A 71,409-nucleotide genomic window follows, 5' to 3' on the forward strand; every position below is an offset into this window, starting at 1 on the left:
ATCTGCCCAGCCTCGTAAGGGCAGTAACAGGTAATTTAAGAATGTGTCCAAACGGATCGAATCCCCTGTTCAAGGTGCCGAAGCCAGGCCTGGTCCCTGCCCTTTTCCAATGCTGGAAGTGAAGCATGCAGGAGCCACGGACACTATTTCACATGCTGGGCACATAGATACATAGGCGCTGGAGGAACCCACTACATATATTGAACAAGACTGGAATAAGTCCAGTTTCCCCCACATCTGCTGTTTACCAGACACTTGCTCCCTTCACTTGCCTGTAGCAATGTCTAAGCCAAAGGTTTTTATCATCTCCTCACCCTGTGCCTTGTACAATCTTGGCCCATGGCAGGTGCTCAAAAATGCACAAAACCCAGAAAGGCTTAGTGGATGATTTGAGTCTGTCCCTCCATCACAGACTAATTGCCCCAGGACAGCGAAAGTCCTCCCTCCCTCTACATAGCACAAAAGCTGTTATTTAGAAACTCCAGTAAGTCCACATTTCAGTGTAATCAACAAAGGAACTAATACACAGCACTTTTATGGATGTCTTACATGCCCCATTCTAGCGACTTTTCATGCGTCAATTACCTAGTAATAATATATCTACAACAATTTTACAAAGCAGGTGTTCTTTATTATCATTCTATTTTACAGATGAGACCAAGTGTTATGAGCTAAATGGTGTCCCTCCAAATTCATATGTTGAAGTTCTAATCCCCCAGGAAGTACCTCCAAATATGAGTGTAAGTAGAGACAGAACCTTTAAAGAGCGATTAAAGTAAAATGAGATCATTGATTGGGTCCTATTCCAATACGACTGATATCCTTATAAGAAGAGGACAGACACACGGAGGGAAGACCGTATGAAGACACAGGGAGAAGAAAGCCATCCATGAGCCCATGAGAGAGGCGTCAGAAGGAAACAACCCTGTGGACACCTTGATCTTGAACTTCTAGCCCCCAGAACTGTGAAGAAATAAATTTCTATTGTTTCAGGCACCCATTCTGTGGTACTTTGTTATGGCAGCCCTAGAGAACTAATATCCCCAGGCCAGACACATGAATTCAGAATTTGAATCCAGGTAGTCTGGTACTAGAGTCCATGTGTTTCATGACCATGAAAATATTCTGTGCAGTCCAAACTGGTAGCCACAAGCCACAAGGAGCACCTGAAATGTGGCTGATAGAACGAAGGAACTAAAATTTTAACTTAATTTATGTTAAAGTAGAATTAAAATAGCCCCATGTGGTTTAGCAGCCAGCATATTGGACATAGCTTTTTTGAATTATTTCACTTACATTTTTTGAAGAATCTTCTAGAAATCTCAGTTGTGTACTCCAAGAAATATGCCTCTATCTTTATTCTATATCCCTGCTGCATTCCCCCCCCCCAATCCTTTCCAGTTTAGCCCCTGCTGCATAGTCTCCTGCTTTGGGGGGAGAAAGAAAACGAGCGAGTGAGCTGGCCAAGTTTCCAGAATCCTGTGGCCTGGGCAGGGCTGGGTTGTTGGCGTTGTGCTCTAAGCATAGGTGTTAGCCAACCAAATGCCAAGCAGCACAAACACTGAGTGACATTTTCAGAACTATTAATATTTCATCAGAAATGATCACTTCTCCTTTAAATACACTGTCTTAAAAGGTTTTCTACATTCTTAAGTATAATTTTATTCAGTCTAGGTCCTCAGAATTTTCCCCAAAGGAGCACATTTTCAATTTTATAATGAAAATCAAAGGGGAATGAAGCTTGGATTTCAAAATTGAGAGTCAACATTTCCAGGAACTCAGGCCTTTTCTAAAGAGCAAGGTTGTGTATTGGACACCTACTGTATGCCAGGTTATTTATAAATGATATACCATTAATTCATTCCAAGACATATTTATTGAGTGCCTACTATGTGCTGTAAATGTGGTTTTCTTAAGAATTTTTCAACACCATTTTATAGAAAAGGATTCCTTCTTCTCCTTCTGTCTCATGTTCTGTGTTAACTTAGCTCCTCAAAGAGGCCTACCAGGACATCCCTCTCATGTAGCCACCATTCCCCTCCCCCTCTCCCCTCAGAGCTCTTGTTTCATCTGTATTGAGTGCTTATTTACTTGCTTTGCTAGTTTGTGATCTGTCTCCTTGCTCTAGAATACAGGCTTCAGGAAATCAAGGACCGTGCTATCTCGTTCACCTGTGTGCTTCCTCAGAGCCCAGCAACTCACGTGGAGGTCCTCAGTTGATCCTGGGGAAGGAAAGAAGGAAGGAAGGAGCATGAGAGGGGTTTAAAAAGTGGTTGGGGTCCCACAGCTTGGAGATGGCCATGTCGGGATTCAACCTGGCTTGGGTCTGTTCCTTTCCAATCTTCTCCCCAGTCATTGGGCTCTCCCTTTTCTGGGAACCCTAGAGGAACGAGGACTGACTCTGACCAGGCAAAGGTGCTGTCAGTTCCAAGTTTAACGAAGCCCATCGAGTGAATGGGGGAGCCCACTGGGCCACAAACTGCTAATTTAGCCCTTCTCTCTGCACCTGAGCCCTGACCCCACTCCCACCCCGAGGACCCCCTGCAAGCAGCTCAGGAGGGACAGGTGGATCTCAGTGTCTTGAAAGCACAGGATCAGGACCGATGTGGGGGGCGGGGCTAGGTTTGTTTCACAGCTCCCCTCTTCCTAGAGGGCCTTGGACATACCCCTTCCTGACTCAGGGCCTGGGTTTGCTCAAACGCAGAACAGTCATAAACAGTGGTACTAACCACATGAACTTGTTCCTTGAATATAACACAGAAAGCTCAGAGCTTGTCACAAGGTAAGCCCCAATACGGTGGCAGTTTGGGGTAAAATCAGGCGATTCAGGGCCAGGGGCCCTTGGTGGGAGCTGGTTTCCCCACCGAGCAGCGGGGGCAAGGCGCCCTTGACTTCCAACAGGCGCAAGTGCTCTGGGGTCCTCCGGGTCCCCACCCCCACCCTGCCGGGGCGCCTTGGGCACCGAATCCAGGGCGGCCCGCGCACAGAGCCGTTGCGTTTGAAACCCACAGAGGAATTCCGGCGCTGGACGGGGAGGGTGTGGGAGCCACAGGCAAGCAAATCGGCCCAAGCCGCCACGCCCTGCGCCCTCCGCAGAGACAGAGAGCCCTGCTGAGGCTTGGGGCCCCCACCCAGGCCAAGCGCAGCCGGGTGCGGGGGACGCGGCAGGTGTCTGCTGGGAGCACCGGGCGGGCTACCGGGGTCCACACTCCCGGGGGGTGGGGGGGTCTTCCTGCCCAGCCATCAAGGCAGAGCGGCGCTGGACAGGGGGACAGGGAGCGGAGAAGGGGCCGAGCAAGGCGGGGCTCTGCGGGCCGTTGGCCCTCGGAGTGCGCGGGGGTCCTTGGGAAGGCCTGACTGAGAACTTGATGGCCGGCCCCCGCCCCCACAGCGCCTAGCACAGTGCCCATCCACGTGGCTTGGCAAGGGAGAATGGGCTGAGCCGCAGTTGCCGCAAGGTGCACATCGCGACGGGGGGAGTGCCAGGGACTGTGGGGAGAGGCCGCCCTCCCCCTCCAGCTGTTCCCAGATGTCATTCTGCCCGCCCAGGCGCCTCGTTCCTGAGCTCAGGGGGATTCCACAGTTACTAAGCTACTGGTTTTTGTTGACTTTCAAATATTTTCTTCTAAGGGAGAGGGGGAGGGGGGCAAAAGTCAGGAAAGAACAAATAAAAACAAATCAAAATAAGCTCCCCCTCCCCAAAAGAAAGCTGTCCCCCATCCACCACTCACACACAAATCCTAGGCCTCTGCACATAGTCACCTTGCTGAAGCAACAGCCAGACAGAACTGACCTGCTTCTGCCCATCCTCATCTCCCTTTCTGGTGGATGAGGGGTGGTGGTGGATGGTCCCCCTGTCTGCGAGCCCTGGGTGGACAAAGGGGCTTCCGGAAAGAGAGGAGGAGGATGGCCAGTGGGAATGGGCTCCCCTCATCCTCTGCCCTGGTGGCCAAGCGCCCCTCCGCCCTGGGCCCATTCCCCAGACACACCTGGATCCACCAGGACACACCCCAAGACAGCTTAGACAAGACTTGCCATGAAATCTGGAAAAGAGTTCAAGGCCTGCCCGAGGCCTTGCAACCCAGGACCTTGAAGGAACAGCTCTCCACCCCTGTGGCTGGGACTTCAAGAGACAACGGACTCAGCTTCCAGGAAGAGTGAGTGTCCCCCTCTGTGGCTGGCATCAAGGGAAGTGGGAGGAGCTGAGGTCCAACCTTCTGAGGGAATGTTCTTGCCCCTTGTTCAGTCTAGTTAAACCCAAAAGGCTGTATGCTTTTCCTCCACCTGTCTTGGTCCTTTGTCCAATCTTTATAGGGGAGTTGGGAGGGGTCCTGAAGTTACCTGGGTGAAGTGCCACACCAGGGCTGTATTTCTGCTGTCTCTTTACCAGCCTGCTAAGGGGACACTTTTCCTTTTACTTACGCAACCCAGATGTAGATCTGAGGACCTTGAAAACCCACGCTGGCCTGGGCTGAGGGTCAGAGCCCATGGCTTTCTCTGGCGGCAACTCCGTGATACTTTCCCTTTCCCACCCCCAAAGGCTAGGCATTGGCAGAGATGAGTCTGGTAGTTTTAAACCACATCTGGAATTCCCTAATACAGGGAGCAGCTGTCCCATTCAGCCTCCACGGAAGCCTCTGCAAGAGCGCACATCAAAATATTTACTGGGAAGGCATTGACATATTCAGAGGGCACAATAGAAAATTAAAGTGCGGGAAGATGGCTGTAAATAGGCCTTTTCCTGGATGGGAAATCCTGTGTCTGGGAAACACAGAGTTTCATGTTGGGCAGATATTGTTGAGGATGGATATTCTCAAGAAGAGGAAGGAGAGAGCTCGTTAGGAAAAGCCTGTAAAGCACCTTGGTCATCAGTGCCACCTCTGAGCCCCCGTTCAATGTCGGGCATCCTCCGAGGGGGTTGCGAACATTAATTACTCCTCCCAGGGTCCCTATGAGCCAGGTATTAGTGTCCCCATTTTACAGATGGATTAAGTGTTAATAATTAAATGCTAATTAAAGACTAAGTGATAATTAAGTGTCGCCTGTTCTAACACATGCTCCAGTTCAGCTCAGAGATGCTAGAGTGGGGAGACCATGTAGGCAATTATCCATTGTGTCTGGTTTCAGGGATTTCCAAGAAAGAGCTAGGAAGAGAGGGGAAGCGGAACTGCTACCCAGGTGTACACTACCTGCTGTCCCCTCTTGGGCTGCGGACAAAGGTGGAAGGCACTTTGGCTGTGATTGCTTATCCTGCCCTGTGCTCAGCATGACATGGCTGGGCTGGGAATAGCCTGTCTACCACCCAAATCCTGCTGTCCAACCCTCCAGTGGCACTGAGCCCCCCTCCCCTGCCTGTTGCCATCTGTTCTGGGACAGGGCCTTGGCAGGGGGCCCTTGGGGCTGTGCTCAGCTCTCAGTGGCCAAGAAGTTGATTGTCCACTTTGTAGACCAAGGGTCAGTGGCAATTTCCAGTAGATGGCACTCTCTCTGCCAGGTCACACTGAGTTAATGGAGATAGACTCTACTTCCAGTCTGCACTTGGCCCAGAAGTGAACTAGTGCACCTTTGGCCTTGATGTTTTTACTCTGCAAATTGAGGATGATATGGCCTGCTTGGTCCACCTCAGAGTCGATAAGGAGAATCACATGCAGACCCAGGACCCTCCCCCACCCCTGAAAGCTGCATTATGCAGAGGAGGCTGCCCTTTAATGGGATTCTCAGAGTTCAGGGGGTTTTTCTTGTTACTGCTGCTGGCTTCAATCGGGGGTTTTCATACTCTGCTCAAAGACCCGCAGGTGCTTCAAGGGGCCATCCTAGAATCAAGGGGCCTCGTTGCTGGGCCGCTATCCCGACTTCAGCCAGAAGGCTCTTTGGTGTTTTAAGGTGTTGCTTCCTGGAGTTCTCCATAAGCTACATTTGGGGAAAACAAACAAAATACCAATGGTTTTGCTGCTGAGAAGGGAGCCAGGGAAACACCCGGTAAGATGAGTAACCGGTGTCAAAACAGTGTAGACACCAACCAAATAGAACCCAAGAAGTTCTTCATGCAGTCAAGGCAGCTGCAATGGCAGAGTCCGATCCCTGGCTTTAGACCACGTGCCGCACTGCTCGGGCTGTGGGATCTGTTTAACTTCTATGAGCTTGAGTTTCCTCATCTGCCAAGGGAAGACAATTACCGCCTTCTCAGAAGGCTGTTGGGATGATTTAATGGGATATTTAAACATTCCTGGTAATAACGGTAATGACTAGGATTTGTACCGATTCCTTGTAATAATAATGATGGTGATGATCTCTTTAAGCCCTGCAATTATTCCATGAGGTTGGTACTATTTTAAACCCCCCCTCTTTTTGACTTTGTATTATGCAGATGTTCCCAGGCATAAAATAGAATAGGATGGTGAATGTCTGTCTGGGTGTCTGTCACCGAGGTTCAGGTTCATTGACTACAACACTTGTGCCATTCTTGGTTCAAGTCCTCCCTCCCTGGTTTTTAAATAGAATCCCTTTTTGCAGATGAGGTCACGGGTTGGAGGGGTCCATTTCTCTGCCCGAGGCCTGACAGGAAGTGGTGGAATTTCAGAAAGCAAACTCAGGTTCATCTCAGCTATTAGGTGATAGATAGTGTGGGCTATGTTCCCCTGGAAATGGAAGCATCTTTTTTGACCATTATAATATTGGGCAGCCCCATGTTCTGAATGGTCACACATAGACAATGGATTTCAAATCCTGTATGCTGTACGTACAGCGTGCCTGTGGGATGGCTTCAGGCCCATGAGATACCTCTCAGCTAATCTTCCCGCCGCTTCATCTGTAAACCTAGTTTGGGTGACATTTTCTGCTATTAGGGTGGCTAGATAAGTAAATTCTAAAGCTCTTTCTAGCCAGAATTTTTTTTTTCTTGACTCAATCCATTTATATCACAAAACCCCAGACATCCCGAGGCTGAAAGGGATCCTGGAGGCCACCTTCTGCTGTTTGAATCTCTTCCTCAAGATCCTTGCTAAGTGGTTACCCACTTTACACTTGCTTAGATGGAGAAGTGCACCACCTCCTAAGGTAGCCCCTTCCCTTGCTATGAATGCTAGCTGTCAAAAGACCATTTTCTTCCTATATTGAGTCTATCTCTGTCAAACTCATACCCATTGAGCTGGGTTCAGATCAGTGGATTTAGGGCTCCAAACTTAATCAATCCCCTCAGTCTTTCCATAGCCCTTTAGATATTAAAAGATGGTAAACTATGTTCTTCCTAGGATTTCTTATTTCTGTAGCTGATCATCTCTGGTTTTCTAAGATTCCTCTCACATTTTCTGGTCCCCTTGGCAGTGAGGTAGCCAGAACTAGTACAGGAAACCAGGTATGATCTAGTTCATGCAAACAGGATCTTCTCTGTTTTTATTTTGTATTCATGGTAATGGTGATTAATGCTGCATTCACTTTTCCCCATGAGCCAGCTTCATTCTGTGGGCACATTTGGAATTTATTCATCCATCCAACCATCCATCCATCCATTCATTTATTCATTCAGCAGATATTTAATAAGCATCAACTATGTGCCTGGCACAGTGCTAAGAGAGATCAGGGTAGGGCTGTGACCTAGATAAGGATCTCCTTGGAGTTTACAGTCAAGGAGGGGACAGAAACAGAAAACAAGTAAATAAAAGACTGTGATAGTTTTAGAACATGAAAAAGACTGGTATTCTAGTTGGAGGAAACAAACATAACAATTAACCAGATAATTTCAGATCGCAATGAGCACTCTGATGGAAATAAAACCGTGTCAGGGCAAAGCAGCCTTCAGTAGAGGGTGGTCAAGGAAAGGGCTCTCCAAAGAGATGTGGTCATGTGATCTGAAACTAGGATCCCAAGAAGGAGCTGGTCAGGGGAAATCCAGGGAAGGGCATCCAGGCAGGGGGGGAGAGCGACCATGAAGGGCCCAACATAGGAATGAGCACGGAGAAGGACTGAGGGACCTCGGGGAGGGGGCAGAGGTGTGATGGCATGGGACAAGGTGATATCAGAGGCAGGCCAGTGAGGTGTAGGCAGCCTGGGGGAATCACTGTAGTTAGTGTGGATTTGATTCTCGGTGTGATGGGACACACTCGAAGGCTTGAAGGAAGAGTAGCATGAGCAGATTCACTGTTTTTTTAAAGACCTCTCTAGCTGCCATGCAGACAGGGTGTGTCGGCCTGAGAGAGGAGGTAGGAAGACCTCTGGAAGATGCTCCAGTGGTCCAGCTGAGGCACCACGGCAGGGTGGCTGGATCCGTGCAACTGCAGGGAAACAGAAGAAACGGGAGAATCAGAGGCTATTCTGGGAGGAGCCAGCAGGCGTGCTAAAGTTTGGGGCCCACAAAAAAAGATAACAAGGCTCTGCTGAGGTTTTTTGCCTGAGCCACCACCAGCTGGACTGGGGGGCATTTCCTGAGGTGGGGAAGGAACTGGAGAAATGGGCTTTTGGGGAGAAAACACTAATTCTGTCTAGTATTCATTAAACTCCAGAATCGTACTCAGCTATCTTTCAAGTAGACTTAAATTAGGGCTCAGAGCATTGTGGCAAGCCTCCAGACTCACAGCCTAGAACCATGTGTTCCCTCATTACCCCTGTCACTGACCCTTTTAACAGCCTGAGAATCAGGTTTTGGATTTATGATTGACTCCTTTGCCCTGACTGAGACGTGGCATCTGTTCATTCCTTTGTTTATAGATTCATTCAACAAACGCTCACGGTTGCCTTCTGGGTGCCAGACCCTATACTGGGCCCCAAGATCTACACTAGGTCCCTCAATACAAAGATAAGTAGGATAGGAGGCCTTCTCTCAAAGAACTCCACCTCTAGTGGCTGGGATGGACCCAGAAACAGCAATGACATTCAACAGTATTTATTGTGCACCTACTGCATGCCTGATAAAGTATGCAAACAAATACAATGGTGGGAAAGATGAGGACAGTCTCTGATCTTCACGAACCTTCTGTGTCTTGAGGAAGGCAGACAACAGCATATTACCATTACCATGCCGATGAAGTCGTGGTGCTGTGAGAGCTTACTGAGGGGGACACAGAGGCTGTCCTTGGGGCTCAGGGAAAGCTTGCTGGAGAAGGTGGTAGGAGGCAGTTTGGAAGGTCAAGAGAAAAGACCCCTGCACTGTGCATGTGATGAAGGGTACAGAGATGACCCTTGGGAGCAGAAGATGGCAGGATTGTCACTGCAAAGGGGATCCATGGTTTTGTCTCCTGGGCTGGGTCTTGAGAAGAGAAAAGAGCCTACAGAAAGCATCCCTCAGGTGCACAGAAGGACAGGTAGCTCCCTGGAGATGGCATGTCATGCCTGGGGGTGGATGAGAGTGGAGAGGTGGCCTGGGGCTTGCTGGGTACCACTACCTTCGCTGGAGGCTTCTGGGTGCTCAAGCAGCACTAGAGAAACTTCCCACACCCCCAAGTCAGACAGAACTCTGTCTGCAGCATCAGAAGGCTTTGGTAGGTGTTACCCTGAGCCAGACCTAAGGAGGAAGATAACTCTACCCAAAGAAAGGAAATCCACTTGAGTTTTTAAAAAATGGAAATGATTTCCTGATTAACAGCCTTCTGAAGTATCTGTCTCAAGAAGGGAGAGGGCTGTTCTGCCCTTACTTTAGGAAATCCTTACTGTTTATGCCCACTGACCCATCCTCCACTCCCAGGGTGGGGCCCCTGGGACTTGAACCAAGGTGCTGCCTTACTGAAGCTGTTCTCCCAATAAACCAATCTTTTGTGCTATGGTTATTTGTACCTTTGAGTGAAAAGTGGCTTGAGAGATATGCTCGCTTTTATTTATTTATTTATTTATTTATTTATTTATTTATTTATTTAAGCTTGGACCCTAGTGATGGGTGTGATTAGGTTAAGACTCCCACATGGAAATGCAGACTGGTGTCCTAGAGCAGAAGCCAGCACCGAAGACCTTTGGAGTCTGATGCTCTAGGCTAGAGTTTTCTTCTCTCTAAGAGGTCAAATGTTTCAGAATCCGAGGAAAGGTGCTGTGCACTCTTTTGCTTAAAACACATCCTTCTATCCCTTCACATTTTGTAAATGGCAGAGACCTCCCCCACCCACTGGGCGGGGCTTCAGGTTGGAATCCATTTCTCCTAGACACTAAGTGTCTCCTTCCCTTATGCTTCCTGGGGGTGGGTCTCTGCCACTGCTGTGACCCCAGTCACGTTGATATCCCCCATCCTGGTTATCAGGTGAATTAGTACACAAAATGGCAGACAGAGGTTTAAGACCTCCCAATCTTTCTCTCCTCCACTCACCTTCAGGATGGTCTTGGATTCCTTGCCTCCCTGCCACTTTCTTTTCTGCCATTTTCAGAACATCTCATCCAGCTGTGTCTGGTTCCTTTCCTTCCTGGATGTGCTTTGCCCTTCACTTGCTTCATATTCCTGAATTATGTCAACAGTGCTGCTCAGGATTCTCCCATGGCTCCTTCATTGTCTTCTGAACCCCTTGATCTGGTCTACAAGGGTCTTTGTGTTGGCCTTGGCTATGTGCCCAGGAGTATCCTTGCTGCTCTTCTCCAAACTCTCTGTAAGCCGAGATGAACCACCAACAGGTGTCTGGCTCCTTGCTTTTGCTTGGGGTACTCCACTGCCAGGAATGCCTCTCTTCCATATCTGTGCCTATTGAAATCCTATCTATCCTTTAGAACATAGAATAAGTGTGTCATCCCTTGAATGTTTCATGTCTCTCCCGTTCAACATTTTTTTCTTCCTCCCTCTTCCATGTTCTTCCTTTTAATTTAAATACATAATTATAACTTTCTCTTTTTCCCAAGAGTTTCAAGGTGGCTCAGGACAATAAAATAAGGAGACAGGTGGATTAGAATCCCAACATGTGGGGCGCCTGGGTGGCTCAGTGGGTTAGGCCTCTGCCTTTGGCTCGGGTCGTGATCTCAGGGTCCTTGGATCATGCCCCGCATGGAGCTCTCTGCTCGGTGGGGAGCCTGCTCCCCCCGCCCCCGCCTCTCTGCCTACTTGTGGTCTCTGTCTGTCAAGTAAATAAATAAAATCTTAAAAAAAAAAAAAGAATCCCAACACGCTTCCTAGCAATACCCAAACTGCTCAGACTTTCTGTGCCCCATTTTCCTCATCTGAAAAATGGAAAATATTGCAGTGACCAACCACCTTAAAGGATGATTGTGGAGGTTAATGAAAGAATGCACGCAGAGCTCACACAGCACCTGGCATAAGATAAGGACTCTAAGTTATTCTCCAGCATCATCATCACCATTATTGTTTTGATCAAGGATAAAATAACAGGGTTTGAGTCATCAAGAATCGAATGAGGGGAGGAAACTTATATTCCTGAAAACCTAAGTTAATGGAAACCACTCAACCAAGACTAGCATTTTGCTTTGAGTTTCTTGGCAGGCAGGGCAAACAGTGGGGACAAAGCAGTTGGTTTCTATAACTTATATCATCAGGAGAGACCAGTGCTTCCATAGCTCTAAGGACTGTGAGATAGGGGTCTTTACATGAGGGTTACAGAATGGAAAAGTTGGTTCAGGTTCAACTCTCATGTTGACCGTTGGCCAAAGGGAAGGACACAGCATTCCATGGGATCTGTTGTTCTGGTTCAGGCACGAGATTTCTGATCATTAGGCACATATTGTACAGTGCCTTGTGGCCACAATCCTTCCTCCCCCACTTGACCATGGCTCCTTAAGGGCAAGGTCTGTGTCTTACTCATCTTTGTCTCCTGGTGCCCAGCTGAGTTCCTGGCACTTGGTGGCTGCTATGCAGTGTGTATGAATGAATGAGGAAGTGAATGATGGATGGACCATAAAAATGACACTGCAAGGAGGGTGAGGACCGGAGGTGGCCAGGATCCAAGAAAGGGGTCACAGTCATCAGAGGAAGCCTTGAGTGACCCAAGGACAGAATAACAATAAGGCAAGACATTGCAGGGTTTTTTCCTCCTTCTGTGTAAGCTGCAGAGAGGGGCACTAACATTTTCTTGTACATCTGATAAATGTCAGGCTCTACATTTTAATTTTCTGTTTATCTCATTGTCTTAGCAATCCTTCCTAGTAGATGGTCGATATTATTCCCATTTTACAGATGATGAAACCGAAGCTCAACCTCTAGGTAACTTGCCCAGAGTCCTTCTGCTAGGAGGGGCCAGAGCAGAGATAGGAGTCCCGTGAGGCTTCAAGGCCTGAGCTCCTTCCTGGACACCAGGAGCCCATCACAATAGCCCTTCTGTGTCTGCTTAGTACCAGGAGCCATGAGAGGCCGAGGGAAGATGAAGCATGATTAACGTCCCATGTCCCGTGTCCCCCTTTTTAATTTAATTTTATGGTTTCGGGAGCTGTGTCGCAGGTTGTGGGAGCCTGCAGAGATGGGCCACCGGTGGTTTGGTTTAATCCCCTTTTTAATATCTTTGTTGCAACGTTCTTTCCAATTCAGCTCCCAAGTCACATTAAAAAAAATACCTCTTCCTTAGGGTAAGCCTTCTCTTATTAAACAGATTCAAATGAAAAGTTTTCAAGATAATTTGAACAATACGAATCACACTGTAGCTCCTCGGATGCCGCGGAATCTCCTTTACTCTGTACTCACTCCTCAGCAGGTCTGGACTCAGTCTCCAGCTCCCTGAGTCCCCCACCCCCAAACCTGGCTGGTCTGGGGACCCAGCCCTCAGCAGCTTCCTGAGGGAAGCTCAGCTTCCCTCAGCTTCTCCTGAGGGACAAGGGTCAGGGAGGGGCTGGGGAAGGTGTCCCAATTCCCTGTGCTATTCTGCATTCTCTGTTCCACCTGCCCCGAGGGAAATTCCCACCTGGCTGGCTGTCTCCTGTGCATCAAAGGCATCATTTGTGTCAACACCCACGAGGGGGTGGAAGGAGGGCTACCTATTCAGAATGCAGATATCCAGGCCCTGTTCTTGACCAACGGAGTGGCCATCTCCTCAAGAGTGCCTGGGAATCTGCATTCAGAACCATTGCCCCACGTGACTCCTGTGCATTTGTATGAAAGTTCTCTGGGTACTTCGGGGGTCAAAGATGACAGAGCCTCAGGTTTAAAAGGGACACACAGCTTTGAGAAGGTGTTCCAAAGAAATGCAAGAATGAAGGAGACGGAGCTTTCTGGCTGTGTTTGCCAAGGATGGACACCGTAAAAAATGGGCTCTATCAGCGTGAAGGCCTTTGCTGAGAAGTGAGAGGAACGCCAAGTCCAGGCTTGGTGCTGGGGCAGCCGAGGCATTTCACGGGTTTACCTCCTTTAACCCCGAGTGGTGTCACTATGCCCACGGTGCAGGTGACAAGACTGAGGTTCCAAGACGTCTTCCCCCACCCCCACCCTCAGCCAGCTGGGCCCCAGGCAGCGGGGAGGGGGTCAGCAGCTCTCTCCTTGGAGCCGCTAACATTTGCATAGCGCTCCTTACAGTTTACCGAGTGTTTCACGTTCCTGGTTTCACTTAATCCTCCCCAGCCTGCAGGGTGGAGGAGGGGCGGGAGGTCCAGCCTTCTAAAGGCCCCCCACCCCTCTGCCCCCCCCCCCAGATGTCCTGCAGACAGAGGTCAGGGTCTCCTAGGTACCTTTGGGAGCCAGGTGTGCGGGGCCTGGGGTGGCGAGTGAATCTACCTATTCTCTCAAGTGCCCCCTCCCCTGGCCTGGGGTGGCGAGTGAATCTACCTATTCTCTCAAGTGCCCCCTCCCCCGTAAACTGAGCCCCTCAGAGCCTGCCCCCTCACCGCTGGGACAGGTGGAATCCACCCTTCTCATTCCTCTCCTTCCTGCTGGTTTTCCACAAGTCTGTGGTAGTGTGTGTGTCTGTGTGTGCTGGGTGTGTTGGGTGTATGTGTGTATGGCTGTGTGGGATGTGGGTGAGGTGTTTGCACAGTGTGCATGGCTGTGTGTATGTGTGTGCACCTGGGTGGGGGGTATGACTGTGGTACATGTGTGCATGGGTGTAGTGTGTGTGCGTGGGTGTGGCATGTGTGTGCATGGCTGTGGGGGGTGTGTGTGTATGCATGGCTGTGGTATGTGTGTGCATGGGAGTGGCGTGTGTGTATGGGGAGGGAGACCCAGAGCGATTCAGTGAATCCCACATGTGGAGGAGAGGGAAGATAGAAGAGACAAGGTAGCTTTGACCAAGACGGCTGTGTCCTTTCCTTCCACACTGGGCAGGGCACCCTGGGTGCTGTGACTAATGCACCAGGGTTTCTGCTCCTCATGCAGACAGGAAGACCTAGAAATGTCCACTACTTTGGTCAAGCAGGGGTGGGCGCTGGACTGGACAGCAGAGCTTCTGCCTGCTTTTGGGGGTCTCCTCCCCACCCCCACTCATAACCATTCACCTGCCCACCAAGTTCTGTCTTTTGCCGCCTCCTCCTCGGTCCTGGCTGGCTCCTTGACCTCTGGCCTCCTGCACCCAGGGTCAGAGAAAGGAAGTGAATTGCAGGTCACCTCGTCAGAAAGGTCAGAGCTGGGGTTTGAGTGTGGGCATCCCGACGGTGAAGACCCGGCTCCTTCTCCCACTTCTGCTGTTTGGGGCAATGTAGGGCAGGTTACAGGCAGAGGCTTGGAGCCGAGTGGCCTTGGATCCAACCCTGATCTTGGGTGAACTTGAAGTTACCTTTCAGACTTCCTGAGTCTCCATTTCTTCTTTCTAAATTGGGAATGAAGGTGCTGCTCACCCTTCCTAGTTGTTGGAAGGACAAGTGCTGAGCATATACCTGGCACCCAGTAGATACAGCACAGACGGTAGGTCAGGCCCCAGACCCCTCCTGTCACTCCTCTGGGCTGTTCCCTGGAGGGAAAATACCTAAGCCTGGCGCTTCCTTGCTGAAATCTCTCCACTGCTTCCCTGTGCCTTTGGAATCGAATCCTCTCTCATCACTCAGAGTCCTGGCACATACCACCTCCTGCTTTTATCTCTTTATAAATTCACCTGGCGTGACCCCACCCTTCATGTGCCCCACGCACTCCAGCAATAGTCATGCCAATGCACCAAGCCCTTTTCTGCCTCATGGCCTTCGTATATGCTATTCCCTGTGTCTGGAAAACTTTTCCTTGCATTCTTTACCTAAATACATGCTTCTTTCTTTTCTCCCCCAGCTTAAATGAAATTTCCTCAATGAGGCTTTTTTCACCCTCCTAACTTGGGTGTGTACACCTACTATTCTCCCACGCAACTTTTCACTTGGTGTTTGCAGAACAATGTGGTCCAGCATTTGGAAAAATGTAGCATGTGAACAAGATTGCCTCCACTCATTCCCATTGTTACTTCTCAATTCTGGGACCTTGGGAAAATTACTTAACTTCTCTGTCTCTTTGCTTCTTCATTTTTAAAAACTGGGAAAATCCTCTCTGTGTCAGTTATCTTTTGATCTATGACAAACCACCCCGAAGCTTGGTGACTCATAACCATCACTAACCACTTAGCTTCCCTTCCTGTGGGTCAGCAGTCTGGCCTGGGATCAGCAGAGTGGTTCTTCTTGGAGGGGCTGGGCCTGACTATATGGGGCTCCCCTTCACCCACGTCTGCAGTCAGCTGCGGGTGGCAATGGGTGGCCCGGGGGCCTTGGGGTTTCCCCTCCATGGGCTGTGTCATCCTCTGGTAGGCTCTCCTACTCCCGTGCCCATGGGCGTTGCTAAGTTCCAAGACAAACATGGGATGAGGTCCTAATGTCCAAGCACTTTGAGTCTCCGCTCATTGTTCTTTTCTGTATGAAATGTATTTTGTTTATAATTTGGATTCTATTTCTATTGAAATATAGTTGACATATTATATTATATTATATTAGTTTCAGGTGTACAACGTAGGGATTCAACATTTATATACATTACAAAAAGCTTACCATAAGTCTTGTCACCATCTGTCGCCAAGTGAAATTATTACAGTACAATGTTATTGACTATATTCCCTATGCTGTACTTTCCATCCCTGTGGCTCGTGTATTTTACAACAGGAAGTTTGTACCTCTTAATTCCTTTCACCTGTGTTGCCCATTCCATCTTCCCCCTCTGGCAACCACCGGTTTGTTCACGGTATTTATGAGTCTGTTTCCATTTTGTTTTGGTTGTTCATTTGTTTTCATTTTCAGATTTCCCGTGTAAGTGAAATCATACAGCATTGGTCTCTCTCCATCTGCCTTATTTGTCTTAGCAGAATACCCTTTAGGTCCATCTATGTTGTCACAAATGGCAAGATTTCATTCTTTTTGATGGCTGAGTAATATTCCCGTGTGTGTGTGTGCGCACGCGTGCACGTGCACGCGCCACATCTTCTTTATTCTTCTCTTGATGGACACTTATGTTTCTTCCAGATCTTGGCTATTGTAAATAACACTGCAGTGAACATAGGGATGCTTATGTCTTTCCAAATTAGTGTTTTAATTTTATTTGGGAAAATACCCAGAAGCAGAATTGCTGGGCTGGATAATATTTTTATTTTTATTTCTTGAGGAGCCTCTATACTATTCTGCAGAGTGGCTGCACCAATTTACATTTCCAGTAACGGTGCCTGAGGGTCCCCTCTTCCCCATATCCTCGCCAATACTTGGTATTTTTTATCTGCTCGGTAGTGACCATTCTGACAGGTGTGTAGTGATACCTCATTATGGTTTTGGCTTGAGTTTCCCTACTAATGAGTGATGTTGAGCATCTTTTCATGTTTCAGTTGGCCATCTGTATTCTTCTTTGGAAAAGTGTCTATTAGGGTTTTGTTGTTGTTGTTGTTGTTGTTGTTGTTTCTTTCTTTCTTTCTTTTTTTTTGGTGTTGAGTTTTATGAGTTCTTTATAGATTTTGGACATTAGCCCCTTATAAGGTACATATTTTCAAATACCTTCTCCCATTCTATAGATTGCCATTTTGTTCTGTTGGTTTCTTTCACTGAGTGAAAGCTTTTTCGTTTGAATGTAGTCCCAAAATGTTTATTTTTGCTTTTGTTGCCCTTGCCTGAGGAGACAACCAAGAAAATATTGCCAAGACTGTTATCCAAGAGTCTACTGCCTGTTTTCTTTTAGGAGTTTTATGGTTTCAGGTCTTTAATTCATCTTGAATTTATTTTTGTAGATGGTGTAAGAATGTGGTCCCGTTTCGTCCTTTTGCATGTAGCTGTCCTGTTTTCCCACCAGCATTTATTGGAGAGGTTGTCTTTTCTCCACTGTGCACTCCTGCTTCCTTTATGCAGATTAAATGACCATACAATCATGAATTTATTTCTGGGCTCTCAGTTCCATTCCATTGATCTATGGGTCTACTTTTGTGCTGGTACCATATTGCTTTGATTACTATAGCTTTGTGTATTCTAGTTTGAAATCTGGGAGCATGATACCTTCAACTTTGTTCTTTTTTTTTTTTTTTCCTCAAGATTGATCTGGCTGTTTGGGGCATTTTGTGGTTTCATATGAATTTTAGGATTATTTGCTTTAGCTATATAATAGCATTTTGTTAGGAATTACACTGAATCTGCAGATTGCTTTGGGTTAGATGGACATTTTAACAATATTAATTCTTCCAATCCATAAGCATGGTGTATCTTTCCATTCATTTGTGTTGTCTTCAATTTCTTTCAGCTGTGTCTTATAGTTTTCAGAGTACAGGTCTTTTACCTTCTTGGTTAAATTTATCCCTAGATATTTTTCCTTATTACTGAATCAAGATTGGTGGAAACTCCTGAAGGGCCTGGACATAGGAAGCCATGATAAAATGGGGCCTGTTACTGTGAGCAGTTGACCACACTACCCCACTGGGGCTGTTGAGGGATTTGATTCCACCCTCTTGAAAGGGCATGGAAACTACCTAACACAGCACCTGGCCGGTTAGTTAGCTCTCCATAAGTGCTAAGCCTTCTTATTATTTTGTGACCTGGGACCTGAGCTTAAACATGTTAGCCAGCTTGCATAACGTTTGGCCTCTGTTAACCATCAGGGGTTTGAGTCCATTTCCAACTCTTTCCAGGGAGAGAGCTCTTGGCCACTACGCTTTGCTGCTCAGCTATGCGGACAGGTAGAGAAGTCAGAACCTCACCCATGGTCATGAGGTCAGTCCGTGGACAGACTGTCACTCAGGCCCAGGTCTGCATCAGTCCTGGGGTCCTTCACCTCCGTCAGCCATCACCAGCCATGTTACCCGGGTACTGGGCGTGGATACCATGTTTGTCGTTGGTCTGAAATGCCGTGGTGGGAAGAAAATATTTGTTTTGGGTGTCCTCTTGTAGCACTAACAATTCTCTGCTTGTGTTTTTCTGTTGTCTGGCTTGGACGAATAGCAGTTTTCATCTTTGCTCTGTGTTATCATGTACACAGAACCGCTGTTGGGAGCTAACAGTGTGCTTGCTTAGTCATTATTCTGGGAAGGGGTGCCAACCAGTCAATAGCCTTTATTTTTATATGACTGTGAACACTGCAAATGCAGAAATCATGCATAGCGCTTACATCTAGAGCCGCTGGCAGACACTTGTCACTCCTGGAGGTGGGCAACGCAGAGGTGGTGGCGGCCACTGGAACCACAGCACCAATCCTGACCTCTTTCTTTGTCAGCACCTGGGAACTGGGTTAACCTTCCTGAATGATTCACTGTGATAGAGTCTGTGGCAGATTTGATGGTTTTTACCAACTCAAAGGAGAAAGCAAATAGCATGGGAGAGGTGCCAGGATCGGCAAAACTTCTCAGGAGGAGAAAAGAAAAGATAGATTCCAGGAAATACAGGGGAGCGGACTTGACATTGAACCCAGGAAAGTGGTGAGAAGAATGAAAAATCTTCCTGGGATCCCCAAGGTGCTTGCAAAGGTCAGGTAGGCTTTCTGTGGGGTCTGCCGTGGGACTGCTATGTAGAGGTGGGGCATTCTTAGGACTGGGCTGAACAGGTGGCTTGTGTCATCTGACCAGCTTAGGGATGTCAGGCCAGATGTGGGGGCCAGAAAATGGAACCAAAGCCACAGAGTTTGCAACCTGTGGGGAGGAGCTGAGCAGTCTTTGGCAACAGAGCTTTCAATGTCAAGAGCTCCAAGAGATGGATACAGGTAAAACATAAGTTCATGAGCTAGTTTCCTCATTGATTTAGCAAACTCTCCCTGAGCTGGAGTCAGATGTCAGGCACTGCTCTAAACCCTGGAGCTCTGTGCTGAACAAGATATAATCCCTGCCCTCGGGGAGGTTATGTTGTTGTGGGGAGTAAAGACAAAAAGATGCTGTGGATGATAGTTAATACCATGAAGAAAATATGCAGATTGGTGGGGCAGAGAGTGCCTAGTTGGGGGGGGGGGCACTTTAAAAATGGGCAGAAAAGGCTCCTTTGGGAGTAGGAAACATGAGCTGAGGCCTAAATGATGAGAAGAAGCAGTCAGGGGATGATCTAGCATTCCACAGGAAATGCAAAGGCCCTGGGGCCGGAATGAACTTGGCATGTCAAGGAATATTTTTAAGGCCAGAAGGGCTTGGGTGAAGGAGTCAAAGCAGTATCTGCCCTGAAGGCCAGGAAGGAGTTTAAATTTCATCCTATAAGTAATGAGATTCCACATGAGGGTTTAAGCAGAGAAATGGATTGATCTGAGTTCTGAGAACATCTTAACACTGTAGGCAGGCAGTTTTCTAGAATAAACAAGAACAAACGAATCTTGTTTTCTTGGGGGTTGGAGAGAAGGCAGGTAGGGACATCCTGGATCAGGGACTTGTAACTGTGTGATGAATCTTGATTGCAGAGAGGTGTTTGATAAAGGCTGTCTTGGAGAAGAAGAGATTGGATGATAGTAACTGGATTGATTTATTCCCCCAAAGTGTTGATGCAGGATTACTGTCAGGCTGTGGGGAGGGTCTCTGGCACTGTCTCCTAGGCTCAGCCCTGGACTCATTCCCTTCAACATTTCTATCTGTAAATTGGCGGAAGACCCAGGAGACACGCTCATCAGACATGCAGCTGACATGAACCTGTCAGGGACAGCTAATGCCATGGATGACAGACTCAGGACTCACCACGATGATCCTCCCCAGGCTGGAGTGATGGAATGAAACCAGCAATTACACTCTGATTGGGGAACAGAGCTCAGCCATGAAGCAGGGAGTCCTTGCTGGATAGCTATCCCTGGAAAGGAAGCTGGATGGGGTAAGGGGAAGTCATGAAGGCAGCTGAACCTACCCACATTCCCACACTTTCTAGGTGACAAGGTCCTTGTCCTTGGCCAGGCTCATTTTTCCTAATCAGTAAAGTGGGGATGATGCTATCTCTTGCTCTTGAGTGTGAAGAAGATTAAATTCAAGCATGTATAGGGATGCATGGCTTCCTGTCTGGCCTGTAGTGGATTTGTGACAGAAGCAAGGGAAGTAGGAGTTTGTGGAGACTGGCTCAAGGGAGGGCTGGGAGGTTGGTGGCAGCATTTCAGGGGTGCATGGAGGGCCCACAGCCAGAGTGGACCCTGTATCCTTGGTACTGCGCTGCCCCTGCTGGGAATGCCAACTTCCTAAGGGGCCCCTGATTGCTATAATGTGCCAGAGGAGTTCATGAGAACGCCACAGGTGTTCATGAGATGCCCTTCAACAGACCAATGGATAAAGAGGATGTGGTCCATATATACAATGGAATATGACTCAGCCATCAGAAAGGATGAATACCCACCATTTGCATCAACATGGATAGAACTGGAGGGGATTATGCTAAGTGAAGTAAGTCAAGCAGAGAAAGACAATTATCATACGGTTTCACTCATATGTGGAACATAAAGAATAGAGCAGAGAACCAGAGGGGAAGGGAGGGAAAACTGAGTGGGAAGAAATCAGAGAGGGAGACAAACCATGAGAGACTCTGGACTCTGGGAAACAAACTGAGGGTTACAGAAGGGAGGGAGCTGGGGAATGGGGTGACCACGTGAGGGGTATTAAGGAGGGCACAGGTTGGGATGAGTCCTGGGTGTTACAGGCAACTAATGAATTGTTGAACGCTGTAACAAGAACTTAGGATGTACTCTATGTTGGCTAACTGAACAGAATGGAAAAAAAAAAAAAAAAAGAACAGGGGTTCATCCTCAGCATCTGCCTGTGTCCCAGGTTGGGAAGGGGACACAAGGGTCCTCTTGAGTGCTGAGAAGGGACGGTCTGTGGGTGTTTTTGATACAGGCACTCCAGGGTCCTGAGGATCTTTTAGAATCTGCTTTGACTTCTCCTGGAGTTGGTACTTGAGAGGATTCAAGCGGTGAGACTTTTTCTGTGTGCATCTACTGTGCAACATTTTTATTTAAAAAAAAAAAAAAGAATCAGCCAGAAGCAGAATCAATAGTACATGATGAACCCATGTACTGATCAATCACACAGTTTTAGTGATGGTCAACCCATGGCCACCTTGTTTCATCTATGTCCCCCTCTTCCCTCTACCCTGCTAGATTAAGTTTAAAGCAAATCTTAGACATAATTTTATCTACCTCTAAGAGAAGAAGGACTCATTTTTTTGTTAAGTATAAACCACAATACCGTTATCACAATGTTTTAAAATTGACATAATTGTAGTAGGTCTTCCTAAAAAAAAAAAAAAGAAAAAAATCTATTGGTATATAGCTTGCTTTGTAAGGGTTTTTTTTTTTTTTTTTTTTTTTCAAATGTCTGGTTTCTGTAACTCGAGATTCACCTGTTCCCTTTGAGGATGATGATGAAGAGGAAGAAGGGGGGTCTCTTTATTCTGATTGTTCGCAGGAACATAGCCATGAGAGTGGGTCCTATTTATAGCCAAAGTCTAGACATGGGACAGAGGAAAGGAAGGGAATGGGGGAGGGCAGGGGGGAGGGGGAAGGGGAAGAGGAGAGAATGAAAGGAACGAGAGAACCAGAGTGGAAGACAGCCCCGTGTCCCTGTAGCAATGCTGCCTTTGGGAGCTCCCAGAGGACGAGTGCCAAGCTCAAACCCGGGTTGCCTCCCTAGGTTCTTACCCCATCATCACAACCTTGGTTCAGGTGTCATGCCCAGGCTACAGAGGAGGCCCTGAGGTTCCAGGGTCTGACATGAAATAGGCATTAGTGCCCAGTGGAGACCCAGGTCTGCTTGGCTGGAATCTGCTTTCTCCTGGTTCATCTCTGCTTCTAAGTCTGCTGAGGCCACCTGCGGGGCTGGTGATCAGTTGGCTAAGTGGTGACATGCTCTTACCTGTGTTTCCTGAGGGCTCTGGCCACCCAGCTCCTTTCCCAGGACCCCCTGGACCTCACGAGGACCCAGCAACTCAGGGGGTAATGCCTGGCGCAGCTGGGAGAACCTGGGACTGTCTACTATGCCCGTTCTGAGTGGTTGTCAAGTACAGTGACTTTTTCCCTTGCCCCGTGTTGTTTTGCACCAGTGCGTGTGTGTGCTCATCAAACACATCCACAAATGTGCGCATCTGTTCTTGTGCACGGGTGAGGCACATGCTCACACATGAAGAGCATTACGAGGAAGGCACATCCTGGCCGGCAGGATTCATGGTCCCTGCTCAAGAGACTCAAACTGAGCCCTGGGGAGGAACCGTCAGGGTAGGGGTGTGCTCCTGGCCTCCCCCACGGCTAAGCTCTCCTCGTGGGCACTTTCATCTTCCTCCTGCTTCTTCACCACCCTCCCCCAGGGGGCACTGAGCGGTTTCCAGAATGCTCTTTGTAGAACACCTCAGCCACTTTTTATGGAGCCCATCACATATGGAAAGCAGATGGTTTTAAGCTAGGTTGCCGCGGTCCTTCTGACCATGTCAGAGAGGAAGGTGCCCCCTAGCTAAAGACGCCAGGCTGGCATCTTTATTGCCACCCTGACAATTGACATTCTCTCTGCCATCTGGAAAGAGCCAGCAAGCAAGCACCTAGAGTCCCTGGGCCCCATTGGACCCATCAGGCTGGTGTTGACCATCAGGGGTCCAGCTGGGACCCAGTGTTTTAGGTGTGGATAGAGGCTGGTGTGGGAGTTCAGGGAGATGCCTGTGCATCCGTGCAGGGACCAGGTGACTCCTGTGCTCCCAAGAGGTGAGGCTTAATGCAGATGCCATGATCTGGTCAGAGGGCCATGCCAGCCTGCGGGGAGCCATAGGTCTCCACCCACACAGGGACCACAGTGCGGTCTCCAGGATCCAACCAGGCTGACACAACTTGGGTCAGCCTTACCCTAGGCCATAGTGCTTTGCCATCTCTGATATTCTTGTTAACCAGATGAGGAGACAGGGCATGGAGATGCTGAGCGACCTGCCCAGGTCATAGCGGGGAAATGAGGGAGCTAGGGCACCGGTCCAGCCTTCTACTCCTGGGGCTCAGCCCCAGCACTCTGGCCTCTGTGCTCAGGGCTGTTGACTCATTCCCGACCCCAATGTGCCTCGTCTTTCATTGCTTCATGTCCCGGGCACAACTGAACAGGGAAGGAGGGACTGAAATTGAGACTCAGGTTACTCAGCAAGATGGAGCATCTGGAGAGGACCCCGATGTCCCGATTCCCAGAACTGTGCTCTTGGTGCCGGGGCCTGCTGGGGGCCTAGAAACATCTTGGGAATCTGAGGTTTGTGCATTTTCCCTCTTGAGAAAGCAAAGGGTTTCTCTTACCTGGAGATGTATTCTCTCTGTCCCCTTTCCCTGTGGCCTGGGGCCTGCTACAGGCACCCCCAGCCCCTGAGTGAGCTGACACTAAAGCAACTCTTTCTGACCTGTTTGCAGAGCCCTGGAGCTCAGCCGTGACAAAGATGAGATCTCCCTGTTGGTGGAGCAGGAATTCTTGAGCCTGACCAAAGAGCACCTCATCTTAGTCACAGAGACCTCTGGGGAGCTGGAGGTACCCGGCACTTCCCCTGAGGGGCCCAGACAGCCGGCTCCCTGCCTTCTTGCACCTCCCCCACTGGCAGACAGCAGTGAGTACCCAGGAGCCACCATCCTTGCCGCCGACTCCCTTCTGGATCCGAAGGTGGCTGTGTCCATGATCAGCAGCCGGCAGGACTGCGATTCTGTCATGTCTACAGTCACGGGCATTCTGCGTGCTGCCAAGGTCAAGAGTGTTAAGGGGACAGAAGATGGGGGCCACATCCTGGGCGCCTCCAACTCAGAAATCAACAAGCTCCTGGCGCAGTTCCCCCTGAGGTCCACAGAGACAGCTAAGGCTCCTGACAACAAGGTGGTGCTGGAGGAGACCAGGGCCATCAAAGACTTCCTGCAGAACAGCATGTTCCGTGGCCCGGGACCCAGGGAACCCACAGGGCTAGGCCCCTTCCTCCTGCTGCCGCCCCCAGCTCCTGCACCCCCTGACAAGCTTCCTGACCTCCCTGCTCAGAAGAAGCAGCTCCCGGTGTTTGCCAAGATCTGCTCCAAGCCTGAGGCTGAGTCCACTGTGGAGGGGCATCTCTTAATGGGTGAGTGTGGCTGGGGGCTGGGGGCTGGGGGCTGGGCCAGTGAGCGGGCCTGCAGGGAGGAACCCGCCAGAGAGCCCATCAGGGCTGCAGCAGGTGCACGCAGCATCTTTGAACAGAGTTAGACACGGTGGTCTCTCTGATGCACACAGTCCCCAAGTGCAAGCGGTTTTCAGCACCCACAGGCCCCCTCTGCTGGATGCCCATGTATGGGGACACAGCTTGTGGAAGCAAACATAGTGGCCTTGATCCCAACACACTTTGAGAGGAGATAGAGGCACATGTGGTAACTGGCTCATTTTTTGAATCCAGGCATGCAGAATACATTGACAGAGGCATTTACCCCAGCTGAAACTGCAGCATAGGGACTTTAAGATGGATAGGAGGGAAGTGTGATTAGCAGCTGGGGTCATCTGGCTTCCGATGGAGGCACCTGTTCTGACCATGAGGACTGGTCCTCACTCTGGGGCCGGGATGGGGTGGGTGGGGACGTGCAAACTCTCCAGTGCCATCCAGACTGCCCCGAACTTGTTCCCTGGGACTCCTGAACCCTAGAACAATGTCTTTCCACCTGCTAACTGAGGAGTCCACACCCTTTCCTGAAAGCCCAGCCACCTTCCAAGTTCCCCCCACCCCACCTCCAGGTTCTGCATATTGCGATCCAGCCACTCAGACTGAATGGTTCCAAGGCAGACTGATGGCAGAGGCATTTGCTTACAGTCAGCAGTCTTTAGGAGAGTTGATCATATGTCAACCAAAAGAAAAATCACCCCCAGGCTGTAAGCATGGATTGATAACTGAGATGCTGTGTTGGGAGGGCCCGAATCCATCTCCTTAAGAGAAGAGGTGCATGTTCTGTGTTCTGGAACATTCTGGGAAGGCCAAGTAGTCAGAGCTGGGGACAGCAAGCTGGACTCTGGGGCCTGGGAAGGCCCTGGGATGCAGAGGGCTTTGTGCGAGTTCTGCGTGTGACAGTTGAGCCCTGCCCAGAGCGTGAGACTTTTCCTACTACCTCCTTCTCCAGGAAGGACACCTGGCTAGCTCTCTGTGGGATGGGGCTGCCGGCTTGGAGGTCGTCCTGTCCCACCCACCCTCCCCACTACGAGTGTGCATGTGTGTGTGTGTGTGTGTGTGTGTGTGTATCTATGTATAGATGTGTGAGCAAAGGTGTGCCAAAGGACGTTTTATAGATGTAGGTGTGTTAGAGAAAATGTGGGTGTCGGGACATCCGAGTGTGTCTCTGTGTGTGTATCTCTGTGTATCCATCTTGTGTGCATCGTTGTGCACATGTAAGTGAGGCAGAGGAACAACAGGCAAGAATGTGTGTGTGTCTGTCTTCTGTCTGTGTACACAGACATTAAAAGAGGGAGCTTTGGAGTTGAGTGAGTGGCAGGCCTGTTCAAGGCAATGGGAGGTGTGTGAGAGATGGCAGGTGTGTGGGTCTCTGGGGAAAAGGCTATTATTAGTGGGTACTGTTATTTCAGCACACTGGCTGGGGGCTAAACTTGGCAACCACAGAAACTCTTGGAAGAGACTCCAGGGACATGTTTTGCTAAAAATGTCATTTTCTTCTAAATTGGCTCAGGCTAGAGCACTCTTTCCTTCGCTGGGATGGTGCTAGGAGGGCAGGCCCTGTCCTATCCAGACTTAGCCACAAGACCACTGGCCTGCAGTGGAGGCACGAGCTGGAGGGATCCAATCCATTTCCAACAGGTGACACCGGGCACAGGTCCTCTGATCCAGCTGCGCCGGGAACAATCTGAGGTCCTTGCTGAGTGTCCGGCGCTCTTTCCCAGCCAAGCTCCATGGAGACCTGCAAAGCCTTCAGGCTGGGAAAGGAGTGGAAAACACTACTTCAGCCAGACATTGCCTTAAAAACAAACAAACCCACATAAATACGATTTCGCCCATAGTTAATTTTGATTGAAGAATGAGTCCCTTTGCTCGAAAGGAAATCTAGGTGAAAAAAAATCACTGCTGTGGAGGGTCCTGGGATGGTCCAGCCAGCATCCCACACCAGGGGACCGCTCTGTCTGTCTGCAGAGGGACCTGGGCCTGGCCCCAACAGCACGCACCGTGTGGACATGCACTTGCTGTGTCTCTCTGATGCCTGCCCCTGCCATGCCATCTCCCTGTACTCCTGGATGGAAGGCCTCCTGGAAGGCCCACTTCCTTCTGGAAACCCTCTGACCCTCTCTCTCTGAGAGAAGCCGTCTCAGCCACCCTCAGCCACCCTCTTCTCCCACTGTGTCCCTCTGTCACCTCACAGTTCCCATCTGCCTTGTCCTGGAGCTATTTCTGGGTCTGTCTCTCTCTCTCTCCCTCCTTGTTGTGAGCTCCTGCAGGCCTGAGTCTGGCTCTGACTCATCGGTGTCCTCAGTACTCAGGTCAGGGCCTAGTGCTGACAAACGGGCTGGATCACCCGTGAGCACCAAAGCAGGAGTAGAGTCCACGGTGAGGGGCCGGACCTCAGCTAGGCCACGTGTTCTATAGAAGCTGCGCATCTTCCCTACGGAGCCAGGCGGCGGGGCTGAAGGCAGCTCCGTATCCCAAGCTTGACACTGTGGATGAATAGAGGGAAGGGGGAAACAAAAGAGGCAGAGAAGGAAGAAAAAAGGTAGGAAGGAGAGAAAGCAGAGAAAAGGGGAGGGAGGAGAGAGAGAGAGAGAAGAAAAGGAAGGTAATTGGAAGGATGGAAGTTTGGATGGAAGGAAGAGAGGATGGACGGATGGACAGATCCACGTTTGCACGCATGAGTGGGGAAGGCTGTGATGGGCAGCGGTCCATGAAGGCTTCAGGGAAGAGACTGTGACTGGCTTGGGCTGGAAGGGAGACCCCAAAACGGTTTGAGCCACAGGTGTGTGCTAGGGAGGACCTGCCACTTGGTCCACAAGAAAGTGCTCCCCGCGTCCAGCCCGTGGCCAACCAGATCCATTGACTCAGTTTCCCCTCCCCTGCCATAGAATGGAACTCTGGCATCAAGGAGCCGACCAAGGGTCGAGAGAGCCTCTTTCTCAGTCAGTGGCCCCAGAGCCGGAAGGACACCTGCGGTGAAGAGGGGTGCAGTGACCCAGTGGGCTCTGTGACCACGGCCCTACCAGCCAAGAAGCCTGCGTGGCCGGCTGAGAAGAACCTGCTCTATGAGTTTCTTGGGGCCACCAAAACCCCAAGCATGCAGCTAAAGCTTCGCAGCAAAGTGGAGGTGGACGGGCTGGAGTTGAAACGTAAGCTGGCCCTGCGCGGGGAGGGGCTGGAGAAGAAGGGGATTCCAGACACTCTTTTTTTTTTTTTTTTTTAAGATTTTATTTATTTATTTGACAGACAGAGATCACAAGTAGGCAGAGAGGCAGGCAGAGAGAGAGGAAGGGAAGCAGGCTCCCCGCTGAACAGAATGCCCGGTGCGGGGCTCGATCCCAGGACCCTGGGATCATGACCTGAGCCGAAGGCAGAGGCTTTAACCCACTGAGCCACCCCAGCGCCCCTTCCAGACACTCTCATAGCCCCGTGATGGCTCCGCCACCAAATGGCTGCCTCATCCAAGGGCCAGTCACTGGCTTTCTCTGGGCGTCTGTTTTTAAACTCATAGAATGGGAGAATGACTCTCTCCCATGTCCCTTATCAGTACTACCACTGCTAGAGGAATGCAGGTGAATTTTAGGGTCTCAGGGGGCCACCAGGGGTCAGTTTGAATACAGCCCTGAGCCCACATACCTCTATGCCCTCAAGTTGTTCAAGCCAAGGAAAAATCCATGCTTCAGATGATTCCTACACTGAGGTTATCCATGTCCCTCCTTTCTCTCCCTACATCTATCTCCGTCAAACCTCCTTTCCCCCAAAAGGTGTTCCTAAGGGGAAGTTGAGGCTCCATCTTTGACTCTAGAAGCCCACAGGACAGATGGGGAGAATCAAGGATTCATATCCTAGAACAACCCAACCAGATCTCATCCATCCAGACTAATCTGGGGTCATACCATGTCAGTTATCTATAACCTGGGTAAGGTCCTCAGTGTGGCCAAGTGTATGTCCTCAGGGGGTGCTACTTTAATAATTTGGTTAGTATGAATTCCAATGGCATAGCAATTGTTGGTATAAAACTGGATTTTTGTAAAGCACTGAGAAGCATTTAGTTTTCTACATGGGTAAACTATGGCCCTAGCAACCTGGTGTATTGTTTTCTCTTGATAAACCACCTCCTTTACTAGCGAATGGTGGAGAAAGAGCTCTAAGCCAGACCATGCTGGGATTCGCACCTCTTCCAAATCGGCCAGGTGTGTGCGAATGACGTTTTCCCATAGTTGGAAAGTCCCCCACACTTTGAGGAACCCTCTTGGAGCTTAAAGGACCTGACATCTGAGAACGTGAACCCCGGGGTGGCTCTGGTGCTGCGGGTGTGTTGGCCTCCTCCTTCCGCAGTCCCTGAGACACTCTCCTTCTCCTGTGATTCACAGTTAACCCACCTGTGACGGTGGCCGACAAGAGCAACCTCAAGTACACAGGGAATGTTTTCACCCCACGCTTTGCTACCGCCTTGACCTCAGCCACCCTGAACCAGCCACTCTGGCTCAACCTGAACTACCCGCCTCCTCCTGTGTTCACGAATCACTCTACCTTCCCACAGTATCAGGTGAGTATCAGGTGAGTGAGAGGGTCCCTCACCTCTGCTTTGCTAGTGTTAACCTGTGAAGTGCTGGGGCTCCCAGCACGGGATGAGGGCATAGTCCTTGTTTCCTATCCACCTGCTGTGACTTCCTTTAGAGTTGGATGATGTGTGTCCTAGAGTACTTGGGACAGTCCCAGCTTTGGTCTTTTGTCCCAACATAATTATTCTAATCACCCCCTTTTCACTCCCAAGTGTTCTGGGGTGGATGCCAATCTACATGACCGCCTTATTTAAAGGACATCTGAGTAGTCTTAGCTTGTACCAGCTCCCGTGGCCTGGCACGCATTCACGGTCTGGGGCTCCTAACCTAAAGGGAGTTCGTGACCAGACACAAAGGGACGGTGAAACGCAAGGAGCATGGCTTCTGGAAATTTTCCTCAGGGAACTTATTTATGCAGGAAAATGTAGTTTCTTTAATCTGTCTATTAAGTCAATCTCCCTTCAGAGCTGCCGCCCACTGGACAGAAGGAGGAAAAAAAATCAAATCAATGTCCACTGTGGTTTAAACCTTAGTTCAATTCAGCAGCTTCAACAGTCCCTTTAGGTTGTGCTCAGTTTCTCCAGGAAAGGTGCTCAGCATCTAAGATTTCTTGGTCTACTGGCCTCTGCCCCAGCCTCTCCAGAATGGCATGTAGGTGTATGTGCAGGATACACCAACTTGTACACTCAGATCCTTGGGGGCTTGCTGCCCTGGGCTGGCCCAGGAAAGCATGGAGAAGGCACAAAGAGAAGACAATACACATGCAAATTATCTCACCCAGTCTCTGTGTCCCTTCCCTCACTCCTTGGATCCCTGTGTCATCTCCTTTACAACAGAGCGGCAAGCCTTGGGCTTAGGTGTCCCCTGTGCAGAAGGCAGATCTTCTCTACCCCACATAGAGCCTCTCTGAGCTGGACCACCAGACTCAGCCCCAGAAGCTTAAATAGAAGCTCACAGAGTTCAGCGAAGTGTCTGTCTTTCTCTCTGATATTTTGTTTTCAAGCCTGTTTGTTTGTTTGTTTGCTAAAGAGGACAAGTGCCCACCCCCTCCCCCTGCAGGATGGAGAACCTCAAGCTGGGGCTGCCATGAAGCGTGATGGAGGGGGAGGCTAGCGTGAGTCAGTCCTGTATCTGTCTTGTCCTTTCTTAGGTCTTGAGAAAACTGCCCTGTTCGTGCCCTCATCTGTCCTCAGACCTCTTCTCCAGTGCTCCCCAACCTGGCGTTTCTGTGTTTGCTCCTTCACTCTTCAGTCCTTTACTTACCTACTCAGCGACCTGTTCTTTTTTATTTATGTTTACTCGTTCATTGAAGTAATTTAAAAGCCTTGGCTCCACCCTAACCACCGGCTGGGCATCGGCCAGGCGAGGGCGTTCCTAGATGACTGCGATGCCCAGAGTCCAGCACAGGTCAGGCACAATTCGCAGACCAGCACTATGACTTGCCCCTCAACCGGGGAAGAGAAGCAACCGCATCATTTTATACATTGTAAACTAAGTGCACTTGGGGCTCAGCATATAAAGCAGGTGCACGCTGGCTCACATTATAGAGCGGCTAAGAGCTCCTTGCTATGTCCATTGTCTCTGGCTTGGTTTTTTGGAGGGAGTGAGATTCGAATGTATTATCTGAGCATGAAGGCCCTTTGTTTTCAGAGATGCTGGTGTCTGCAGCTCATGGCTGCCTCTAAGGCTTCCTAGCCTTGGCTGGAGAAACTGACCCTCCCAGGTAGCGAGGGAGAGCAGGGCCATTTACCTTCTCACAGCTTCTCAGGATTTCATAATGCTGTCCAGCTTCAAGACGGCTCATCAAGGGGCCTGACATAATAAAAGGAAGGCAGGTTCTGGAACTGGAAGACTTGGCGTTTCAAGAAATCTGCTGTTTTCAAGCTGGGTGGCTCTGGGCAAGCTCAAGTTAGCTAAATGCTCTGAGCCTTGGTCTCCTCACTTGTGAAATGGGCTCGTAGCAATTAGCAGCAGCGATGGTGGCGGTGGCATGGACTCCGTTGTAAGGTTAATTGAGTCCACGGGTGAGAAAGGGCTTTGAAAAGTCTAAGGTATGATACAGATGTTGGTTTTTATTATTATTCAGCCCTGATTTTCGTAGGAAACAGGGTCAGGGAGCTCCACAGACCTTGAGGAGACAGAGAGGAGAAACAGGGAACGGTCTATCCTCGTCTCTTCTCCTGCGTGGTGTTAGGAATAAAGATGAGGTCCCAAATCCAATTTACTCAGAGCTCCACTGTGGAGCGATGCAGAGCCATGGAAGACTAAGTCCGCAGCACTAAGGAGCTCTGGAGGCTCCTAGCCTGCTTCTTGGCATAAAGGAACTCTGTTCCCAGTTAAGGAGGGAAGGTAGAAAGGGGCCGTGACCTCAAGCAAAGAAGAATGAATGTTTATTTACCCTTGCTTGTGATTTTACAGAATTGCAGAATTGCAATTTGAACAACTAGAAATGTCCTGAAGGTCAGAGAGTGTGCCGCTCATACTGATGCGTGTGGTCCTGACTCCCGCAAACCCATCCAGGATGGAGCAGGGATGGGCGGCTCTTTGTCTTGCATGGGCCCCAGGGGCAGCCCAGCCCAGGTGTAGGGAGGACGGTGGCCCTGGGGAGTTGGCTGTGCACGCAGAGCCCAGGCTGACCAGGAGGGAGATGGGCACGTGGAACCTGGTCTCAGAGCTCGCCGTGCACCAGAACAGCTGCAGGAAACCTGCCTGTCTGTCTGACTATTCGGGTTTAAGCCCTGGTTGGGGGGGGCGGGGGGCGGGCGCAGAGACCAGGCTGTGGTCATGGTGGTGAGCAGGGTTGCCCGGGGGCCGCAGGGCTTGCAGAGAAGGGGAACTGGTGCTCTGGCCGCAGGTAAAGGGGCTGGTGGCAGTGGGAGCAGCCTGACCACGGCCTGTGTCAGTCACCTGGGAGCAGAGAGCCAGGGCAGTCTCTGAAGGTTGTGTACACTCGGGGACCTGGACGATGGGCCCCATGTCAGCTCATGGGTGCTGAAGAAGTCATCAAGGGCACAGTGTCAGCCATCAACACTTTGATAATTGGCACAAGCTGGCCCAGGATGTGGGCACCATCTTGGGGTTTGGAATCTTCTGGAAAGACATACTGGCCTGAGGGCTGCTTTGAGCTGTGTCTTAGGAGATAACTCTGAATTGTCAGGTAGAGGCAGTCTGAGCCTGGAGGGACTATGATCTGACCCCACCCACTATAGCCAACTCTGTGTGTGTGCGTGTGTGTGTGTGTGTGTGTGTGTGTGTGTGTACACATGGGCGCCCAGGGCCGCCCCAGATGAAGTTCTGAATAAAGGTTCTACTTCCCATTCGGCTGAACTGGCCCGACCGTCTCTTCAAGGTGGGAGAGCAGTGAGCGATGCTGAAAATACCGAACATTCACAGAACCCTTGCTATGCGCTGGGCACAGTTCTACGCTGTTGGAGGCACTAACTCATTTATCTTCCTGCCGGTCCTCGTCATAAGGAGCAGACACGGGTGAATGTGTGGGTGTGCAGACACACATCTGCAGAGACCCAGCCTAATATTCCCGAAACGCACAGCGGTGGACACGAGTGGAAGCACCTGTGTCGACGTGCCGAAACAAACATGGAGGCAAACCAGCACACGCACACACGCAGAGGCTCATTGATGCCTCACGTCTTGGGGCAGGACTGCAGTCTGGGGAAAGGCACTTAGAAAAAGGGTATAGATAACAACAGAGATAATTTGGCTACCTTCACAGGCTCTACCTGTTTGAACACGTGTAATTTTATGGACAAGCGAAAAGAGGCTCAGAGACGTGAAGTGACTTTCCCAAGGTTACACAGCCACCAAGGGGGCGGATCTGGGATTCAAGAGACCATCAGATCCCTCTCCCCTTAAACACTCCCCCGAAAGGCTATGAAGCCTGCTCAGCAGGGGCTTCCTGTGTGGTGTGAGCTGTGCCTGCTCAGCCTGGTGAGGGGTCGATGGAGGGGTCTGGCTAGCAGTGCGGTGGGTTGGACTCGAGCAAGCTGGCAATCCAGGCATTGTGAGCGGGAAGCTGGGCCAAGTGGCTGCCGCTCTCTGGTGGGGAGCCCTTTGCCCCCACTGCGCTGAGCCTCCCCCTTTTCCCCGCAGGGCCTGTACCCGCAGCGAGCAGCTAGGATGCCCTATCAGCAGACCCTGCCTCCCCAGCTGGGCTGTTACTCCCGACAGGTGAGCACACAACCTCCTCACCTCTTTCCCAGCGCCATGAAGGCCTTCAGGTCAGAAGGACATCTGTTTCGTCGTCTTGGTCCAGCAGGTCACTAGCCAGATTTACTGGCCCGCCCTTGGCCCCCGAGAACAGACACGAAGGCCAGCGTGCACTTGGAAACAAGCCTGTGTCCCTAAGTGGTAGATGCTGGTGCTTCCAGGGCCCTCGCTGCATCCCAGCCCTTCTCCAAGGGGCTTTATCTGCATGAACTTCACAGCCACCCTGTGGAATAGGTTAGAGATGAGGAAACCGAGGCACAGAGAGATTAAGTAATGTGTGCAAGGTCATAAAGTTAACATAGTAGTTAGCTTTTGCTGTGGCTTCAGACAGCCCTGATACCCAGAGACTTTCAACAATAAATACTTATTTTTCCTTCACAGGTCTGTGGGTGGGTTGAGCTGGGCTGGGATTGGGTTCAAGCCCATTTCACGGGTCTCCCTTTGGGGACCAGGCTGAAGACAGAGTAGCTTTTGCTCCTGCCTCGGGTGGGTGACTGGAGAGCTGGTGAGGTGAGCAGCAACACCCACTGCTTCTGGAAGCATCAGCTTGGAGCTAGCACATGGCAGTGTGCACCTGCCTTCGGTTGGTCAAAGAAAACCACATGGTTTTGCCCAGCATCGTTGGGGCCAAGGACTCCTCTCCCTCTGGGTCAGTTTGTTAGTTAAAATAGAAGACATCGAGTTAAATGGTGAGTAAAGTTTTGGTATAAGGAAGCCCCCAATATTGTATGGGTCCTTGTTATATGGAAAAAATGATTTGCTGTTTATCTGAAATTCACACCTAACTGGATGTCTTTTCTGTTTGTTTGTTTGCTAAATCTGGCACCCCCCACTTCCACGGGTAAGCCAGGAGAGGATATCTGCTTGAAAATTACACGAGGACAGAATCGGGGTCTGACCTTGGGCAGCCTAACTTCAGAGTCCATGCTGCCAATGACCATGGCTTGTTGCCTCTTGTACACACATACACAAAAACACAGAATCAGAATAAAGCCGCAGAGACAGACACACACATACAGAGACACAAAGGAAGACGTAGGTCTATGCTTGCCACTAAGCGGCACAGATGTGTATTCAGAGACAGTGAAAGTCTTGGGGCAGATATGGGGGTTGAGGGGAGAGGCTGACACTGCACTGCGTCTCCAGGCAGGTCTTGCCCCTGCTCACACACAGGTGGACAGAAGCCACGCTCAGACTCACACCCCTACGCCTCTTTTCTCCCCTCAGGGAGCAAACTGTACCTCTGACCTGAAGTATGTTGGAATGTTCCAGAGGGTAGAGAAGAGCCCACAGGTACAGGTTACTTTATTAAGTGAGCTGGAGCTACTTTTCTAATAGTAGGGGCTGTGTGGTGTCAAGAAAAATAGAGACGAGAGACAGCCTGGCTCCCAGGGTCTCCCCAGTTACCCCATTTCACAAACAACAATATGTCCCCCTAGCTCCAGAGGCAGCATGTTGAGACAACCTTACATTTGTGCGTGTATCTGAAAAAAGTAATATAAGAACATGGTACAAAATTAAAAAATGAAAATTCTCAGAGGCAGCTGCTGTTGCTGGTTCCTTGACCAGCAGGAACAGGTCCTGTTGCTGTTGCGGTACCCTTCCAGGGACATCCGTTTATACCAACCTTTTGTACAGATGTGGCTTTCTGGGCACACTATTCTGTCATTGCTTTTGCCAGCAAAGTATATCCCGGACATAGTTCCAGAGGGGCATTTTTTATGGTGTCTACCAGTTACACGGAGTTAAGGACACATCCCTCCAGAAGCCTTGTGCAAGCTCCAGGACCTGCTTCTCTTTCCTGTCAATCCCCTCCCAGACCCAGAACTCTGCCAGCCCCCCCATTTTCTGCCATTTCTGTGTCTGTCCTGGGAGGTACCTTCCTGGGTTCTCTCTGTGAGGTCTTGGCTCTTTTGGACCTTTAGCTCATCATCTTGGGGTTTGGGGGCCCACATCCAGCATCATCAGGTCCTACCTGTCCCCTGGGGGAGACATGAGGAGGGCCCAGAGGAAGGGACTTGGGCTTCTGAAGGGAACAGGTGTTGAGGTGCGGTTCAGGGCACGGGTACCAGTCTCACATCTTGGGGGTTCCGACCGCAACTCAGACACTTGGAGCACGCACTATGCAAGGTCAACTTCTCTGAACCTCATTTCTTCATCTCTAGAGTGGAAAGACCTGTGGTCCTGCCTCACAAGCTATTTAGAGTTTAAATGAGAGCATCCATAGGAAGGGACTGGTCTGCCCCGAGCCTTTGTGTTTTTTGGTTTTTGTTTTTTAATTAGATAAGAACATGCAGGGTGAGAGAAGGCTGTCAGTGTGCTGAATCCCTCAGAAGCTTGGACCCCAGACTCTGGCTTTTAAAGAGGAATCCCAGAACTTTCCCCAGTTTTGTTGGAAACTCCCTTCAGCATCCAGGAGGATGGATGTCAGCTCCATACACGAGAGGGTTTTCTGACATTTGGAGCTGTCAGTAGTAGAATACAGTGCCTGAGATGTAATGAGCTCTCCATCATTTAGGGTATGCCCTTTCTCCTAGACTCACACTGTACAATACTGCAACCACTAGCTACATGTGGCTATTTACATTTGAATCGAGTAAAATGTATAATTCAGTTCCTCTGGTTCACAGTAGCCACAGCTCAAGTGGTCAACCAGTAGACTTGTGGGCCTGGCGGCTGCCGTACCAGGCCAGGCAGACAGAATATTCCTATCACCTGGCACAGGCATTTCCACTGAGCTGGGCTGTCTTGGACTTGGAGTCTGTTGAGATCCTGAGGTAGAAGCCAGGGATATAGAAATCTCAACAGCCTTTTTTTTTTTTTTTTTTTAAGATAGTAAAAGACTTAAAAATGCTATGCACCAGTTTGCACTTTGTTATGCACCAGTCTCTGCTTTTATCAACCAACTCAATCTCCATAGAGTGAAGGGAATGTTTGCCCATTCTATAGATGATGAAACTGAGGCCCAGACAAATTAAGCATCTTGCCATTCAGATAGGAATCTGAGTCTTGGGCTTTTGCCATCCCAACAGGGTGCCTTATAGACACCTACAGTGACTAAGGGGCACAGGGGCTGAGGCGGGGGGGGGGGGGGCCAGGGTTGGGGTTGGGGTTAGAGCCAGGAACTGGAGGTTTGGAAGCAGTGGGCTCTGCGGGACCCAGCCCCTCTCTCGTCTCTGACCTGCAGGTGACACCATACAATCCACAGCAGATGGGACAGCAGATTTTCCGCTCTTCCTACACTCCCCTGCTGAGCTACATTCCCTTCGTCCAGCCCAACTATCCGTACCCCCAGCGGACACCTCCGAAGCTGTCCACCAATCCCCGAGACCCTTCCCCCATGGCAGGAGATGGGCCGCAATACCTCGTCCCCCAGGCATACGGGTGAGTCCTCAGCTCACACTATAAGTCCACCCTGGGCCCCGAAGTCTGCCGGGAGGGCAGGGGAGAGGAGCATGCCGGGTGGGCCTCACGGGTGCATTCTCTGTGCGTACGTTCTGTGGCTGAGGGGAGGGAGGAGACCTGTGCCGGTCAGAGGCTCTGTGGGTCCTGGAGAGACCTGGTATGGAGGTGAGGCTGGCCCAGGATTTGCTGGGCCCCTGGTGTAGGCCCACGATGGGGCCGGGGCCCCACAGACTGGCTGCAGAAACTAGGCACACTAGTTGGCCGTGGACAGCAGGTACACTCTCTAGCAGGTGGCAGGTGACGGAGCATGACCCATCTGCTTTTGCCCGTTTGATTGGTTTACAACAGGACACGGCTGAGTAATCTTCTTACAGCTCTCTCCCCCGGCCCCCCTTACTGCACCCTGAGCTCCTTCCCAAGCTAATCTCTCCAATATCCCATTGACTTTGTAACAGGCCCTGCGGTAGGGGCTTCCCGGGCTTATCACGGCTGCTCATGTTTTCCCACCAAAGGGCCCCAAACAGCAGAGGACAGGGACTTCGCAGCAAGCAGCCAACACACACTCAGCATTTTAGCTGAAAATTCCACACAAATTTTACATGCTGGTCAGCCATAAATTAATGTTCCTTGTCTCGATAGAAGGGCACACAGTTGCTCATTCCCACCCACCCAATCTTCAACTCGTATTCAGGCTCCGAGAGGCAGGCCGCGTCCCTCCTGAAGACCTGAGCCTCACACACCCTGGGGAAGCTGTGCCCCAGTTTGAGGTACTGAGCTGATAGGGTGAGGGACAAATCCCCCAGCCTGACGTGGATTCCCTTCCTGTCCACCTCCCCGTCACAGACCCTCCGTGTGACGTCACCTAGGTCTCCCCAAACTCTCATCTTCTCAGTGTTTCCCCTGAATGCCTTGTAAGAGGATTACATGTTAGAAAAAGGTTTCCAGAGTCGGATCTGTTTGGGCAAAGCTGTGAGAAACAAAGATAAACAGGTTTCTTAACCATTGGCATTCTCAAGACTCTTGAATTTCTCAAGGTTCATAGAAGACGTTCACGGGGGTGGTCGATAGTGTTATTTGAACATGAAATCCATGACTCCTTTTCTTTCCTTTTTTTTTTCCTTTTCTTCGCTCCCCCTCCTTCCTTCTTTCTTTTCTCCTTCCCCCTCTTTTCTTCCCTTTTCCTGTGCAGGTTATCAAGGTGCATTTCCTCCAACCCTCCCAGAAAGCTCTGTGTTAGTTCATGTGGTTAATATGAATGTAGCTTGAGGGCATCCACAGATGCTTAGGACGCGGTCCTTCCCTTCAGAGACTGAGAGGGGATGAGACGTGGGCACAACCTGGTTCTGGGAGAAAGAATAGAGACGAGAGACAGCCTGGCTCCCAGGATCTCCCCTAGTCACCCCATCCCACAAACAGCAATACGTCCCCGTCTCCCTAGCTCCAGAGCGAGCATGGTCCAAGGACAGAGGGAGCACTCCTGCTGGGTGGTGTGCTTTGCATGACGGGGAGGTTTCAGGGAGCAGCAGCTGGAGGAGGGTCCATCCCTCAGATGGGAAAGTGTGCAGCACGCTTAAGGCCTGGGGAACAAAGGCGTCTGCTTGAAGTATTCGATTTATCCCCAAAAAAGGTGGAAAATAGGATTAGAAAGGGAGGTTGGGCTTGGATATTAAAGACAGACTGGTAGGCCTGGGATCCCATGCAGATGGGTGCAGTCTGGAGTGCACGGATGGGCTGGAGGGGAGGAAATGGGAGGCAAGACAGGGTCTATAGCAGAGGTTCTCGCCTCCCTTGGGGGTGCGACTATACGAGACAGCAGTGGAATCAAGACCTGTCCCCAACAAGTCCCATTCCACACTATGACACCGGGCCCGAGGGAGGCGAGACTGCAGAAGCCAGAACTGGTTGTGCCGGGGAGGGGGTGTGGCCGCAAGTCTCATCAGTCAGCAAGTGCGAAGCACTGTTGGGGAGCTGAAGAGCGGAGGGTCCACACCTGTCTCTGGCTGCCTGCAGAGGGTCAGGGAGAGGAAAAACGTGGCAAGGGGCTGAGAAAGGAGCTGTCTGGGGAGTGGGAGAGAGCCTGGGGTCTGCCTGAGACCAAGTGGGCACAGGAGGTCAGTGACATATAGGAGAAGTGTTCAGCAGGATGGGTTAGTGGCCCAAGAGGTTGAGAAGGTCAGGAAATCAGAAAAGTGAGGCAAGGGGGTGGTTTTAGGTCCATGTCCCCCCAAAGGATGATTTGTTCTAGGCAGCTTTTCCTGGAGGGAAGGAACAAGGCAAAGAACTTCCTTCTCTCATTCCAGGGAAAGAAATACACAGTAAGGAAATAAACAACCACACACATGTCAGGTGTGGGGGGTAAGGGAGTGAGAGAATGAAGGGATGTCTCCTGAGCTGAGATATGAATGAAATGAGACGACAGATTTGGGTGAGGAGCACTCTCGGCAGTGTCCCCAAGGTGTGGAATGTAGCCAGAGCACGGTGAGTAGGAGAGGGAGTGGGTGGAATTGAAATCAGAGAGGAAGCAGGGCCAAACTAGATAGGACCTGGTGGGCATGGTGAGGAGTTTTTTCTTTTAAGCACAGTGGGGAGCTATTATAGATTTTACACTGCTGAGGACATGTTCTAATTCTCTGTCTAAAGAAGGTGACGTTGGCCGATGTACAGAGCCTGGACCACAGGGCAAGAGCTGATGCAGGGACGCAGGATAGGAGCCCTGACAGCTATGGGATAAAGAGGTGCTGGTGGGGGCCCCCCCGGGGGGGGGGACAATCAGCTGAGTATCCAACTCTTGGTTTCAGCTCAGGCCTCAGGTCCTGATCTCAGGGTGGTGGGATTGAGCCCTGTGTTGAGTTTTGCATTAGGCTCCCTGTTTGGTGCAGAGTCTGCTTGTCCCTCTCCCTCCCCCTTTGCCCCTCTCTTTCTGCTCCTCCCCCTACTTCTCCCTAAAATAAACAAGTAAATAAAGAGGTGCTGGCGGTGTAGATGAGGGCAGAGACTGTGGGAAGGAGATAAGTGAAAAAATCTGGAGTATTTATTTTCTTGGTCAAATTGATAGGACTTGATGGCGGGAAAGAGAGAAAAGTCAAGCATGATTCTTCAGTGTTTTATTTGAACAAGTGGAAATGCCAAAATACTAAGGTCAAGGGCACCTAGGGACTCAGTTGGTTAAGAGTCTGCCTTCAGCTCAAGTCATGATCCTGGAGTCTAGGGTTTGAGGCCCGAGTCGGGCTCCCTGCTTGGTGCAGAGTCTGCTTCCCCCTCTGCCTCTAATCCTGCTTGTGCTCGCTCCTGCTCACTCTCTCAAATAAATAAAATCTTTAAAATAAAAAAATAAACAAAATACTAAGGTCAAGATGACTAGCGAAGGGTCTGTTGATGGGGTTTGGTTTTAGATATGCGAAGTTGGAGATGCCCATTAAACATATGAGTGGGGTTGCTGCTAGGCAGGTGGATATGTGAGTCTGGGGCTCAGAGGAGAGGCTGGGGCTGGCAATGTACATTTGGGAGTCTTTAGCATATAGATGATATTTAAAGGCATGGGATGGAATGAGATGGCCCAGGGATCATGTGTGCATGGAGAACAGATGAGGACCAAAGACTGAGCCCTGGGGTTCCTACATGTAGGGAGCTTGGGGAAATGTGGGGGACCCAGCAGAGGATCCAAGAGGGAGTGTTAGTGAGGTGAGAGAAGAAATAGGCGACTGTGGGGAGGGATCACAGAGTGATGTGGGCACCGCTGGCTGGGACCCAGTGAGTATGGAGTATGGCAGTGGTGTCCAGGGTTCCCAGTTCTGTGGGTGGAAGAGGTCTAGCAGAAGCTGCACTGGGCAGGAAGCATGCAAGGGCACTGAGGGTGAGTGTAGCCTTGGAGACGAGAAGGATCAGGAGCAAAGAACAAACCAAGAAACTAAACTAAATGAAGAGGGAGAGGAAGGAGCCTGTGGCTGTCAGGGAAGGGGGTCCCAAGCCCTCCCCTCCCTCTGTCAAATCAATTGTGTACATTCATGGGGCAGGATAATCATGCAGTTTATCTTCCAAACAATGACAAGTTTGAGAGTGGAAAGGAGCACAAATAATAATCACCCCATAAATGCCAATGTAGAAACTGTTGCTGGCAAACCAGGACAGTTTGCCATGCTGAAGTGAGTTCCAGATTTTCCTCTTCCTCCAGGAAGCATTCCTTGATAACTCTAGTCCATGGAGTTGCCTCTCCTCCTGGCCTTCTAGTGGACATCCTGTCTAGACCATTCCTGAACCCATCAGGAATTCCCAACCTGAATGGCCTAGATGCATGGGGCATGGCAATCAGCCAGATATGAGGTGTGTCCTGAGTTTTGGTAATAATTATCAAAAATTATTAAATGCTGAAGTATGGGTTCCGGTTTTTATTTTGTAAATCAGACCCGAATCCAGGGTATTCCTGTATTAACATGACTTTCAATCAGTTCTTTTCCAATATGAGTTCCAGAAGAGAAAAGAGATGGGATTATAGCCAGGATACTTGTTTACAAGGCACCTGCCTTGTGCCACATCCTGAGCTGGGCCCTGGGCATAAAGCGGCAAACAGTCCAGATAATGTTCCTGCTCTCCTGGAATTTATTTAATGAGAAGGGAATCAAACCAACCCAAAGCCTAGCTTTCCCATGCTACTTACAGTGAGCGACAGATACCATACCGGCTGAGGCATTCCAAATTAATGCGGTGGTTTCCCTCCCCCACCCCCTCCCGTTTTTGTTTCATTAATTCATGGGAGGGTGTGGTGAATGTGAAATCTTCTGTAATATGCATCTGCCCAGCTGAAAAGGGGCTGAGAATCCCTGGATTAGACGAAATCTAGCCATTTGCCCTGTTGCGATTTGTACTGAGCTCTGTTCCCATTCATTCAAAACATCCTAGCAGATGGGTGAAGAAATTGCTGTAGGATCCCAGAAGTGTGAGTAAATGATTCCATCTGGAGAGGTCAGGGAAGAGGTCACAGAGGAGATGGCTTTTGAACTCTCTTTTGAAGTATGAACAGCAGTGGTGTTAGGGGTAAAAAGCAGAAGTGTACACATTTCTATGCTTAGAAGATGAGGCTCAAATGCTCTCAGCTTTTTGTTCCTTGAGGATCTAAGCAAAGTTCCAGTCATGCAGTGATGTCTCAATGCTTATTCCTTGCACTGGCATTTATTTATTTATTTATTTATTTATTTATTTATTTATTAAAGATCTTATTTATTTACTTGACAGAGAGAGATCACAAGTAGGCAGAGAGGCAGGCAGAGAGAGAGAGGAGAGGCAGGCAGAGAGAGAGAGAGGAGAAAGCAGGCTCCCTGCGGAGCAGAGAGCCCGATGTGGGACTCGATCTCAGGACCCTGAGATCATGACCTGAGCCGAAGGCCGTGGCTTAACCCACTGAGCCACCCAGGCACCCTGCACTGGTATTTAAATGGGGAACCTGACTTAGCTGATAAGGGGAGAGGGAGCCCTGGAATTGTCTAAACTCTGGGATCTCACACTGGGACATGGCCCTGAGTTCTGTGATGTTGTGAAATTCCTGAAGGGCATACCTGGCCTTCCTGGGCAGGTAGAATGGCTTTAGGCCCATAAGTAAGGGGCTCAGATCCAGAGAGGCTCCCTGCTGTGTGGTCCTGGAGATGGAGAGAACACTGGGCCTGTAGAGGCAGTCTCTACAGGCTGCCAAGGGCTCCTTTTCCTAAGGAAGTGACAGAAGAAGCTCTTTATTGTCCTCCAATTGTATCATTTTAATATCTTATTTTTCCAGAACCAAATCTTTTTTTTATTATGCTAAAGCATTTAGCCTCCATGCCTGTCATGCTCTTTCTAGTTTGTGACAGCCACAAAATTAACATAGTACTTTCCCTAATATCTCTGCTAACATCAGGAGTTCCATCACAACGTCTGTCTTCTTTCTCTTCCAGGTTTGGCTCGACGGCTGGCGGGCCCGTGATGAACAGCCCATATTTTTCCTCCAGTGGGAATGGCATAAATTTTTAGATGATCTTCTCCCCTCCCTCCTCCTACCTTAGCCCTTGGGTGAGGGCTAAGTGCTCTGGAACTCTGGATTCTGTAATAACGTGGCCTGAGGTTTGGAAAGCCAAGGTTCCAACCAGGTCACAGGCAGAAAACAGCAAGACCAGACTCAACTATTGACCAACTCTCTCACACACACAGGCCCTCTCACATACACCACATGCTGCACACCTCACACGCACCTCCCTCATAGACATACTCACCTGCTCAACCACATATGCACCTGTAGTTAGCTGACATGAGTGATGTTTGTTTTTGTTGTTGGTAAAGTAGAAGTAAGACACTTAATTTTAGAAAGTTTGTATTTTATGATAAAAGTGTGAGCTGCTTGAAATGGAGTGTGCCTGCTTATTTTTGTCATGCTCTGTGTCATCTTCACTGCTCATTTCCCCCATGCATGAGACACAACATTGTGTCTTATGTTGACGGGAGACAACAGGCTGTAGTCCTCAAGCACTGCTGCATAAATACGGGACCCTAGGGGTCATAAATGTAAGGGCTAACCTCTTTTTTGTGACCTGCTCACTTCTCAGCATTCCAGTTCCTATATCACAGGAGTGGACATAAAAGGAAAGCACCCTCCTTAGGAGGCTGCTTTATAGGGAAAAAATCTCTCTTGGACACAAGTTGGGAAAATGTGACCTGGGAATCAATTCCAAAAACAATCTGGAATGGGGTAGACTATATCCAAAGATTGTATATCAATGCCAAGCTCCAGGCCATTCTCAAAACTGTGAGTGAGAGCACTGCCCTTGGATCTATCTCAACCAACTTTTATCAGTGACTTGAATAAGGCTGTTGAAAGCATCCTGACCACATGTGTGGAGGACACAAATCTTGGGGGAAGAGATGGCCTCAACTGGTAATAGCATGTGGTAAGCTCTCTTACACCCATGGCAGGCATCAATAAGCTGCGGTTCCCTGAGCCTGTACAAAGCCATAGAATTGTTCTCTCCATGGTGGTCCAGACAGCCCCATGTGTCAGCCTTTGACATATTCTAACAAGATGAAACTAAACAGCAAGTTAATGTAAGACCTACTCTTGGGTCAAAAAAATAAGTTATGCACATAAAAGATGGACCAACAGTATCAGTTCTAAGTTGCTCTATTACCAATCCTATTAGTTATCTGAAAGCTCAACCCCACCCTGACTAGTCCAGTCCTGATACCAATGACAGCCTGGAGTCTAGAAATCACTGACGTCTCAGGACCTTTAGTCCTGGGCCCACAGGAGCATTTCTCCTGCCCTCACAGTATGACACCATTGGCCTCACTGACCTTTCCTTCTGGGAACCTGGAAATCAATTTCTCCTCTAAATTCTCTTAGGACTTAGGCCCTCTCTCTTTCTCTGTGGTCTGAGTCAGGGATTCTCCCCAAGTTCTTAAGCCCCTGCGCCCAAGGCTATACCCAATTTCTAGTATATTTTATTTATTTTTGATTTCCTTGGTCAAGAGTCTAGATTCTCCATAGTCTCTGAGAGAGACACTAATCACCTAGGAATTCTGACAAATTCAAGAGCCCTTTTCTTTCCTGAAAGTCTTCCTCATATTGTCTCTCCAGGTATTAACCACAGGCTGGACCACAGTTTACTACCCTCTCTTGATCTCAGACTGTTTGGAGGCAGGAGGGAGTAAAAGAAAAAGCATTGACTTGCCCTTAGCCAGACCTGGGTTCTAAGCCACTTTCTAATGTTGACCTTGAGCAGAGAACTCAATCTCGCTAAGCCTCAGCTTTATTAATGACAATGTTAATAGTTGTGGGGATTAAAAGATAATGTAGACTTAATATAGATTTAATTTGTACTTAATTCAGACTTGTGGTTTTACAATGGTGAAGATGTTTCTGTCCCTTTTCTCTTGAAATTGCCCCCCAAATAGGAAAGAGAGCAAAAAAACCTATACAAACTCCATTCTCAGTGAAACCAGGAGAAGCCAGCAATCTCATCCACTATCTACAAAGTTGGAAATGGGATAGGGGAATGGTAAACACCTCAGTGGAGCAAGGGAAGATTGTGTTGAGATGCCTGCTGAAGGAGACAAGAAGCAAACAATTCCTTCTGCAGAATTATGAAGGTCTCAGGAGGTGTTGGGTGCTGGACACCATGGAAGAAAGTGGGGCTGGAGAAGGATGAAAGTGAGGAGGTGATATAGGAGGTAGCTTCTATCCCAGCCTCACAAAGTCAGGGGCCATGGACAGTTCTATAGAAGACTGAGGTATTTTCTCCAGGAAAACTTGGAGACCATACGTAAGGATTGTGGAGCTGAGAGTCCAGATGGAAAATAGTTAATAGGAATGGACAATCTCCAAGAAAAAAATGAATCAAAACAAAGGTAAAGTGAAACCAAAAAAAGAGAGAGCATAATATTCTCAGGGAGATAAGATAGTACATTAAAAAAAAAAAGACAATATGCCATATACTTATTTTTAAAAATCAGAACAAGAAAGTGCTTTTGAAATTAAAACAGTGACAGTTGATGTTTTTCAGTGAAGAGAGTTGGAAGCTAACATCAGAAATATCTCACGGAAAAAAGAACTAAAAAAAGACACAAGGATGGATTATAGGAGATAATACATGGAAAAACGAGAGAATCAGTCTAGGACACCAGATATCTGCCTAACGAGAGTTCTACGCAGAATAACAAAGATAGAGGGGAGGGTGGTACTAACAGAAAGACACAAGAAAATTTCCCAGATAAAATGGTCCAGACTGGCGCTGAGCAAAATGGATAAAAAAAGAACTATTCCAAGTCATATCACTGTAAAATCTCAGAATACCAGGGATAAAGGCAGGATTGTAATAATTTTAGAAAAGCCCAATCACATACACATGTACAAGAATCAGAATGGCATTGAATTCCTCAACAGTAGCATGGTGAACCTAGAAGATCCCAGGACAAAGTTGTCATCACTTTGATTGGAAATGATTTTTGGCCTAGAATTTTAAAACTCAGTTTTTATCATACAGATAGAAAGGAGTTGGTTTTAGACATGCAAAGTCTCAAAAATATTACCTCTTTCCACACTTGTCAATAAATTAAGGGAGGATGTGCTCCACTAAGACAAGTGGGTAAGCCAGAAAAGAGGATCCAGAATCTGGGAAGCAGGTAGCCAATGGAATGTGAGCAGGAGGGAGGCTAAGGAGGCATCTGAGGTGGTGAGAGAGGAAGGTCTCAGCTAAGAACCATGCAGTAGAGCCTGGGAAACCACCGCCACCTGTCCAGACAGCAGCAGGAAGCTGGAGACCTAAGAGAGGAGGTATGTCCATGAGGGGTCTGAGGAGCTGGGGAAAAAGAGAACACCAGATTATCCTGACAGAGTTGACCATGTGGAACATTATACTGAGAGTTGTTTTATAGCGGTTGGGGGGTGGGGTGGGGAGACTTAGCTGTAAAGTGAAAAATGAAACAATTTTAACTTGGGAGGGGACAATATTTATGTGGTCATAATAATAAATTATAGACTTCACCAAAAATTGTGTTATAACTATAGTGGAAGGATGGAGGGGAAAAGAGAGGTGTGAATAAAGCTAAAATCCTCACTTAACCACAAGAGGAAGTCACTATGTAATACCTAAAATGGATAATTCCAGAGAGTAGGATTCCCATAATTATCTAGAAATGTGGAGGAAAATCCCAAAATGAAGTCTCAGCCTTGAAACTCCAGGACTTCAGGTTCCCCAAAGCTCCCTCCTGGGGAAGGCACCCCATGGTGCATTTGTGTTATTCATTCCTCCGTGGACAGGATTTCCATTTGGCACCAACCCCACATCTCCCCCTTCTTCCTTAGTAATAGAATATCTCTTTTCAGATTAGCACATGGCCACCCAGAATATGTGACTTCGTTCTAGCCAAAAGAGATGTAGGCAAAGTGTTTTGTGTGATTTCTGGAGGTCAAAGCTATAGGATGAAGTGGGTAGGTAGAGCAAGAAGATGGAAGGAGAGAGTCTTTAATAGTGGAGGTTCCAGGCCAGTGCTGGCATGTCTGTTCCCAGACATGCCATGTGAGAGGAAAATGCTTATGTGAGAGGAAAATGAACACCTTTTAAAAACCACCGTTATTTAGGTTTCTTTCCTACATAGCCAAACCTAATACTAATTCACATACTCAAAAATGAAGTAACACCATTTCTTCAAAAGGGATTTTTTTTGTTCTACTATTAAGTGTTTTTGAGTTCAGTTAATGTCAAACTTTCCACCCATCTACCCACCCATCTATTCCCCATCCATCCAACCATCCATCCATCCATCCATCCATCCATCCATCCATCCATCTATCCATCCATTTACTCAGTCACCACTTAGAATTTATTGACTACCTCCCTAGTACATTGGGCATGATCCAGGTGCTCAGTTACGTAGTTGGACAATCATATTCTCTGCCATCATAGAGCTAGCTGACTATAAAGAAAGAAAAATTTCCATCAAGAAGGTTTTCCTTGTCACAGTCATACAACCTAGCAGTTCCCAGAAAGAGGAGAAAATTGACTTATTGTGGTCAGTCTCATACATGAAATGTATTCACCAGTTGTTCCACTTTACAAGGAGAAAAGCAGGCCTAGAGAATGCAAAAGTAGTCAATGTACATTTTAGGGGATTGCATCTTTTTATCAAATGAATGAGACCAAGATTTCACCATTAAGTTAGGGCCCAGCCCAGACAGGAGACAGAGACACTTCAGTTATTTTTTTTTTTTAAAGATTTTATTTATTTGACAGGCAGAGATCACAAGTAAGCAGAGAGGCAGGCAGAAAGAGAGAGAGGAGAAAGCAGGGTCCCTGCCAAACAGAGAGCCCGATGCAGGGCTCAATCCCAGGACCCCGGGACCATGACCTGAGCTGAAGGCAGAGGCTTTAACCCACTAAGCCGCCCAGGCGCCCCGACACTTCAGTTATTTTAATAGAACTTGATATAAGTAAATAATTATTAACTATTTAAAAAACTAAAAAAGAAGAAAAAAAAGATTGAAGGTTAACACAGAAATAGCAACTACAGAAAGCAGAGTGTGGAATTATTAAAACTTGGAAGCCCAGAGGAGGAGCCCTGGAGTTGAAATTCAGACATGTGGGTCTGGGGAGCAGGAACTGTTTGGCCAGCATTGGTGTCTGAGATCAGAGGAAGAGCTCCTTGAGGCAGAAATGCAGACATCGCAGGAGGAGGCATCAGCTTACTGGTATTGATGTTCTAAGAAGGCACAGCGAGGCTTGTTCTGTAAGTGGTTGGGAAAATGGCAACCTAAGTATGTGGTTGCTAATGGAAAACATTGTCATTGCTGGGTGATGCTGACCAGAATTGGAGCCAAACCAGAATGAACAGGCCCTTCTACCTCCTCCAGTCTTGGGGGTCCCTCTATTACTCCTTCTAATAGAGTCCAAGAGGGGACTGGCATGCAAAGCAGCAAAGTGGTTTGCAGATCTTCAGGATCTTTTGGAATGTGTTTTGAAGCCAAGTAATGACTTAATAACTCAACACCCTGTTATGGACTAAATTTTTGTGACCCCCACAAATTCATATGTTGAAGCCCCAACCCCCAATGTGATGCTATTTACAAATGAAGCCTTAGGGAGGTACTTAGGGTTAGTTAGGTGAGGTCATGAAGGGGAGGCTGTCATGATGGGATTAGTGCCCGTGCTTGAAGAGACACCAAAGAACTTGCTCTCTTTCTCCACATGCACACAAAGAAGAGGTCATATGAGCCCACAGTGAGACTGCAGCTTCTAACCACCCAAAGGAAGAGCCCTCAGAATAAAACCCACCTTGATGGTACCATGAACTTAGGCTTCCCAGCCTCTGGATGTCTGAGGAATAGAGATCTGTCATTTAAGCCACCCAGTTTCTGGTGTTTTGTCATGGCAGCCTGAGCAGACTCAGACGTTCCCCAGTGATCTTGACATTGATGAAATGCTCTGAAGTGGTCAGATATATGAGTGACGACCTTAAGATTTAGCTTCTGGGACTCACCTCAACCAGCTCCCTAACACCCTGAGTCCTAGAGAAGGGCATATGGGTGTTCCAAGAGATTAAACTTCCTTGAACAAGACATTTTTGTACACCATTTCTCCAAATCTCCACTCCTCAGAAATCACCCGTTGTCCTTCAGGAATCACCCCAGGAGGCAAGGGGGGGTTTGGTGGGGGATGATCAGAAACTATTAATCAACAGACAAGTTGTCTTCTTGCTGCATCATAAAGTCTCAAGGCTTAGCTTCAGCAGTTTATTAAATTACCAGAACGCCAAGAAAAATAGCTTTAATAACACATTTCTGCCTATCTATTATTTTTTTATAACCCAGAGTGGAGAATTAAAAGGCTCCCTACCATTTAAAATAGCATTTTTAAAATTAAAATGAACATGTTAGAGGGCTCTCTCTCTCTCTCTTTTTTAAACTCAGAACAGAAGCCATTGATTCAGGATGTGATTACTCTAAACCGAAATTTTATGGCTAAGTCTTTGTTTGGTGTAAAGGAAGGAGGTGAAATGGTTTTTCTTGAGAGGTTTAAAACTGTATTAATAAGAATAGGTGGATGGGCAGGTCACTTTGTCCTTTTACGTGGTTTAGTATTACAAACAACAGTTTTGAGAATTATGGTGCTAAAGAAGGTGAGAGAGACACCATCTACAGGACCATCTGGCCACCCAGCTGGGGCCTCGTGAATGCCCACAGGTTAGGCTGAGCTTTTGAGCTTTGGAAATTCAAGAGCACTATGAGGGTCTTTAGATCTGCCCAGATTCATAGGTTGATGTATAAACCCAACTGCAATTTATTTCTAATAAGGGACTTCTCAATAATTTTTTAAACATAATAATGAGTATCTTTTTTTATTTTAGAAAAGAAAGGATATAATGGTCTCTTAATTTTATATATTAGGTTCTTCATGTACTTATATCACCATCAATTCCACCTCTGGCCTCATCTCACAGACTTTGGGTTGCCCATGGATACGTAGCACTCTGTGTACCAAGTCTTCCAGAATCCAACTTGGTTTTTTTAAATTAACATATAATGTATTATTTGCTTCAGGGGTAAAGGTCAATGAATCATCAGTCAGTCTTACACAATTCACAGCATTCACCATAACACATACCCTCCTCAATGTCTATCACCAAGTCACCCTATCCCTCCACTCTATCCCCCAGCAACCCTCAGTTTGTTTCCTGACATTAAGAATACTTTATGATTTGTCTTCTTCCCTGGTCCCATCTTGTCTCATTTTCTCCCTCCCTACCCCCCACAACCCCCTGCCCTGCCTCTCAAATTCCCCATATCAGAGATATCATATGAAAATTATCTTTCTCTCACTGACTTATTTTGCTTAGCATAATACCCTCTAGTTCCACCCATGTCATTGCAAATGGCAAGATTTTGTGGGTTTTTTTGATGGCTGAGATAGATAGATAGATATCTATCTCTATCTATCTATCTATCTATCTACCACTCTTCTTTATCCATTCATCTGTTAATGGACATCTAGGTCCTTTCCATAGTTTGGCTATTGTGGACATTGCTGCTATAAACATTTGGGTGCATGCGCCCCCTTCAGATCACTACGTTTGCATCTATAGGTTAAACACCCAATAGTGGGATCACTGTGTTGTAGGGTAGCTCTATTTTCAACTTTTTGAGGAACCTCCATATTGTTTTCCAGGGTGGCTGCACCAGCTTGCATTCCCATCAAATGCAGGAGGGTTCCCCTTTTTCTGCATCCTCGCCAACATCTGTCATTTTTTGACTTGTTAATTTTAGCCATTCTGACTGGTGTGAGATGGTATCTCACTGTGGTTTTGATTTGTATTTCCCTGATGCTGAGTGATGTTGAGCACTTTTTTATGTGTCTGTTGGCCATTTGGATGTCTTCTTCACCGAAATATCTGTTCATGTCTTCTGCCCATTTCTTGATTGGATTCTTTGTTATTTGGGTGTTGAGTTTGATAAGTTCTTTACAGATTTTGGATACTAGCCATTTATCTTATGTGTCATTTGCAGATATCTCTTCTCCCATTCTGCCTGTTGTCTTTTAGTTTTGTTGACTGTTTCATTTGCTGTGCAAAAGCTTTTTTCTTGATGAAGTCCCAATAGTTCATTTTTGACCTTGTTTCCTTCGCCTTTGGTGATGCTTCTAGGAAGAAGTTGCTGCAGCTAAGGTCGAAGAGGTTGCTGCCTGTGCTCTCCTCAAGGATTTTGATGGATTCCTGTCTCACATTGAGGTCTTTCATCCATTTTGAGTCTATTTTTGTGTGTGGAAATGGTCCAGTTTCATTCTTCTGCATGTGTCTGTCCAATTTTCCCAACACCATTTGTTGAAGAGGCCGTCTTTTTTCCATTGGACATTCTTTCCTGCTTTGCTGAAGATCAGTTGACCATAGAGTTGAGGGTCCATTTCTGGGCTTTCTATTCTAGTCCATTGATCTATGTTTCTGTTTTTGTGCTAGTACCATACTGTCTTGATGATGAAAGCTTTGTAATAGAGCTTGAAGTCGGGAATTTTGATGCTGCCACCTTTATTTTTCTTTTTCAACATTTCTCTGGCTATCTGGGGCCTTTTCTGGTTCCATAAACATTTTTAGATTGTTTGTTACATTTTTTTGAAAAAAAATTGATGGTATTTTGATAGGGATTGCTTTAAATGTGTAGATTGCTTTAGGTAGCATAGACATTTTCACAATATTTGTTCTTCCAATCCATGAGCATGGAACATTTTTCCATTTCTTTGTGTCTTCTTCAATTTCTTTCATGGATACTTTATAGTTTTCTGAATACAGATTCTTTGCCTCTTTGGTTAGGTGTATTCCTAGGTATCTTATGGATTTTGGTGCAGTTGTAAATGGGATTGACTCTTTAATTCCTTTCTTCTATCTTGCTCTTGGTATAGAGAAAAGCAACTGGTTTCTGTGCATTGATTTTATATCCTGACACTTTACTGAATTCCTGTACAAGTTCTAGAAGATTTGGAGTGGAATCTTTTGAGTTTTCCACATAAAGTATCATATCATGCAAAGAGGGAGAGTTTGACTTCTTCGTTGCCAATTCGGATGTCTTTTATTTCTTTTTGTTGTCTAAGTGCTGAAGCAAGGACTTCTAATACTATGTTGAACAGCAATGGTGATAGTAGACAGCTCTGCCATGTTCCTGACCTTAGGGGAAAAGCTCTCAGTTTTTACCCATTGAGAATGATATTTGCTGTGGGTTTTTCATAGATGGCTTTGTTAATATTGAGGTATGTACCCTCTATCCCCACACTGTGAAGAGTTTTGGTCAAGAAAGGATGCTGTACTTTGTCAAATGCCTTTTCAGCATCTGTTAATAGTATCATATGGTTCTTGTTCTTTCTTTTATTAATGTATTGTATCACATTGATTGATTTGCAGATGTTGAACCAAGCTCACAGCCCAGAAATAAATCCCAATTGGTCATGGTGAATACTCCTTTTAATGTACTTTTGGATCCTAATGGCTAGTATTTAGGTGAGAATTTTTGCATCTGTATTCATCAAGGATATTGGTCTGTAATTCTCCTTTTTGTTGGGATCTTTGTCTGGTTTTGGGATCAAGGTAATGCTGGCTTCATAAAATGAGTTTGGAAGTTTTTCTTCCATTTCTATTTTTTGGAACAGTTTCAGGTGAATAGGTATTAATTCTTCTTTAAATGTTTGGTAGAATTCCCCTGGGAAGCCATCTGGCCCTGGGCTCTTATTTATTGGGAGATTTTTGATGACTGCTTCAGTCTCCTTACTGGTTATGGGTCTGTTGAGGTTTTCTATTTATTCCTGGTTCAGTTTTGGTAGTTTATATGTCTCTAGGAATGCACCCATTTCTTCCAGATTGTCAGCTTTGCTGGTGTATAGTTGCTCATTCTATGTTCTTATAGTTGTTTGTATTTCTTTGGTGTTGGTTGTGATCTCTCCTCTTTCATTCATGATTTTATTAATTTGGGTCTTTTCTCTATCCAGGATGTTTTCAATTTTATTAATTCTTTCAAAGAACCAGCTTCTAGTTTCATTGATTTATCCTACGTTCTCTTTGTCTCTATTTCATTGATTTCTGCTTTGATCTTTATTATTTCTCTTCTCCTGCTGGGTTTAGGCTTTCTCTGCTATTTTTTCTCCAGCTCCTTTAAGCGTATGGTTAGGTTGTGTATTTGAAATCTTGTTTCTTGAGAAACGTTTGTATTGCTATATACTTTCCTCTCCGGTCTGCCTTTGCTGTGTCCCAAAGATTTTGAACAGTTGTGTTTTCATTTTCATTTGTTTCCATGAGTTTTTGAAATTCCTCTTTTAACCTCCTGGTTGATCATTCATTCTTTAGTGGGATGCTCTTTAGCCTCCGTGTATTTGAATTCTTTCCTACTTTTCTCTTGTGGTTGAGTTCTAGTTTCAAAGCATTGTGATCTGTAAATATTCAGGGAATGATCCCAATCTTCTGGTACTGGTTGAGAGCTCGTTTTGACCCAGGATGTGATCTACTCTGGAGAAAGTTCCATGTGCACTAGAAAAAAATGTGTATTCTGTTGCTTTGGGATGGAATGTTCTGAATAGATCTGTGATGTCCATCTGGTCCAGTGTGTCATTTAAAGCCTTTATTTCCTTGTTGATCTTTTATTTAGATGATCTATCCATTTTTTTGAAGGGTGTGTTAAAATACCCTACTATTATTGTATTATTGTCAATGTGTTTCTTTGATTTTGTTATTAAGTGGTTTATATAATTTGCTGCTCCCATGTTAGGGGCATAGATACTTAAAATTGTTAGATGTTCTTGTTGGATAGACACTTTAAGTATGATATAGTGTCCTTCTTCATCTATTATTATAGTTTTGGGTTAAAATCTAACTTATCTGATATAAGCATTGCCACCCCAGCTTTCTTTTGATGTCCATTAGCATGGTATACTGTTTTCCACCTCTTCACTTTAAGTCTGGAGGTGTCTTTGGGTCTAAAATGAATTTCATGAAAACAGCATATCCATGGCTCTTTTTTTTTAATCCATTCTGATACCCTGTGTCTTTTGATTGAGGCATTTAGCCCAATTACATTCAGGTTAACTATTGAAATATATGAATTTAGTGCCATTGTATTGACTGTAAGGTGACTGTTACTGTATACTGTCTCTGTTACTTTCTGGTCTTACTTTTAGGCTCTCTCCTTGCTTAGAGGACCCCTTTCAATATTTCCTGTAGGGCTTGTTTGGTGTTTGCAAATTCTTTTAGTTTTTGTTTGTCCAGGAAGCTTTTAATCTCTCTTTCTATTTTCAATGACAGCTTAGATGGATATAATATTCCTGGCTACATATTTTTCTCATTTAGTATTCTGAATATAAAACACCAGTCATTTTTGGCCTGCCAAGTCTCTGTGGATAGATCTGCTCCCAATCTAATATTTCTACCATTGTATGTTATCGACCTCTTGTCCTGAGCTGCTTTCAGGATTTTCTCTTTGTCACTGAGACTTGTAAGTTTTATTCTTAGATGATAGGGTGTTGGCCTATTTTTATTGATTTTTGAGGGGGTTCTCTGTGCCTCCTGGATTTTGATGCTTGTTCCCATTGCTGAATTAGGGAAATTTTCTGCTATAATTTGCTCCAATATACCTTATTCTCCTATCTTTTTTCTTCTTCTGAGATCCCAACTACTTTAATATTATTTTGTCTTATGGCATCCACTTTTCTCTTGAATTGTTTTTGAATTGTTCCCATTGCTGAATTAGGGAAATTTTCTGCTATAATTTGCTCCAATATACCTTATTTTCCTATCTTTTTTCTTCTTCTTCTGATATCCCAACTACTTTAATGTTATTTTGTCTTATGGTATCACTTTTCTCTTGAATTCTCCCCTTGAGGTTCAGTAGTTGTTTATCTCCCTTTTTCTCAGCTTCTTTATTTGCCATGATTTGGCCTTCTATATCACTAATTCTCTCTTCTGTCTCATTTATCATAGCAGTAAGAGCCTCCATTTTTTATTGCTCCTCATTAATAGCTTTTTTTTTTATTTCAACTTGGTTAGATTTTGGTTGTTTTGTTTCCCCAGAAAGGGATTCTCTAGTATCTTCCATGCTTTTGCAAGCCCAGCTAGCACCTTGATAATCATCATTCTAAACTCTAGTTCTAACATCTTACTAATGTCTGTATTGATTAGGTCCCTAGCCATCAGTACTGCCTCTTGTTCTTTTTTTTTTTTTGAGATAAGTTTTTCCACCTTGTCATTTTATGCAGATAAGAATAGATGAATGAGAGAACAAAAATACTAAAAGGGTAGAAATGACTCCAGAAAAATGTACACTAACCAAATCAGAAGAGACCCAAAACTGGGGGGAGAAGAAAGTAGGAAAAAATTTATTAAATTTACTAAGTAATTTTATTTATAATAATTAATAAATTTATTATATTATATTAATATATCGATTATAATATATAATATATAATTATATTATGATATAATTATATATTAATTATAATAATTAATAAATTTATTAAATAAAATTTTATTAAATTAAATCCGTATCTATATTTTTATATATAGATATATATAGATATTGGACTGGTGAGTAGAGCAGAGCCACACACTTGACTTTGGGTGTATTTTGGTCTACTAAAAGAAACTGCCTCCCAAAATTTTAAAGGAAAATACTTATATATACAAAAATAAGGATAAACATGATAAAGGGATGGAATATGACTGTAAAGATGAAAATTAGAAAAGATTCTAAAAATCTTTGATAAAATAAGAAGTTGGCTGAAAAAAGAAAAAAAAAAGAGGAAAGTGTGATCAGACTGGAGGCTAGAACAAAACCATTCACTAGATTTAGGGTATATTTTGATCTGTTGGAAGAAACTATATCCCAAAATTTTAAAGAAAGAAAAACCTACATGTATACAAAAAATAAAGTTAAATATAACGAAAGGACAGAATATGACTATTAACAATGAAAATCTAAAAAAGATTTTTTAAAAGGTATTGTTAAGATAAAATAATTTAAAAAATTAAAATAGGAAAGAGGAAAATTTTTTAAAAGTATAAAAAATAAAAAAATTTAACTTTTAAAGACTAAAGAATCATGAATTCTATGTGATATATTCCCATAGCTCTGAAGTTTTGCAGTTCTCATTGATTGGTGAACTTGGTCTTGGCTGGATGTTCTTGTTGATCTTCTGGGGGATGGGCCTGTTGCAGTGGTTCTCAAATGTCTTTGTCAGAGGCAGAATTGCACCACATTTGTCAGGGGCCAGGCTGAGTAGTCTGCACAGTTTTGATCTCAGTAGCTTTTGTTCCCTGAATGCTTTCTGTAGAGCTTTGGAAGAGAGGAATGAAGATGGTGACCTCCCAATCTCTCGCCAGAGAAGCTGAGAGCTTGGAGCCCCTTCCTCACTGTGCCCTCAGAGAAAAGCAGTCAATATCTCCCATCTTCCTGGTCTCTAGCCACACTCCATGCTCACCCAGCCTGTGACTGAGGATTTCTATCTCTGGCACACAGTCCGTTTGGAGTCTCTAAACCCAGCCAATTCCTGCTGTGTGCTCCTGCATCCCTCTTCTCAGAGAAGGAAGGTGAGTATCCCTGAATCTGACACTTGTGGGGAAACTGCTTAAAGAGCAGTGGCCCAACTGTGCCCCAGATCATGGTTTAAGGTAACCCCAAGCTGAGAGTCCCCTCCTTAGCTCCGTCTCTGCAGCTGGTTTCCCTGCTCTGATGCCTGGGAACTCTGCCACAGTCAGATACCCCTGGTCTTTCTGTGACCTCACGGGTCCTGAGACCACACTGTCTCTACCTTCCTTCCTCCTTTCTTTCCTTCTTTCTGAGAGAGAGAGAGAGAGAGAGAGATGCACAGAGTCCAACACAGGGCTCAATCTCACAACCCTGAGATCATGACCTGAGCCAAAATCAGGAGTCTGATGTTTAATGGACTAAGCCACCCAGAGGCTCCTGCTCCATCATTATTTTTTAAAATTTATTTCAAGAACCATTCAGAATAGTAAGTTGCAGATATGATGCCCCTTTACCTCTAACCACTTCAATATATAGTTTCTAAGAGCAAGAAAAATTTTTTTACAAGCTACAGTACAATGATCAAAATCAGGAAATTAACTTAATACTGTTATCTATTCCATAGGTCTTATTAAAAGTTTAACATTTGTAGCAATAATGTCCTTTAAACTAAAAAAAAAAAAAAAGAAAGAAAGAAAGAAAGAAAAGAAAAGAAGAAAACCAGGCTTCTCTTTTCTAGTCCAGGACCCAGTCCAGGATCACATGTCCCACTTAGTTGTCATGTCTCTTTAATCTCCTTTAATCAAGAATAGATGCTCAGGTATTGTGGTCTTGACATTTTTGGAGAATACAGCCTAGTTAATTTGTAGTCTGATTCCTCAGTTTGGGCAAATCTGGCACAGAAGTAATTTGTTCTCAGTGCATCATATTAAGAGGCACAAGAGGTAGCTTTGTGCCATTACTGGTGATATTAACTCAATCATTTAGTTAAGGTGGTATTTGCCAGCTTTGTCCACCATAAAGTCACTAATTTTTCTTCTATTTTTTTTCTTTTTTCTTTTTTTAAAATTTCTTTTCAGCATAACAGAATTCATTGTTTATGCACCACACCCAGTGCTCCATGCAATAATGCCCTCTGTAATACTCACCACCTGGCTCCCCCAACATCCCACCCCCGCCCCTTCAAAACCCTCAGATTGTTTTTCAGAGTCCATAGTCTCTCATGGTTCATCCCCCCTTCCAATTTGCCTCAACTCCCTTCTCCTCTCCATCTCCCTATGTCCTCCTTGTTATTTGTTTGCTCCATAAATAAGTGAAACCATATGATAATTGGCTCTCTCTGCTTGACTTATTTCACTCAGCATAATCTCTTCCAGTCCATTCCATGATGATACAAAAGTTGGATATTCATCCTTTCTGATGTAGGCATAATACTCCATAGTGTATATGGACCACATCTTCCTTATCCATTCGTCCATTGAAGGGCATCTTGGTTCTTTCCACAGTTGGGCAACTGTGGCCATTGCTGCTCTAAACATTGGGGTACAGATGGCCCTTCTTTTCACGACATCTGTATCTTTGGGGTAAATACCCCAGTAAATACCCAATTGCAGGGTCATAGGGAAGCTCTATTTTTAATTTCTTTAAGGAATCTCCACACTGTTCTCCAATGTGGCTGCACCAGCTTGCTTTCCCACCAACAGTACAAGAGGGTTCCCCTTTCTCCACATTCTCTCCAAAACACGTTGTTTCCTGTCTTGCTAATTTTGGCCATTCTAACTCCTGTAAGTTGGTTTCTCAATGTGTGTTTTTTTTTTTTTAAGAATTTTATTTATTTATTTGACAGAGAGAGATCACAAGTAGGCAGAGAGGCAGGCAGAGAGAGAGGAAGGGAAGCAGGCCCCTGCTGAGCAGAGAGCCTGATGTGGGACTCGATATGTGGGACTCGATCCCAGGACTCTGAGATCATGACCTGAGCCGAAGGCAGTGGCTTAACCCACTGAGCCACACAGGCGCCCTCAATGTGGTTTTAATTTGAATCTCCCTGATGGCTAGTGATGATGAGCATTTTTTCATGTGTCTGATAGCCATTCATATGTCTTCACTGGAGAAGTGTTTGTTCACGTCTTCTGCCCATTTTTTGACATGATTATCTGTTTTGTGTGTGTTGAGTTTGAGGAGTTCTTTATAGATCTTGGATATCAGTCCTTCGTCTGTACTGTCATTTGCAAATATCTTCTCCCATTCTGTGGGTTGCCTCTTTGTTTTGTTGACTGTTTCCTTTGCTGTGCAGAAGCTTTTGATCTTGATGAAGTCCCAAAAGTTTATTTTTGCTTTTGTTTCCTTTTCCTTTGGAGATATATCTTGAAAGAAGTTGCTGTGGCTGATATCGAAGAGGTTACTGCTTATGTTCTCCTCTAGGATTCTGATAGATTCCTGTCTCACATTGAGGTCTTTTATCCATTTCAAATTTATCTTTGTATACAGTGAAAGGGAATGGTTGAGTTTCATTCTTCTACATATAGCTGTCCAATTTTCCCAGCACCATTTATTGAAGAGACTGTCTTTTTTCCACTCTATATTTTTTCCTGCTTTGTTGAAGATTTTTTGACCATATAGTTGAGGGTCCATATCTGGGCTTTCTACTCTGTTCCACTGGTCTATGTGTCTGTTTTTGTGCCAGTACCATGCTGTCTTGGTGATCACAGCTTTGTAGTAAAGCTTGAAATCAGGTAACGTGATGCTTCCGGTTTTGTTATTCTTTTTCAACATTTCCTTAGCAATTCGGGGGTCTCTTCTGATTCCATACAAATTTTAGGATTATTTGCTCCAGCTCTTTGAAAAATACTGGTGGAATTTTGATCGGAATGGCATTGAAAGTATAGGTTGCTTCTAGGCAATTTAGACTTTTTAACAAATTTTATTCTTTTCTTCTATAATTAATAAATATTTTGTGGGAAGATATCCTGAACCTATGGAACTATCTTGCTCCTCATTGAGTTCTACTCACAAGTTTTAGCATCATTGATGATTCTTATCCAAATCAATCACTAATATGATGGTTGCCAAGTGGTAGTTTTCTCATTCCACCATTTCTTCTGCATTCATTAGTGATTATTCCACTGTGAACTGTTTTTAGATGGGGTAGGCTTCTCTGAGGAGGTGACATTTGAGTGGAGACCAGAAAGGAGTGAAGGAATGAACAGGAAGTTTATCTGGAAGATCTTAGACAGATGGAAACCTAAGTGCAAAGCATAAAAACAATGCCAACCTCAGACGGCTGTTGTGAAAAGCAAATACAACACTGAATGTAAAGTGTGGTGCACAGTTTTTAGCAATTACTCATTAAGAGGAAAATATTGTCATTTGACACCTAAGCTAAGACCTAACAGTAAGAGGGCTGGGGTAGCCAAGTTTAAAGGGGGTTGGGGAGAATGGGGACACCCACACATAATGGGCAGAATTCTAAGATGATCCCCAAGGATCCCCACCCTTGTGTAAACCTCTCTCTCTATCATGGTGGGAGGTACCTATGAATATGATGGGACACTACTTCCATGATTAGTTTATATTACACAGCATCCATGAGGAAGGAAGGGAGGTGACCCTTGATGAGCCTGACATATTCACCTGGGCCCTTAAAAGGCATGAGGCCCTTCATGGAGAAAGAGATCAAAGTATGAGGGGGATCTGATGTGGGACAAGTTCTCTACTACTGGCTTCGAAGATGGCTCACCTGACAAGGACAGGAGATAGGCCTCTCACCGCCAAACATGCACCCCAACCCCCCAGACAATCAGCAAGGATCTGAAATGTGCTAACAAAGCAAATGAACTTGGAAGAGGAGCCCTGAGGTCCCGATGAGCATGCAGTCAGCTGACTCCTTGATTATGGACTCATGAGAATCTAAGCAGAGAACCCAGGTGTGGTGTGCCTAGATTTATGACCTGTGGAAATCACGAGATAATAAATAGGTGTTGTTCTAAGTTGCTGTGTTTGCAGTGAGTTGTTACACATCGACAAAAAACTAACTCACCCAGGAGGGGGTGATGTTAAGAGAACTCTTGAAGAGGTGGAGGAGGTGAGACATTGGTGAACTGCACCAGCTCAGAGCAGCTGAAGCTCAGTGGTGGATAAAGGGGTGTGGTTGTAGAGCTAGGTAGTGTGTTCACCCAGCAGAGGTTTTCCAATCACCCTAGTCAACATTTACTGAGAACCTGGGTGCCACACCTTGTACTGAAACAAGTTGGTGACCTGGAGACACAATTTCTGCTTCTCTAAAAGCTCACAGCACAGTGGAGACAATCAGCTCAGTAGGTCATCAAAGGCATGTAACTTGGCAGTCCATGAGAACAAGCAAGCCTCCTTCTTGGCTTTGTTCACTTCTGTATCCTGAGCACCTGGAACAGTGCCTCTCGCATATAACAGGTAATAATAGCTATTTGTTGAGTTGACTGGAATGGTGGTGATATTTGATCAAAGCCCATGATTTTCAAACAGGGGCAGTTTTACCTCCTGGGACAAGGTCTGCAGATGTTTTTGGTGACCACAACTGGAGAGGTGCTACCAGAATCTAGGAGGTAGAGGTGGATGATGCTGCTAAATGCTGTGCAACATACAGGACAGCACTTCACAACCAAGAGTCTTCTGGTTCAAAATAGCACCAAGGTTGAGAAAATGTGATGTAGACTGAGATCTGAGGAAGCCTTTGTTCTCCCAGCAGAAAAAAACAAGTCTCTGTGTGTCCTCTCACTTGGGCAGGATTGGATAAAGAGTGGAATTCCCCTTTGCAGCATCCTCTTGGGATTTGTGAAGTTCAACTTCCTTACATTGCCATGTCTTTCTGCAATAATATCAAGGTCATTGATTTAGACCCAATAACCTCTTGTGCTCATTCTTCTGCTTTGGTTTGGGAGATAACAAGCCATGTGCTGGTCAGTGTTCAATAACCAGCTCTCAAAAAGATATGGACATACTGTACATATACACATACATTTGCTTAAATTCTACTGACAAAGGATGTGTAGGGCACAATTTGCAAATAATACAATATGCAACACTATTTCTTGTAAATTCTCGTAGAATGCTTTCATCAGTTGTTGCTGAACAATTGTATCTACAGCCAGCCTAAGGAACGAACTGGTGAATGGTGACGTTGATATTGGCCCATATTTTCTTTCACGTTAACAAGGAAGATGGAAGTAAAATAGCAAGAGCATGAGGAACTCCATTTGTTCATCAGTGATGTGAGTGACTGCTTTGCTGAACCAGGTAATAGTTTTCAAATATTGGATGAATATTTCCTCAATTTTTGTGCCATTCCCGATGTGACATTTACAGACACGGCAGGCTTTTAAGTTTTATCTGCGTTATTAACTTTCTCCGCATCACTTTCTTACATCTAGACAATCAACAAAACAATAAATCAAGTTGTAATTTGTAATATTTTCTGACTTCCATGGTAAAAATACTCCCACTTTGGCCAATTTCAAGCCACCAGCATGATGTCACTAAACCCTGAGTGGGGAGGACACAGTAAGTACACCATGCTGAAGTATTTCCACCATACAGACATAATAGAAACAAATAACCTCAAGAGCACAGATAGTAGTAAAGTGTAAAACAATTAAGAAGTCAGAGTTCTGAGTATTTGTTATCTTTGTAATAAAATTTATTTAATTCAAAGGTGAGAGAATTTAATTTTTAACAATGTCTGTGCTTAACAACCAGTTTGCAAAATCCAGGAAATTTACCAATTGACATTTGAGAGTTGGTCTGATCTGGCTCCAATATACCTCTGGTTTACTTAGGGCCTTGTGCTAACAGTCAAATTCACCCGTGTTGACACTTCTAACAGATCTACTCACAAAGAGTGATGTTCTTTTCTTTTCTTTTAGTTTTTATTTTTTCAGTGTGCCAAGATTCATTGTTATGCACTATACCCATTGCTTCATGCAATACATGCCCTCCTTAATACCCACCACCAGGCTCACGCATCCCCCCACCCCTCCTCCCTCCAAAACCCTCAGTTTGTCTTGCAGAGTCCACAGTCTCTCATGCTTCATCTCCCCCTCCAATTTACCCCAGTTCACTTTTTCTTTCCTTCTCCTAATGCTCTCCATGTTATTCCTTATGCTCCACAAGTAAGTGAAACCATATGATAATTGACTTTCTATGCTTGACTTATTTCACTCAGCATAATCTCCTCCAGTCCTGTCCATGTTATACAAAAGTTGGGAGTGTGATCTTCTTTCTAAATTCTGAGGATTGTATGGTGACTACACACACACTGTTGATGTACTGACCACATCATCACAGCCCATCCTGTCTACACCTCATGTCCTATGGCCCTACTGGCCTTATCAGCATAATGGGAAGAAGATATTTGACTTTTAAAACCTGGTGGAGACCATTGAATTTTCCTTGCCCTGCTCCCTGTGGGGTTCCCTTCTAAGCAGCAGCAGTGGTGACTAGGACAGGGGTGAGGAGGGGGAATATGGTTGTACAAATCCATAGTTTCCTTTTTTTTTAAATTTATTTTTCAAATCCTTAATTTCTTTTTTTTTAATTTATTTTCATCGTAACATTTTTCATTCTTTTTGCACCACACCCAGTGCTCTATGCAATCCGTGTCCTCTCCAATACCCACCACCTGGTTCCCCCAACCTCCCACCTCCACCCCTTCAAAACCCTCAGATTGTTTTTCAGAGTCCATAGTCTCTCATGGTTCACCTCCCCTTCCAATTTGCCTCAACTCCCTTCTCCTCTCCATCTCCCCTGTCCTCCATGCTATTTGTTATGCTCCACAAATAAGTGAAACCATATGATAATCCCTAATTTCTTAACACTGGCTGCCACACGCTTGCGGGAGAGATGTGCGGCAAGGTAGCTTGCTCAAGACATTCTCATGCACAGAACCTCAGTATGTTTTTTAAATTAATTACCCCTCAGTGTCGTCCCCTTATGATGCCATAATCCCTCCAAGCCCCTCTTATTTCTATCCAGTTCCTCTCTGAGGGGTAGCTAACTTGACTCCAAGTTGTACCACTGTATTTGTAGGGAATTTTCCATTTCTGGTGTAATTAGCAGGAGGAACAGAATAGGTCGAGTGCTGGCCACATAGATTGGTCTTTGTGAGGTCCTTTTTCCTGCTTATTTAGAATCTAGCCATGTCCATTCTCAGTTCACACCTGTGGTCTCAAGGAGGTGAACATTTAGCATCCTCTGAGTTGTCCTGCCTACTTTGTCCAATGTCTTAATGAGCTCTTCAGGTTTTCTTGAATTCCCCAACAGAACAGATTTTTAAAATTTTCCAGCTAAACATAAAACACAAATCATCCCTGAACATACTTAGCCACATAATTATACCTTATCCACTATCAAACCTCTTACCAAATACGTCCAATACCCTTAATTCTTAATCTACAAATTCCCCTCTTCTAACGCAATGCATTTCCCTCTTAGCCAATTTTAGACATTAAGGACATTATTTGCTTTATGGAAAGTATTTATTTATGCTTTTCAACAAACATGAATGAGTGCCAGGCTCTAGGCTAATGGTTGGGATATATCAGTGAATAAGAAAGATAAATATCTTCCCTCCTCTTAGGGAGCTTTTCGTCAGATGGAGGAGAATGACACTGAGCAAACACAGGCAAATATATATGGTTAAAGCAGTGAGAAGTGCCATACAGGCCAAGAATGGGGTCCTATGATACGGGATATATTTTGTGGAGGGGGGTGAAGGAAGGCATTCCTGAAGGATGAGAAGGATCAAGCCAGAAGAAGAGCTGGGGCACAGTGCAGGCACCGAGGACTGGGAGCCAACACACTGTTGGAAGGAGAATGGGGCCCCAGTGCAGAGGTGGGCTTTATGCTTTGTGGGTGCAGTGTGGTGAGGTATAAGACTGAGGCAGGGCCAGATGGCAGATGGCACAGTTGGGTAGTCCTAGCTATTGCTTTTATTCTAACCCCAATAAACTATTGAAGTCTTTTTTTTTTTTTTTTTTTTTTTTTAAGAGAGGGAAAGAGGAGAGAGGAAGAGGGAGAGAATCTTAAGCAGGTTCTATGCCCAGTACAGAACCTGACACTGGGCTCCATCTCACAACCCTGAGATCATGACCTGAGCCAAAATCAAGAGTCTGACACTCAACAAACTGAGCCACCGAGGAACCCCTAAATCATTTAAGTCTTAATGAAAGGCAGTGAGGGCTCCAATCCACTTGCTTAAAAAAATCACTCTGGATGATAGGTGGAAAATGGATCAAAGAATGAGGGCAAACAGGGAGGTAGAATGATAAGGGGCACTGTCAGGTTCCCAGAGGGCAGATAATGGTCCTGTGAACTGTGGCTGTTGCAGCGGAGAGGGACAGAAATGGACAGATTTGAGAAAACCTTTAGACAATGGAAATGGTTGAATATGCCAGGGAAATTGTCATGTGAGGGGGATGAGAGAATAGTGGGTATTGAGGTTGGAGGTCAGGTCCCTGGCTGGGCATAAGGAGAGGTCAGTCACTGGAAAGACTGTGTAGACACCAGCCTGGAAGGACAGTGTGTGATACAGAGGAGGAGCAACCGGCCGGAAGTAAGGAGAGAAACAAAACAACCTAAACTAATTCCTCTCAAAGCTCATCAAAAAGTTCCAATTAGACAAAGAGGTAATTTCCTGTTGTTAAAATGTGCTCACTATTTTGCTTCCCACCCTCCCTGATAACCAACTAGTCCTCAGGTTCACCATCTTTGGTCATTCATTCAATAATTTTGACCAAGTTCAAATACTCCAAGACGGTGTTCCCTAAAGTGTCTGGCAGGTAGCCCTGGTGGGTACCCAGTGATTGCGAGTGGCGTGGAAAATGACTTCTCAATGCTGCATGGATACGGCATCACATCACATCGAATCACACAGTGAGAAAGTAATTTCCTTTTCAATTCTTTCTTAGGCCTTCTGATTACATCAGGGAGAAAGGCTCAGTTTGGTGTTAGTATGTCTTTACGCCTCTCTAACACTTGATAATCTCTCTTTTTAACAAAGAGAGAACAAGGCCACAATCCCAGAGCATTTTTAACCGGCCACTGTCTCCAGCTAGAATTTAATAACATTGTTTTGTTTTCACTGGAAAAAACTGGGTAAGATTACCTCTTCTTTATGGCAAGAAAGATTTTCTTTTCATGGACAGTGCTGATGTAAATACATTTATTTTAAAATGAGACTCTAAGGACCAAAAAGGGGGTTGGAAAATGAAATAATAGGAATAAAGCAAGTATCACAGAGGGAGCACAGTGGTCACAGTCTGGAAAACACAGGACCACAGCAAAGTGGACATTTGTTATTTCTGCATCTGCTCGCCCGTCTTGGGGCAACATTTCCTGATGTGCCTTGGTGAATCACAGGTCCCTATTATAAGCCGGGTGTTCACAATAAAGTTGATTTCACTCCTGGATGCTGGGGGGCAGCCCTGGGTATCCTATCACCTTGGCCAGCACTTGGATTATTGATGGGCACCTGATCCAACCAGACCAGCTAGGCCCAGAGCTAAGATTTGAACCTAAATAGTTTGGCTAGAAGACCTGAAACCACTGCACTCCCCTTCCTCCCATATACTCTGGTTTCTGAGCTGAGTTCTGAGGATGAGTAGAAGAGTTCAGGTAGCGATCGAAGAAGAAGGGGATGATATAGTTAGGGACCAGACCACAGCCAGCCTTGTAGCTCGTGGCAAGAACTCCACTTTGAACTCCATCCTAAGAGCAGGGGGCAGCCCTTGAATGGTTTTTAGCAGGAAGATGGCAGGGTTTGATTTGTATTTTTAAAGGCTGCTGTAGTTTTGGTAAAGGACTTAGCATGGAGTCCAGTAGCTAGTAAAAGTGACTATTAAACTTGAGAATGTCTAGTGTTTGCTGAGTACAAAACTGGGGTTCAGTAAATGTGCATCCCCACCCCCCACCCCCCTGCATTTTCCTGAGACTACTTCTATTAGACAGACCTCTGGGGAAAGTAGAGTCTTAAGTAGGACGTAGCCTTGCCCAAGGGCACCGAAGTTTGGATGGAGCCTGTTAGCAGCGGCCAAAGGCAGGAAGGAAAGGTAAGTGCTCCTGGTACTTTTTAAACTCGGATAGTCACTGAATTTCTACAATTGAAAAAAAAAAAGTGGGATGTGGCAAATAGAATTTTTAAAAAAGAAAGAACATATAGAACAAGTGAATACTGGTTAAGGAAGAAGGTCTGCCTTCACATAGGTTCCAAGACTCGGAAAAGCACTCCTTTTCTGGGTCAAGGCCAACAGGAAGACAACACGCTTGGCCTCCAGGAAACAAGGCTTTTCGGCTTGCCGTCACTGTTTGCACATGGGAATGAGTGCATGGCTGCTGGAGGAAGATGAGAGTGTAATTGGGATATAGAAGTAGTCAAAGGAATTCAACTGAGAAATAACATCCTGGCACAAACTTAAGACATAAAAATAAAACCAATTCTATAAGATCCAGAAAGCCTGATTCTTGTGAAGTGTCCTCATAGAATCTCAACATAGTTCTGCCCCTCTACCACCCCACCCCAGTCTTCTAACCCCTCCCTGGACCACACCTATGCTTCAGTCTGGATGGAAACCTGCAGCCTTTCCATCTTTCGCCTGCCTTTGTCCAGAGTGGGCTGCAGCCACCCACCCTGCCACTGCTGGTCCCCTGGACCAGAGGCCCATACGGACCCACCTCACTGAGCAAAGATGTCTCCAGGTGACCCCCCCCCCCCGCGCCCCACCCCACTCTTCCAGGCTTCACGGCCATAAACTTGGACTGGTTGAACCACCTCCCCTTACACCTGGACTCCCTCCTGTGTTAGGGCAGTGTGGCTCTCTAGTAAGCATAGAATCTCAGTTAGTCTCAAAGATGGACAGACAGACTCAGGGTGTTGAGTAGGGGTCAACCAAGCAAGCTTTGGTTCCAGATTGCTGGGATCTAATTCCTAGCTTCCTGCACTTACCACATGTGCTTTCTTGGACACTTATTTAACCTCTGTGGGCTTTAGTTTTCTCATTCTGGGAATTAATGAATGAATGGAAGAAATAATAATATTACAATGCTGCGTCCCAGAACTAAGATGTTTATTCAAAGAATTCATGCATGTCGTGAGCTGAGGACAGTTCTTGACTGTTAGCGATCTGCAAGCGTTAGATATTATTTGAAACCTCTCTGCTTACCAGCTGTGAACCCGTGTGCACATGATTTAATGGAGGCCCGAGCTTCAGAAGTCCCCTCATCATCCTGCAGGCCTTGTCACCCTTCGGCCTCAGAATGTTTTTAGTTTTCTTGGCCATGACTCTGGCAATGACCACTCCCCTGTATATAGTGACTTGTGTCATTCGTTCTCTTTTCCCCTGTAGGGATCCATCAGTAGCTACACATTCTCACTTCACTTCTTTTGCCTCTTTACATCTTAATCAGATGGTCACGTTTCCACGCCTTCCTCCTCCTTCTCCACCCCTCCTCCTCCCCCATCCCCCTCCTCTTGCTCCTTCTTCCTCCTCCTCCCCTTCCTCCTCCTCCTGCTTCTTCTTCCTCTTCTGATTCTTGTGAAGTCTTCCTCAATACTGAGTTTAGTGTATTCTTCTTCTTCCAGACTGAGTTTAGTGTTTAGTGTAAACTTCTTCTTCCTCTTCTTCAATACCGAGTTTAGTGATTTCCGAATGCAAAGTCCAGGACATTTCAAGAATGGGGTTATGCATAGGATTACAGGAGATAGTCCAGATAGTCTTGAGAATGGCCTCGGTAAATGTCAGAGCTGGAAACCTGGAGCCCTCCTGGACTCCTTCCTCTGCTTTACTTCCGACATCCACTCGTTTTCTACCAATCCTGACATTTTTCTACTTATTGTTTTTTAAAGATTCAATTTTTAAAAGCACAACTTAGGTTTACAACACAATTGAGAGGACGATACAAAGGTTTTCTATATCCCTTCTGCCCCCCAACGTGTATTAGCCTCCCAACTATTGACATTCCCCTTCCCAAGTGGTATGTTTGCTACAATCGATGAACCTGCATTGATGCATGCTGATTACCCAAAGTCCATAGTTTACATGAGGGTTCACTTTGGGTTTTGTATGTTCTATGGGCTCAGATCAGTGCATAAGGACATGTATCCAGCACTCTAATATCATACAGAGTATTTTCAGTGCCCTAAAAATCCCTCTATGCTCTGCCTACTCATCCCTCCCCCACAATTCTGACTTTAAAGCCTCCTGAAATGCCTCTCTCTTCCATCTTCACCACATCTGTCTGGCTCAGATCACCTGGACTTCTCATTTCATCACTCCCAAGATTCCCTGAACTGGTGACTCTGTCCCCAGTGGGGCTTCCCTTCCATAACACATCCTGCCTCCTCTTCCCCGGGGGGACAGCCTATGCAACCTTTCCAAACAGGAAACCTGACATGTCCTGCCCTTACTTAAAACTGTCCTATTTCTCCTCATTCCTTCAGAAAAGGCCCGGACTTCAGTTAAGACCATTCGTCCCCACTGTTAACATTGAAAATGTTCCTAGAGGCCTCCTTGCCCTCAGCCCATGACAGCAGTTGAACTAGCAGTAACGGTCATTTGGAAAAAATGCATAATGTGAAAAAATGCCATGACTTCCAAATATATCTGAATTTTTTAAAATCATTGTAAAATTTATTTCTATTTTAAAATCATAGCATGTATATTTACAGTATTTATTCATTCAATAGTCACAGGTCAGTGCACATAGGAATTTGAGGACTTCTTCCATATAACTTTGTAACCCAACATCTCTGGGGGCTCAGAGGTTGAAGATAAATGGCCTAGAAGTTAAGTTCCAAACTTCTTGCACCCTACAGCTCTCCTAAAGGACCTCTGTGCACCTTTTCTTCCTACACTTATCCAAGCTCCAGTCCTGGGGGTCTCCTTTGTTTCTCCAGAGCCCACCAGAACCTCTCACCCTTTCTCAGAGGATCTCTGTACCTAACCGCCTTCTCTGGTGAATTCTTACTCCTTTTTCAAACCCTATATCAAATGTCACCTCCTCTGATAAGGCCACTGATTTGCTACACTTTCTTCTGTACAAAACTCAATTAGCACAAGCTTAATGTGTTGTAATTATATGTTGATATACTTTTCTCTCCCTTTATACGCTCCCTATGCAAAAATACCTTTTGTTGGCTTTATTATCTCTGTCCTATCCACTAAGACAGGTCTTGTGATTGGTTCCTGCTTAATAAGTGTTAGACCAGTGAAAGGATGGAGGAAAAGTCTCTGAAGAGATTTGAGCTCATCCGTGTCAATGGTTAATGGGAGAGGGCCAACAGGCTGCCCGAGGTAAAGGATGTGCATTTTAATGTAGTCTCAGGGGAACAGCAAATGATTGTACCACTCATGTAAACCAGGAGGGTGGGTGGTATATGGAGACCATCTTTTCTAGGGAGCCTCATAAGCTCTTCCTTTGTCAGAGGTGGTTGTCCTCTCTGCCTGTGGTTAGGGAAGGGAGACCAGTGGATTGCTTTTACCTTCTGGAGAGCTTGTCCCCATGATCCTAACTGCTTCAAGATGGAATGAACATCTGCTGGTGGCGAGCACCCTCATTGCCTATCACTTTTCATTAGGAAGGAGAAAATTCCCCTTGTGGTGGGGATCTGACCTGTACAAGATCTCATCTGCTATCCTAAGTCCTAGCACCTAGAGGAGATACTTGATGGAGAGAAGAGGCAGATAATATCAACTATATCCACAGGTGATGGAGAATAAGACAAAGGTTATCTTTCCAGCTGGCTGCTACACTGACTACCTCTCCCACAAAATTTAAATTCAACCTGGAAGCAGAGAGATAAGATCTACTTCTCCCTCCCTTGCTCAGGGTCCATAGAGTTAGGGAAATTGGGGTCAAGAGACTTGCATTCAATTCCCCATTCTGAAATTTGAAATGCTGTGCGATTTAAAAAAATTTTTTTAAAGATTTTATTTATTTATTTGACAGAGAGAGAGAGAGAGAGAGATCACAAGTAGGCATTGAGGCAAGCAGAGAGAGAGGGGGAAGCAGGCTCCCCGCTGAGCAGAGATCCTGATGCGGGGCTTGATCCCAGGACCCTGGGATCATGACCTGAGCTGAAGGCAGAGGCTTTAACCCACTGAGCTACCCAGGCACCCCGAAATTTTAAAAATTTAAACATAAATATTATATTACACAAAAGAATAATTATAATGTATGCTTATAAAGAAGAAAAGTCTGTGTTACCATCATTTAGCAGAGAACATTGCCAATACCTTTTTATTTATTTATTTATTTATTTATTTATTTATTTATTTATTTGACAGAGATCACAAGTAGGCAGAGAGGCAGGCAGAGAGAGAGGAGGAAGCAGGCTCCCCGCTGAGCAGAGAGCCCGATGCGGGACTCGATCCCAGGACCCTGAGATCATGACCTGAGCCGAAGGCAGCGGCTTAACCCACTGAGCCACCCAGGCGCCCAAGCCAATACCTTTTTAATAAATGTTTTATTTAAATTCAATTTAGTTAACGTATAGTGTATTATTAGTTTCAGATGTAGAATTTAGTGATTTCTTAGCTTCATATAATATCCAGTGCTCATTATATCCTGCTTAATGCCCATCACCCAGTTATGCAATCCCCCAACCTGCCTCTCCTCCAGCAACCCCCAGTTTATTTTTTATAATTAAGAGTCTGTTTTTATCTTCTTTATCCTCTGTTTTTATCTTATTTTTATTCCGTTCCCCTATATTCATCTGTTTTGTTGCTTAACTTCCACATATGAGTGAAATCTTATGGTATTTGTCTTTCTCTGACTGACTCATTTCACTTAGCATAATACCCTCTTGCTCCATGCACATCATTGCAAATGGCAAGATTTCATTCTTTTTGATGGCTGAGTAATATTTCATTATATATATATCATATATGTGTATGGTATATATATATCATCATATAAGATGTGATATATGTATATCACATCTTCTTTATCCATTTATCTGTCAATGGACATCTGGGCTCTTTCCATAGTTGGCTACTGTGGACATTGCTGCTATAAACATTGCAGTGCAAGAACATTGCCAATACTTTTGAATTTTTCTTCATGCCTTGCTATAAACCCATATCCTTCCGAACCCTTCCAGAGGTAACCACCATGTTGCATTTTATGTTTATCTTTCCCTGATTTTTAAAAATAATTCTTCCACATACATAAGCATAGAGATGATATACATTTTTATGCATTATGTATGGACTCCATTCTGTATGTATTCTTCTGTGACTTTTTTTACAAATCAACATTGTGCTTAATAGATGTTAACTCATTTTCACTGCTGTGTTACATCCCACT

General features: G+C 46.3%; 1 protein-coding gene and 1 long non-coding RNA gene across 2 annotated transcripts in view; both read left to right on the forward strand.

The window, feature by feature from the left end:
- LOC132001797 (uncharacterized) overlaps positions 1-1,042 on the forward strand; it is a 9,604-nt gene extending 8,562 nt beyond the window's left edge. The window contains exon 4 of the long non-coding RNA XR_009399676.1: positions 652-1,042. This is a non-coding gene — a long non-coding RNA (uncharacterized LOC132001797). The remainder of the gene's footprint in view (positions 1-651) is intronic.
- Positions 1,043-3,828: 2,786 nt separating this feature from the next.
- C14H1orf94 (chromosome 14 C1orf94 homolog) lies at positions 3,829-42,572 on the forward strand. The gene is made up of 7 exons (XM_059376499.1): positions 3,829-4,157; positions 23,621-24,306; positions 27,267-27,527; positions 28,752-28,927; positions 33,054-33,131; positions 36,358-36,554; positions 42,497-42,572. The coding sequence occupies exons 1-7, from the start codon at positions 3,829-3,831 to the stop codon at positions 42,570-42,572; spliced, it is 1,803 nt and encodes a 600-aa protein (XP_059232482.1).
- Positions 42,573-71,409: the final 28,837 nt, after the last annotated feature.

Source organism: Mustela nigripes, chromosome 14 (assembly GCF_022355385.1).
Source record: "Mustela nigripes isolate SB6536 chromosome 14, MUSNIG.SB6536, whole genome shotgun sequence".
NCBI lineage: Eukaryota > Metazoa > Chordata > Mammalia > Carnivora > Mustelidae > Mustela > Mustela nigripes.

What these genes read in the sequence shown, in the direction of transcription:
- C14H1orf94 (XM_059376499.1), top strand. Translation starts at nt 3,829, where the DNA reads ATGAGGGGTGGTGGTGGATGGTCCCCCTGTCTGCGAGCCCTGGGTGGA. An exon ending in GGACGGGCTGGAGTTGAAAC is followed by an intron (nt 27,528 to 28,751) that starts GTAAGCTGGCCC and finishes TGTGATTCACAG; the next exon opens with TTAACCCACCTGTGACGGTG. An exon ending in CTCGTCCCCCAGGCATACGG is followed by an intron (nt 36,555 to 42,496) that starts GTGAGTCCTCAG and finishes TTTCTCTTCCAG; the next exon opens with GTTTGGCTCGACGGCTGGCG.